The 72,089-nt window shown below is 34.8% G+C and overlaps 4 protein-coding genes across 8 annotated transcripts in view; 2 read left to right on the plus strand and 2 right to left on the minus strand.

Moving 5' to 3' along the window:
* The first annotated feature begins 1,026 nt into the window (after positions 1 to 1,026).
* LOC134258002 (uncharacterized) lies at positions 1,027 to 6,070 on the plus strand. 2 transcript variants are annotated; one of them, XR_009990058.1, is made up of 4 exons: positions 1,027 to 1,210; positions 2,304 to 3,487; positions 5,579 to 5,881; positions 6,011 to 6,070. XR_009990058.1 is itself a non-coding variant. In XM_062740568.1 (4 exons), the coding sequence occupies exons 1-3, from the start codon at positions 2,928 to 2,930 to the stop codon at positions 5,782 to 5,784; spliced, it is 495 nt and encodes a 164-aa protein (XP_062596552.1). In that variant the 5' UTR covers positions 2,765 to 2,927; the 3' UTR covers positions 5,785 to 5,881; positions 6,011 to 6,070. The 2 variants fall into 2 exon arrangements, 1 of the variants encoding a protein (XP_062596552.1); XM_062740568.1 differs by lacking the exon at positions 1,027 to 1,210 and having other exon boundaries at positions 2,765 to 2,985; positions 3,257 to 3,487.
* A 4,900-nt stretch (positions 6,071 to 10,970) lies between these two features.
* On the plus strand, positions 10,971 to 12,652 carry LOC134258016 (uncharacterized). Of its 2 annotated transcripts, none has more exons than XM_062740586.1 (4): positions 10,971 to 11,102; positions 11,227 to 11,366; positions 11,472 to 11,649; positions 12,208 to 12,652. In XM_062740586.1, exons 1-4 carry the CDS (start codon positions 11,025 to 11,027, stop codon positions 12,220 to 12,222), a joined length of 411 nt encoding a protein of 136 aa, XP_062596570.1. In that variant the 5' UTR covers positions 10,971 to 11,024; the 3' UTR covers positions 12,223 to 12,652. The 2 variants fall into 2 exon arrangements, with proteins under 2 accessions (XP_062596570.1, XP_062596563.1); XM_062740579.1 differs by lacking the exon at positions 12,208 to 12,652 and adding an exon at positions 11,814 to 12,196.
* Positions 12,653 to 13,024: 372 nt separating this feature from the next.
* Positions 13,025 to 57,307, minus strand: LOC134258036 (calmodulin-beta-like). 3 transcript variants are annotated; one of them, XM_062740593.1, is made up of 8 exons: positions 57,204 to 57,307; positions 37,135 to 37,172; positions 36,975 to 37,023; positions 16,973 to 17,116; positions 15,781 to 15,890; positions 13,652 to 13,742; positions 13,356 to 13,412; positions 13,025 to 13,192 (listed from the first exon to the last, which is right to left on the minus strand). In XM_062740593.1, exons 2-8 carry the CDS (start codon positions 37,147 to 37,149, stop codon positions 13,128 to 13,130), a joined length of 531 nt encoding a protein of 176 aa, XP_062596577.1. In that variant the 5' UTR covers positions 37,150 to 37,172; positions 57,204 to 57,307; the 3' UTR covers positions 13,025 to 13,127. The 3 variants fall into 3 exon arrangements, with proteins under 3 accessions (XP_062596577.1, XP_062596585.1, XP_062596592.1); XM_062740601.1 differs by lacking the exon at positions 57,204 to 57,307 and adding an exon at positions 46,510 to 46,657; XM_062740608.1 differs by lacking the exon at positions 57,204 to 57,307 and adding an exon at positions 46,519 to 46,627.
* Positions 57,308 to 71,635: 14,328 nt separating this feature from the next.
* The window catches only part of LOC134258056 (uncharacterized), a 1,045-nt gene continuing 591 nt past the window's right edge, over positions 71,636 to 72,089 (minus strand). The window contains exons 2-3 of the mRNA XM_062740619.1: positions 71,961 to 72,089; positions 71,636 to 71,836 (exon numbers count right to left, since the gene is read on the minus strand). The exon at positions 71,961 to 72,089 is cut by the window's right edge and continues 80 nt beyond it. Coding sequence (XP_062596603.1) covers positions 71,678 to 71,836; positions 71,961 to 72,089 — 288 coding nt within the window. The 3' untranslated portion in view covers positions 71,636 to 71,677. The remainder of the gene's footprint in view (positions 71,837 to 71,960) is intronic.

Here is a 72,089-nt window from a genome sequence, read left to right on the forward strand (position 1 = left end):
ACTAAACCTAAACATAAAAAAATGCTGGCCTTATAATGAAGAAAGGGGCCTCTTTCAAAATAGATAATTTCAAAGCCGCTGGGTCAGGGGTACCAGGGGAGTACTTTGACTAAAAATAGATTAATGCTTTGAAATCTGCCCTTTGATAAGCAAGGTGCCTCTTTCAAAATTTGTGAATTTCATGGCTTTTGGATTAAAACACGAACCAAATACAATCGCTGGAAAGTTGTTACATGATACTCAGGTGACGTATAAGGCCCGTGGGCCTCTTGTTTATTCGACACGTATTTTAGATTTCCCATAGCAAAACTTGAACAGTGCCATTATATGTTTACCTATGACGTCACATATAGAAGCTTCTGGATAACATTTGATAGGACGAGTTATTCCTCTTTACGCATTAGCGTAAAACAATATATAGCAACACATGGACATTATGGGAGGTGGGGATATCATTTAGTGAGCTCATTGCTCACATTACCTCTAGTTTACGTAGGAAACAGATAAACATTTAACATTTTTACCAAATCTCTGATGTTCTGAAAAGTGAGTTTAGCCTTATTTTATTCGCTTTTGAAAATCATAAGATAAAAAAATCAAACATTTGTAGGTAACTGTTTGTTGCGTTTCTTTTGCGTGTCAGTATATTTTAAGTGACCTCTATATTACATGAAATATCATCGTTTTATGACGATAGCGAACTCCAAATTCGGTTTGATTTTCTATAGAATCAAAGGAAAATGTTAACGATGTTAATGGGCACAGATTCATCGGGGGTACTTAAGAGAGTGCCAACTACTTTTAAAGAGGAGCCAGAAGTCTCTATCGAGAATGTAGCGTTTCTGGTTTCAGCGTTTTTTTTCCTTATATAACTGGTACCGATAAACGGACCATTCCCAATGCCAAAAAACGTTTTTTCCCAATTTTGAGACTAAAAATTCTCCATTCATTTGTTGAAAAAAAAGAAACTCGGATATTGCTACGTACTTGGTTTGAAAGTTCAAACGTTGTACGAGTTATCTAAAATTTCCACTTCCTGTTATAAATCGAAAGTAGACAGCATGGCGGCGGTTTGCGTGTTGTAGAGGACCAATCTAGGACCCCCGATGTCTCACAATAGTAAATACTATAGAAAAAAAACTAAAGAAAGACCACTCCAGCCGGAAAATTGACACGCTATTTCGGAAGCTGTCCCAGAATGAAAATATATGTAGGTCTATATGTTTATAGGAAATTAAACTTAACAACATAAGAGACAGATACTCATACTGATTAACATTCAGCATTAATCATTTCCCTTTCCTTTTATAACTATAATTGCTAGCGCTCTCGAGCGCTAGCAACTACGTTAGTCCAAATTTCTTGAATACGCATGCTCGGCATTCTGGGAAAACTGTGAAAACTACTATCGATAGACCGTACGATAACAATTTCATTATATCCTGTTGTAGCATTAAATAACTATGTTTATTTATTGTGTAGCTTACACAAAAAAGATAACTACATATATGTAATGCTTCAAATTTTCCCGTTTTTTTTTCTTACGGAAATGCCTGAGTCATTATCTGATTGTTCGAAACAAAGACAAGGGAGGTCTAAGCACAACCAAAGATAGACTCTAATTTCTGATTGTTCAATTCAGCCAATCTTAAAAATTCCAGAAACAAGAATTTACACTATAACGAATAAATCCATTATTTATATATTTAAAAAAAATTCTGATGTGTATGGTTTTTAACCTAACATTTCTTGACAAATCAGTATGACCCAAAGGACCAAGCTGCTTCACATTTGGAACTCTGGATTTCTTTATATAACATACAGTTTGAGTCAGTTACTATATTCTTTTAACTCCCCTGTATTTTTTTTTGCTACATTGCCAAGAAATTCTATTCTTAACCAGCTCATACAATGCCTCAATCGGCATCTTCTCCATATTATATAGAGTCTCCCCCTCTCCAGTAAAGGTCATAAATGTCAGCTCCGTTGCGCCAAAACTTCAATAGGTCAACACAAAAATCCCCCTCGTTTCTTTACCTATGTGTCTATAAAATACACTTCACAAAACAATTATAACTTTATTACTCTCTAGCCTCGATAAAAATTAAAGAATTTAGCAAAATAAATCACTTGATCACAGATCCTCCTTTCTGTGTTTAAAAATTGCTACGGCGCTAGCTCACCTATCTTTTTAAAAAGATAAACTTGTATATTGATTACAACAATACAGAAAGATGAATTGAAAAACGTTAAAAGATTATTTAGGGATTTAGTTTTATTTGCTTTTAATAAAATTATTGCAGTCACTGAAGTTAGTCAGTCTGGCCCTACTATTAGTTCAGTCCTAGAAGTAGATGTCAGCTCACCGTGTGAAGTTAGTCTGGCCCTACTGTCAGTTCAGTCCTAGAAGTAGATGTCAGCTCACCGAGTGAAGTTAGTCAGTCCAGCCCTACTGTCGGTTCAGTCCTAGAATTAGATTTCAGCTCACCTACAGCCTATCAAGATGTTACAGTTGAATTAAGTGAAGCTACTGGTCCGCGCAGAGTATCAAATTTTGATTCTAGTGTGGAACAAAACATTTCAGTTACCATTTCTGGTTCTGATGTGACACAAAGCAGTGACACTCACGAACAACAAACTAAAGTAAGTCCTACATGTAGTACTCAACAATCAGAGGAGGAATTTAAAACCAAATCTTGCCGACTTTCCAGCATACTTACAACAAACTATGAAAGACAGTATGAATGGCTTTTCTTTAGTGCATCCAAGAATGGATATTGTTGTTAAGTATTGTGAAATGTGGGGGGGATCCCTTGTCAACATCTCCCTTTATTCTTGGAACAACTCTTGGAAGCCATCCAAATAAAAAATTACGAACACATGAATCTTCAAATTTGCATGCAGAGTCTCTTCGTAAATGTTTGAAGATGAAAACACCAGAAGTACAACCGACTGTCCTTCAACAACTACTACGAAGACCCGAATGTACGGAGATGAACAGAACATATATGTCTACGCTCATTAATTCTGCCTTTTTGTAATTAAAAAACAGTGGGCAATAGATAGCATAGGAGATATTTTTAATTTCTTACACGATCAGGAATGCCCAACTGTTTTGAATTTATGGCAAATCACCCATCAGTGACTTACACCTCTTCAACTTCTGTCAAAAACATTGTTCTTTCTATTAACGCTTGTCTTGAGAAATCACTCCTGACAACAATAAGAAATTCACCTTATATAGGTTTACTAGCAGATGAGTCCACAGATGAGGCCAACAGAACCAAGTTTGCAATACTGATAAGATGTCTAGATACAGATAAAACCATAAAAGATCATTTTTTAGGGATGATCAATGTGAAGAAAACTGATGCAGCAACTCTTGTGAGTAAAATTGAGAGATTTTTTATTTCTAAAGAGATAGCTATATCAAAGATTCTGTTTGTTGGATTTGATGGGTGTAACACCATGAGTGGTGAAAATACTGGTAGGTGTTAAACTAGATAGTACTCTTGGAAGACAAGCATGGAAAGCTCTTCAAGAAAATATGATTTAATTATTAATGATTATTACAATATTATTTCATCATAGAAAAAATTAAATTTTTAAGAACTATATGCGGTATATTGCATATATTTGCCCCCACAAAAGTCAAATTTTGAAAACTTCCTGAAATGTGCTGAATTCAATAAATTGTATGAGAAATATAAATTAACAGAAAATATTATAGTGCCAAAGCATTGTATTCACAATTTTTGTTTTTATGACGTCACAAACTAGTCCGATTTTATATCCTTTTTCAGAAAGACGACAAAATGGACAAAATTTCAACAATTGTAGCTTTAAAATTTATAGAGCGCAAGTTTGTTCAGGAACAATATTGACATATTTTATTGATATTATCATTCTACACATTATATCAAAATATTGATCCTGAACACACATGCGCTCGGTGACTTTTACTCAAAATATCGATGAAATATGTACATTTTTCTGTAAAATTCATAAAAAACTGAAATTTACGTCATGTTTGTGACGTCATTACGTACATATGGCGTCATTACTTATGAAAATGTTCAGTGCTTTGAAGTCAGCATATACTCCCCTGTTTAAGAACTTAATTAAATCAGGGCCGTAACTAGGGGTAAAAGATAGAGGAGGCGGGGGTTTGGGGGCGGTCGATTGAGGCCCGCAGAGATCGGGGGTGCGGGGGGCGAAGCCCCCGCAGAAAAATTGCTTCAAACGGCTCAATTTTGGACCATTTCCTTGATTTTGAGAATGCTTACAACTTTATTATATTACCTATTTATATACTATTTTGGATAGATATGATCATGATGATCAAATAAATTTCAATCGTAATTCCCATGTTCAATATTGTCTGAAGGCTTAACGGTGATCGTCTAGCTTTGATCACCAGAGAACGCAAGATGGATCTTTCTGCTTCCTCCCCCGACTACCCTTTGTTCCCCTTCCCTGTCGTAAAAGGCGACTGAATGGGGACTGTGTGTCGTAAGGGGCGACTGAATGAAGACTGTGTGTCGTAAGGGGCGACTGAATGGGGAGTGTGTATCGTAAAAGGCGACTGAATGGGGACCCGTGATGATCTGAGTTACTTACAGTAGGTCCTCATCGTCCCTTGCGTGTTGTAAGATTGTTTATAATTTTACGTCCCGCTCAAGAATATTTCACTTATATGGCGTGTTGTAAGAAGCAACTGAATGGGACAGTCCCTCGGATGAGACGGAAAAAACCGAGGTCCTGTGTCACAGCAGGTGTGTCACGATAAAGATCCCTTCCTGCTCAAAGGCCCTGAGCGCCGAGCATAGGTCTAAATTTTGCAGGCCTTTACCGGCAATGGAGACGTCTCCATTATGGCATATAAGTGAAAAATTCTCGAGCGGGACGTAAAACAATCAATAACCAACCAACTAACGTTAACTCACAATACTCATCTGATGCTTCAATTGAATTTTAACTTCTGAATGTAAATATAAATAATGATAAATACGAAACTGACTTTTCCCAAGAAAAAAATAAAATTATTTAAGTCAATAGGAGTATCTGGGAAGATCGTACCCGTCGATTCATTCTGAATAGTTTTCACTGTACTAAATGCAGTTCTAAAATGATCGATCGCCGTAGTTCGAATTTCGCTATGGGACATGGGGACTGGTCCTTTGGATGAGACCGCATAAAGTTAACCGAAGCCCCGTGTCACAGCTGTGGCACGATAAAGATCCCTCTCTGCTCAAAGGCCCTGAACGCCGAGCATAGGTAATGGTGACACTCACTGGATAGCTGAAAAATTGCTCAGGTGGCTATAATCAAACAAATAAATGATCAATCTTGATCCAGCTGCTTGTGTTGTGTTTCTTATTTCCAAAAAAAAAAATGAAAATCTAGAGGAGGCAATTGCCTCCGTTGCCTCAATGGTAGTTACGGCCCTGTAAATATATCTCCATCAAAGTTTGATTTGGGGGGCAAATATTGGTTATTACCGAATAAAGTTCTTTGTAGATTTTATTCTTTCATGACATTGAGTCTAAAGGTTAAAAATATGCTAAAATTTCTGTAGGTCTCCAGCGCCGATTTAGACATGTGGTGCCTCACAGTTTGTACATCAATTGTAGAAGCCATCGTCTAGCACTGTGTGTCAAACACTTGATGAAATATTTTCCTGTACTAGAGGATGTAGATCTAGATCTTCTGGCCATCTATAAGCTGTTTGACAATTCACCTCAAAAGTTTGCTGTTTTTAAAGATGTACAAGCTACATTGTAGTTATGCAGAGAAAGAGTTGGTCTTAAGACGAGCTGCTGCTACGAGATGGTTATCACATGGGGATGCATGCAAAAGAGTCATCCAAAGATATGTTCTGGTAAGTTCTAAATCCACACATTAGGTTTCATAATAAAGAATTAATAACATTTTATAAAAGTCAGTTACACAAGTAAAATCTTTAGTTTAACTTTTTAATCAGATTGTACATTATCTCAAATATTTTCAGATAATTGACACACTTGATGAACTGTTGGGTCGAACAAGAGAACCTGAAATATTAAGAGTCATTCTCTGTAAGAATCAAAGAATTTAGAAAAAAGTTGGAAATGGTACATCACAGATTTTGCTGATTTTTTGCATGCAATGTAGAAACACCATGTATAGAACATTTTTGGGGTTAATTTTTTATTTTGAGTCCCGGTTGCCATGGTAACCAAAACCACCATTTTGAGGCCAAAAATACAGAGCAACCTACTGAAAGTATACCATCTTCGTCATAAATTTCTATTTTCTGTATATTATTTAAAGATTTAATTGTTGTCTACTCTGATAGACTATTTGTTGGAGTAACTACCACAACTGATGAAATTATTCAGTAGTTGGTCATAAAAGAGTTGTGTTCCAGTGAAAAGTGTGAATTTTTCAAAATTTTACAAATTTGAAAAAATGCCAATGTTTGGCATTTTCTAAGCATAGTAGCAAGAAAACGCGGGCAACCCATAACAAACAACTACCATCACTGAAAAGGTCATTCCTAGCTCAACAAAATATAAAATTTCTAGAGAGGTATTATTTCTTAAAATAAAATAAAACGAAAATGAAAATGGTTGCTATGGAGATTTTGGATTAATTTGTAGATTCAACATTTGGCTCCTTTTTGTACATCATAACTTTAAAAAGGTCAAAAGTAAACCAAATCACACTACTAAACATCATAATTTTAAAATATTATGATAAATGTGTAAGTTCATAAATTAAACAAAAATAATCTGTTACTATAGCAACCAAAAAGTCAGGAAAAATCACATAGCTATTGACGTTATCATTATGCAAAATCTGTGGCCTCCGTGCATGATTTAATTTCTTCAAATTAAAATAAACAACACTTATTATATTTGTTATTTCACTTATGTACATTTTAAAGAAAAATAAATAAAAATTCAAGCGTCTAAAATCACGTTGCTATGGTAACCAAATAGTTTTTGAATACTTCCTTACATTGGTTGCTTTCACAAATTTTGTTGTACTGACAAGTATACAACAAATAATATCATAGCTTCATTATTTTTTTCTCTTTTTCAGTAAAATGAATTGAATTTAATTGTATTTCACTAAATATCAAAATAGTAATTCATAATTTATTTTTTAAAATGGTTGCTATGGCAGCCAATAGTTCAGGAAAATCCTTTTCATTTATATGTTTTATATACAAAATCTACTGCTTTATTGCACGATTATGTGTCTTCTTCAATAAAATAAATTCCATAAACCTTGTCATTTCACTAACATGAAAAAAGACTATAAATTCATAATTTAATAAAAAAAAAACAGTTGCTATGGTAACCAAATAATTCAGGAATGATCCAAATAAGTATTGATGTACCAGTACACAAAACTCATAGCACTGCCACCAATGTTTGTTTATACTTCTAATTAATTTATTTACCGGGACAAAAACAGATGAACTCAAACTTAAACTGACATATATCTGAATTACTGCAGCGGGATTTGTTTCCATGGAAACAATAAATACCGACATAAAATCATGACCGATCTTTTGGAAGCAACTTGCTTTATTAATTGAAACATATATAACATGTTTTAACGTGTACATGCACTTCTTAGTTTAAGTAGGACAAGCACATAGTCAAGAGTGCCCCCCCCCTCCTCAATTCGACTTGTTTTTGCTGTTATTGAAATGATCTTTCGCTGTTCCTTTTGTAAGGAATTATTATACCACCGCTACGAAGAAGAGGAGGGTATACTGATTTACCTTTCTGTGTCTGGCTGCCTGTATGTCTGAACGTAGCAAATATTTGGTTGCAGTTTTCTCAGCAATTACACATGTATCACTATTCATTGAAAATGCTTGAAATTTTAGCACCGTATTTGCTAAGGCATGTATTGTGGCATAGGTGGGTAACATTTGAGTTTCTTAAATCTGATGTCAATTTCCTCTTTATCCTTGTGTTTGTCCTACCGTACATAAAAAAATTTTTGTTGAAGTTTTCCCAGCCGAGATAAGCGTGATTCATACACATTAAGAATGACAATCAAAATTCAGTATGTAATTTAAAGATTTTGTGATTTTGTTCTTCCTCATTAAGGCACAGAGGGTAAAATAAGTATTAGGGAAAGTGCAATTAGATTAAAAGTATATAATTATACAAACCACCGCCACTGTTATTAGTTCCAAAACACTATCCGTAGGGTCTATGCCCTTGGGAGTGAACTCCCTACAAGCTTTTGAAATTCAATCTACAGAGAACCTCATCGATATATGACAGGAAAAATAATAATCTGAAATAGTTTTCTGGGGGGGGGGGGGTTAAAGTGAGGGGGGATAAAATGTTACCACCACCACCTTCAATATGTTACAAAGCGGGAGGGGGGGGGGGTAATTTATTTGTATTAGTATTTTTTTTTTCAAGTTAAATAACTTATTTTTAGCTAACACAATTTGGAAAGCTTCTTAGAAATATTTTCCAGAACATAAAGTCTGTGATAAATAGAATACTGAGATGTCCTTATAAAATACGACAAAATCAAATATAATTTTTTTTTCTCTGCTATAATTTGGGCACATAAATCCATTATTTCAACAACAACCATTTTACATATCCCAAATTTCTGCATGCACGTAAAATGAACTCCTTTCCACTGAAAATTTCCGTATTTCCCTATAAACTTTTATGTATTCCTTCATTATGTATTGTTTCAGTAAAGTGTAAACATTGTATTATAAATATGGCCTAAATTCAACTGTAGTGGTGTTTGCTATGCCAAAAAAATCATAATATAAATTAAATTATTTTTTCTTTGTTGCATAAATTAATCTGATGTTAAAGAAATAAATTCCTACGTTCTTTCATTTTTTTTTTTTTGCAATAACTTTAAGTTCCTAAAAAGAAAGGGCACATTCACACACGATCATCGGTGTCTTCTACCTATTCCCACTTTTTAAAAATCCCAGTTCCACCTATTCCTACTTGCAAATAACAATAGATGTTTAGATAGTTAATTCGTTTTAAATATAATTACATTCCCTCTTGGTTTCACCTATACTTTTTTCATTTCAGACAGAAATTTGTGAGAAATATAACAAAAAATGTTTTATATGTACATGTCAAGAAAATGCATTTTTATAACTTGATTTTAGACATTTAAAAAGGTGGATTCTAGAATTAATATATAAATGGGGAAAATCTTATTAATTCTGCCTTAAAAGTTGATTTTTTCTTTAAATCATTGGTAAAAATTCTGATTTATTTTTTAAAAAGCAAATATACCAGTCCTGGCCTCTATAGGTGTTCATTAATTATTTTTTATACAGTAATTGTATGTTTTCATAGTTAATTTTTTGTTTACACAAAAATTCCGCCGATTCCCATTTGAAATCTTGCCTTTTCCTACCTGATTTTAAATAAGTGGGAATAGGTAGAATGAACCACGATCATCGACCCATTCAAAAATAATTAAAAAAAAACTTGAATCAACAAATTTCAACCCTGCAAAAATTGAAATCTAAAAGAAAATCGCAGTTTTGTCATGTGTTCAGTTTAGCGATGTGATTTCATAAGGTCACTTGTAAAACATAAAAAAATAATTAATTTAAAAAATGATTAATAAATGATTTTTTTTTTATTGATCAAATACCTTACATGGCAATAACTTTTTACCCCCCCCCCCTTTTTTTCAAGCACAGAATTCAAAAGCTGTTATGAGATATTTAGCTTTTATCATATATACAGAATTAATTTAGTCAAATTAGGTTTACATATATGATTTTTATCAACAGATGGTTTATATAATTTTCATCAACATCTGATTTTAATCAGATTGATAATATGTCTATACTATAAATTATTGATATAATTAGAATCATGTCATTATTTATGCTTTGGGTACTTTAATGTTTTTTTTTTTTTTTAAATAAATAGGCATACCCTATTATCAATAAACTCATACAAAATGTGTGCAACTTTCAATGTACGAGGTAAATATTTCATTGGTACTTGCCTAGTGATCTTCTTAATGCCATGTATATTTCTTCATCACAACCTTATTATCCCACCCTTAGCTCTGAAGTCTATTTAACTGATGTTTCTTTGTTTTTAAATACTTTTTTCAATGATGCAGCACTTGTTGTCACAGAGGTAAGAATTTCATAGGATGCAATCCATTTTTAAGCTTATCACATCTAACGTTATACACAAACATGTATATTTCTCAGTCACAGTAAAGCCTAAACAATCATTTAACAGTTTAACTATGGGTTATGTTAAATACTTCACAAGTTTGATTAAAACCCCTAAAAATTTCCAAAACAGACAGTATTTACTCCTCAAAGTCGTTTTCTGCTGTTTACTTTCACTTTCATTTTCATTGATTTATGCAAAAGATTTCCAAAAGGGGGAATAACTCTTGTCAAAAATGTGTGTAAATTTAGAGATTTTTACAAACTTTACAATCAATTTATTTTCTTAAAGTAAATAATACCTCTCCAGTTTTTTCATATGTTCTTCATAAATGTATAAGGTGAAATTCAGAGCATCAGAATACTCCACCAGTGCCTGCGTTTTTTGTACACATTGTTATGGTTAACCCCCCTTTTTTAAAGCAATTTTTTTATGTTATTTGGCATCTAACAGCAAGTCGAAAATTTTTTTTTCATCTTTTTTTGATAGAAAATACAAATAACAAATTATTTCAAAGGAAAAAATAAGAATAATCACCTTTATTTAATGAAATGTACATGAATGGGAAGAAATATCAATTTAGGTATTTACCACTATGTGAAAAAACAGGTAACCTGGTTGCCATGGAAACAAGACCAATTGATCACTTTTAATAATATTTTTGTAAATTGGGCTTATAACGTAACTATTTCACAAAGTTTCAGCAAAATCCGTGATTTTCAATTTCCAGCCCATTTTGATGCTTACAGAGAATGACTCTTAAGTGTCCGCGATTCCATTACAAACAAGAATACTATTGCAGCTATTCTTGTTTTATGTGACATGCTGCAACCAGTTTCCATCTTCTGCAAGTATCTTCAAGGATCTGTAGATTTCAGTATGGTGACCATAAAGCTGAAGGTAAAAATCCTTTACTTGCAATGCTACAAATTATATGCCAGAATCAATTGATTGGTTTATTAAACTTAAAATAACACCTATTTGTCTGCACATTGTGATTAATTTATTAATTTATCCACTTCAGGACCTCACTGATTCACTTCATATCCTTATTGAACGATTTCTGGGATCTCTTACCAATCATGAAGACAGCATTTACCTTGGAAGAATTAATGAACTATTTGAAGAAATTAATGAGAGAACTGTTTTTACAAGGAGATTAAGGTAATAATTATTATATATGACAGTTCGGAGAGTCACTATTAAGTATTTGGTAATACAAACTATTAATTTTTATTACATATTTAAAAATTTATTGATTATAATCAGGGACAGACAGGTGTACACACAAGAGAGAGTGGTGGAGGAACTGGCAATTCCAATGGTTCATAAGCTCATCCAAGAGTTGGAGGATGGATTCCACCTCTCTCCAATTTTTCAATCATTTTCACTTTTCAACAAGAATCTTCTACCAGACAGTGTTGGGGAACTTCAAGATTTTGGCAATGTGAGTCATAATAAAAAAATAATGTAATCAGGTGAGTGTGTAAGTCATAGGAGATTCTGAAAATTTCAATTTATTATATCATGATCAAACACATGAATATAATTATTGATTTTAAAGAGTTTGATAATTTTATCTTAATCATATATACATATGATTTCAACAAGGTATATATTGAAAGCCTCACATCTCATTATGGCTTGATGAAAGAAGATGTCTTCCTTGGACACAGAACAAATGCTCTTACTTTGTGTAATAAACATAATGCTGTTGCAGAGTTCCAGGCCTTTAAACATCAGATGTTTATGTATAGGTACATGTCGCACTCCAGTTAAAAAAAATATGTTGTTTGGAGTTTTGTTTCCTTTGTCTTCATTTTTTAAAAAAATTTTGGTTGATTTTTCCATTCAGCAGATTTGTTTGATGGTTGTGTATTTGCTCTTACTTTTCAGTAAAAGGTTGCATGGATTGTTTTTATATTTATTTTATTTATCAATTGAATTATTATTCATTTAAAAAACTATCTGATAAAGAATAATTTATTATATATATTATTCGTAGACAAAGGAATCCTGAAAATGATTTGCTGCAGATGTTCCTGGATGATGGCAGTTATGAGAAACACCTTCCCATGCATGTTCACTCTGGTTTTCCTCTCACGTTTAATTCCCACCAGCACGGCCTCAGTGGAGAGGATTTTCAGCCTTATGAACTGCCTATGCACAGAGAACAGGAACAGACTGGGACAGGACACTTTATGTGCCCTAATGAGAATTTGCAGATATGGTAGTCAGTCACTGACTCCACTGCAAGTGGCTGCCATCATTGACAATTTTAAAAACATGAAAACTAGAGAAATAAACTTGTAAAAGATGATTACTAGCTGTTTTGTTCTCTACTCTTGAAATTGATTTCTGATAAACTGTTAGAAAATTCCCAATTTGCTCCATTTTGACGCTTTTTTCCCAATTGAAATGGGTACCGGTACTAGTACCAAAGGGTAGAAAAAAAAAACGCTGGGTTTGTACCTATCGTTTACAGTTCTTTATTGGTGTCTGCTTTTTCCTCCAATTATTGAAACTGCATTTAATCATTAGCAAATTTTGGTTTCCCTATGCACGAATTTATACTTTTTTTAAAATAAATGCTCCCATAAAGTGGCTGAACAAGAGTGTATAAACGGTTAAATATGCCATTTTAAGTAAAGATCCTTTCAACTTGGTACAGATTGTGTGAAGAGACCGAATTTGCCGTAATTAGCAGGTTACATGTATGTTTCCAAAACGGCAATTCTAATCTTTTCCATAAAATATAAACGAAATATTACCTTGGCTTGTTGTAAATACAAAAAAAATACAATTATAAAAGATGATGAAAATAATTATATAAATAATGCGCTTTATTTGAAATGACAGATTCGAACATTTATTAGTGATGAGATTTCTTGAAAATTATTATTATAACTGTTTGGCAATTGTTGATCAATCATCGAAGGGATCTTGCCTCTTGGTGTCGGTTTTGTCTTCACACATACATGCAATAAACTCTAGAGAAACAGAAAAAAATACAATCTTTTTAAAAAAATTTTCTTGTGCACATTTATGTATTTTTAAAATGTTTTTATTGAATATTTTGTGTTTAGTGACTCTTATATGGACACGTATTTTGACTGAATTCTAAATAAATCTCAAAAATTGCAATTATTCTACCTTCAAAATCTATTCTACCATCGCCATCGATATCAACTTCAGCAATCATTTCATCAACTGTAAATATATAAGAATATTGAGTTATACACAGATTGAACTTTCCATACCCTTAACCTCTCCGAAAGCTCATAAACACACCGGGAAAAGGATATTACGAAATCGCATATTGGCATGACCATTTTTCAAATATTTACATCATATATAGGGCAGTTTATTTGTTAATGAATAGAAAATATTTATCAATAGATTTCAACTTTCTCACTGAAAATTCAACGATCATTAATTTTTTGACTTACTTTCCTCCTCTGTAAGATCTTCTCCCATGCACTGTAAGACAGCTCTAAGATCAGATGCAGTAATGTATCCACACCCTCCCTTGTCGAAAACCTGTCATGAATAATAAAAGACGGAAACTATGATAACCAATAAATCACACACTTCTTTTTGGTTTGTCAAGATATTTCTAATTATGCCTCATAAAACTGAAGCATATATGTTCCTTTTAAGAACTTTATAGAATTTTCGTCGCTAGGATTTTATTTAATGTGGGCCTGTATATGTTCCTTTATTAAACTTAATAACTTTTTCGCCGTTTTGGCATTTAAGCATGTTCCGCCTTCTCCAAGAAATCGAGATAATCCTCTCATTAACTAATTATCATATTGTCTGCCAAGATGAAGAGAGGAGGTATAATTATGATCTAGACAAATCCGATTGTAATGAAATTATTTCAATTTACTTAATTTTTACATGAAATATCACAAGGTCATGACGATAGCGAACTCAAATTCATATTGATTTTCAATAGAATCCATTAACAAGAGGCCCATGGGCCACATCGCTCAACTGAGCACCAAGGGTAGGACTAGTATAAAATGGCTTTTTATTGTAAAGTTTAAATCCAAAAGTAGTCCCATGACCAATCATGGATTTGCTATTTTTTAAGAAAATGATTGAGAAGATTTTTAAAGAATTTTCCTATATATCTCTATGTAAAACCTTGGTCGGCCATTTTGGCCCCGCCCTTACCCGGGGGGTCATGATTTGAACAAACTTGAATCTACACTACCTGAGCATGCTTCCATATATATATGATGAAGTATGGCTTCGTCATTCTTGAGAAGAAGATTTTTAAAGAATTTTCCTATATATTTCTATGTAAAACATTGGTCGGCCATTTTGGCCCCGCCCTACCCCCGGGGGTCATGATTTGAACAAACCTGAATCTACACTACCTGAGCATGCTTCCATATAAATATGATGAAATATGGCTTTGTCATTCTTGAGAAGAAGATTTTTAAAGAATTTTCCTATATATTTCTATGTAAAACTTTGGTCGGCCATTTTGGCCCCGCCCTACCCCCGGGGGTCATGATTTGAACAAACTTGAATCTTCACTACCTGAGGATGTTTCCCCATAAGTTTCATCTTTCCTGGCACAGTGGTTCTTGAGAAGAAGATTTTTAAAATATACCACTAAATTTTCATTAATTCCCAATTTTCTCTCCTTGAATGAGATTGTGGCCCTTCATTTGAACAAATGTGAATCCCCTTCACCCAAGAATACTTTGTGGCAAGTTTGGTTGAAATTGGCCCAGCGGTTCTTGAGAAGAAGTCGAAAATGTGAAAAGTTTACAGACGGACAGACGGACGCCGGACAAAATGTGATCAGAAAAGCTCACTTGAGCCTTCGGCTCAGGTGAGCTAAAAATGAAGACTTTCCTGTTTTGCAATGCCTGGGTCTTACGTGAAAAGGCACTTGTGTATTTAATAAGTATTGGGAAGTTTGTAATGTCGATGTACGATGTTAACGGGCATAAAATCCTCGGTTGTTCTCAAGAAAGTGTCTGTTCATTTTAAAGAAGAAAACATTGAAGAGAAATATAATCTGCAGACGCTAATGATTATTGAAATGCTGAAAGCTATTTAACTGTACCAGCAAGATGTTTTTAATGTGTGTAGCAGTTTTAAATTTAAACCATTTAAATTTAAGTTTTGAAAAAAAATCACTGTATTGCGAATATTCCTATTGTTAATGACAAGCAACCATTATTTATCATTTTTTTGAACGGTTTGAATAAAGATGTGGATCTTCGAGCCTAGGTTAAATTTACTAGGACCTTTATGTTCATTCAATTTATGGTGCGTTTTTATTTATTTTGTTCCTATGGAGATGATGGGCATTAAATGTTGTTACCGTTGAGAAGGTGGGACTTGTTTATGCGGTATCAGCTTGTTTCACCCTAAATGCAAGTTACTGTACTAATCCTAAATGCAAGTCAGAAAGTTGCTGTACAACTCAGAACGTTACTGTACAAGCCAGAAAGTTACTGTACTCACCCTAGATAGAAGTCAAAATGTTACTGTACAAGTCAGAAAGTTACTCTACTCACCCTAAATGCAATCAGAAAGTTAATGTTCTCACCCTAAATGCCTGTCTTAACTCCTCCTCTTCGTCCTCGGCTGACTGCTCGGATATCCCTCCCATGTTTGCCATTACCTGAACAAACTCCTCGAAACTGAATGTTCCATCACCTGTAGAAAGTTTAATACTCATTCCATCGATTTTAAAACTTTAATTTTGACGTTGTACCACTGTTTAAATTTGTTTTTATAAACGTTAAGAAACGACAAGATTTACACTCAATGCAATAGAAGTTAACTTTTAAAAAAATGACTGACAATGTGCACATTTCAAACTCCATTACCTTTTTTTTTTAATAAAAGAAAGATAAAAAATTATTGCAAAGGAGATAATATCCATAGAAACAAGATGTGTTTGTGAAACACTGATGCACCCGTATGGCATCTTGCAAATATTAAACTTTTCTTAAATGAAAATTCAATATATTGGTACCAAAAGTAGGGTATTCTCACTGGAAATACAATTTTGAAATATGAAAGTAGGCCAAGGTTAATTTTTTTCATAAGTATGGAAATCTTCAAGGTCAAGGTTATTTGAATCCAATGAAAGGCCTTGCCACAAAAAGTACATATATAATGTATGGAAGCCCTAGCTTTAACCGTTCAGAAGTTATGGCTAAAAGTTTTTTTAAAGTAGGTCAAGGCCAAAGGTCTTGCTATCAATTAAAAAGTCTTGTCACAAGGATTAAATACGCAAAGTATGAAAGCACTAGCCCTAAACCTTTAAAAGTATTGGTCAAGGTTTGCTTTTTAAAAGTAGGTCAAACTCCAAGGTTAAGATAAAAGGGACCAAGTTCTTGGTATCCGATGAAGGGTCTTCTCACAAGGATTACATATGTGAAGTATGAGATCATTAGCCCTTAGTTTTCAATAGTTAAAATAATGGGCAAGGTTCAAATTTTTGCGGACAAACAGACAGACAGAGATAGACAGACGGACGGACACGACAAAAACTATATACCCCCGAAACTTCGTTTACGGGGGGGGGGGGCATAAAAATGGACATCTGTAATAATAGTATAATAATAGTATAATAAAAATATGTATATGTAAAATAGGCAAACAGATAGATGTTGTTATTTCAGCATACTCTAATCTACTTTCGTTTCAGGGGTATTATTCACTGATTTCTTATTTTAAAAACCAAACTATTCCATAATATACCATAGCGGACTTTTACAAGTTAATCATACCATCAATGTCGATTTCTTTCAGCATCAAATTTAGTTCTTCTGATGAAGGAAATTGTCCAAGGTTCCTCATCACTGTTCCTAATTCATCGGTTGTAATTGATCCGTCCCCATCTTTATCGAACAGCCGAAAAGCTTCTCGAAGTTCTGAAAAAAAAAATCAGTTTTGTTAATGGCTTTATGAAAGTTTCAGAATAAGTCAGTATGCATATTTTGCTTCTTTTTTTATTTAGCAACATGAGGAGTGCAACATGTAAGGGGAGAGCGATTTTTTCACTTAGAAGGCGCCTTAAAAATCGTTTTGACTATTATATATATTATATGATACAATGATTAAAGATACGCCATGAAAAATATCCAGTTGTATTTATTCGGAATTTTTAATGTTCAAATTAATTTTTAATGCAATGTGGGGAAAATAAATGCAAGATATGTTGGATCAATTTTTAATTAGAAGGATATATGCCTGTTTTTTCTTCTCCATTACACACTGATATAAAATCACAACGTTAACAAAATGATTTACAAAGACTGTTTAAATAAATTCATAAAATTAAATTCAATTTAAGATTTAATTAAGTTCTCTTCAAAAATTAATTTTACTTCAGTATTTGATCGAAATTGTGCTTTTGGACAAAACAGTTTAATAAGATGTCTGAAATTCTGCGGCACAAATGACGAGTGTTACTTCTCATTTCTCGTTTAAATTGAGGGATAATTTATATTAGAAGCTTTTTACTTTTTAGACCGAAGATTAGTACACACGATCCTTAGGAAAGCCAAAAGGGAAAATATATTTTTTTAAAAACTGAATTCCTATCAGGAGAACAAGGAGTTCACATATTTTCTGTTTTAAAAGAAATTGCAGAAAGTTTCTTCAATCGTCCAATGCAGTTGATCACTTGTACTGCAGTAGGTTTAGCACCATCTTGTTGAAATCACACCCTCACATTAATGCTTTTAAAACCAATCATAATCAAAAGTATCTTCGAAGTAAATTTAGGTACCAGTCACCAATGACAGTCTGAAATCTATCATTAGAGTCCTGAAAGAAGTACATGTATGAACCATGCAGATCAGAGGAAACAAAGCTGCCTGGACTGCAACTTCCTCTAGATACGTTGGTCTGTTATTGGTAAAACGGTGTTTCGGTTTCCTTAACAGAATTAACACAGAGGCCCATGTGCCACATCGCTCACATGAGAACTCTTGCTAAGAAAAAATTAATCTACTATTGAAAAGCTTTCATGCACAAGTGATCCCAACCTATCCTTAAAAACGGGGAAGGGGTATGATTTGAATAAAATGAATCTACACTACCGAAGAATGCATACATATTTCTTTGACTTACTGTCGCTTTTTACCCCAAAAGTTTGAAAATTTCTGAATTTTTTTCTAAAATAATCCTTTATTTAATTTTAATCGTCTATTGTGATCCCACCCTACCCCGGCGGTCATGATTTGTACAAATTTGTACTACCTTAGGATGTTTCCCTGTAAATATGATCAACCAGAGCTTTGTTGTTCTCGAGAAGAATTTTCAAGATGTTTTCCATATATTCATTTGTTAAACTTTGATCGTCCATTGCTGCCCAACCCTGTAAGTATTTACCCCTAGGGGACATGATTTGAATATACTTGAATCTATGCTACCTGACGATGGTTCCATATAAATACGCCTTATCATGGCTTTCTTGTTCTTGAGATGTTTTAAAGATTTTCCCTATATATTCAATGTAAAACTTTGATCATCCACTGTGGTCCCACCCTACTCCCGGGGATCATGATTTGAAGAAATTGAATCTACACTACCTGAGGATGCTTCAATATAAATATGACCAATCATTGCTTTCTTGTTCTTGAGAAGAATTTAAAAGATATTTCCTTATTTACAATGATCGTCCATTGTTGCTCCACCTATAAACATATCTGGAAGAGGAAAACCTGATAGACACAGACAAAAACCATGTGATATATGTGGAAAACTTATGAGATCAGATAATCTGAAGAGGCACATTCAACGACAGTTCTAACGACAACTCAGATCCATCAGATGACAACGAAGGAAGACAAGGACAACAACACAAAGGAAATTTCTTCTTCCTAACGTTCCAGAGACACAACATAAGAAACATTAAGTACGAAATTATGGAAAACGTACTATTATCAACAGGTGCACTCAACGAGAAGTATTCAGCAGTTGCAGTAGGCATGGAAAGCGGCATATGGAGCATCGCACCAAATATTCATTCACACGCGGTCATCGAATCATCCGAAAAGTGGACATCTGAACAATTCAAAGAAAACTGGACAGGACCAAACATTGACCACATCCAAAGATGCAAAAATGTGAAACGTGCCATTCACTACGTCACAAAAGAAGACTACAGAGCATTCGTACGAGGATTCGACAAAGACATGTGTTCACTCGTGTGGAAAGCATACCAACAAGCATACAGATGCGACGTACTACGACCCACATCGTATCCATACTGTAACTTAATACCACCGCAACAAAAACAATACAGAGAATTCTTCTATGAGTTCGTAAACAAACGTAAACAAGAAGAAGCAATACTCACACTGGAAGGATTCGAATTATTGCACTGGCAGAGGCAGGCAATACATATCATCGAAAACCTCGACAACAACAGAAGCGTTTTCTAGATTTGGGACGAAATAGGAGGTAACGGAAAAACAACACTCGCAAAATACCTCAGAATCACAGAAGGAGCCTTAAGATCAGCTAACATCAGAACAAACGACTTTGCGTACTTATACAAAGAGCAAAGAATCGTATTATTCGACTACACTCGTGAAACAGAAGATTTCGTAAACTATTCACTCCTGGAAAACCTCAAAGACGGAGAATTAGTGAGTTCCAAGTGCGAAAGCAACATAAAAATCTTCACACCACCAGCAGTTATGTGTTTCGCAAATTTCTACCCAAACGTCAACAAAATCAGCAAAGACCGCTGGAAAATTTAAGTTACAAGACCGTGTCCTCACAAGAATGCCTGATGTCGTGTAAATAAAAACTTTAAAGACTGTCCAACGTATAATGTAAATACTTCTTTTAACTGATACATTTCCATTAAATACTTGTACATAGTTGAATAAAGCATTATTTCTGATACATGTGTGATTATTTAAAGATGGACAACTCGTCCGCACAGGCACTAAAGGTAACCACGTTAACATGTGGCTTATAGACGACAGACACTTTACTATTGCATTATATTTCAAATAAAGATGCGTATAAAGGTGATGCATTTGAAATGATAACAAATCAGTTGTGCCTACATTTATTCGTAAACAAAAATGCATGTTAATAAATGCAACGTATTTACAAAATGAAACAAACAAGACAAATCAGTTTTTAAACAAAAAATATTCACAAAGAAGGTTCGTCATGTTCCACCTCATGTTCGACTTCAGGTTCACTGTCAATCTCAGTGTCTGCTTCGTACGGATCAAACGAAGGATTAGAAGCACGTACAAATGGTGAGTTGAACGACATGCACTTTCAGGGACTGACATGATTTGAACAAAGTTGAATCTACACTACCTGAGGATGCTTCCACATAATTAATTTCTTCATTTAAGACTAAATGGTTCTTGAGAAAAAAAATTTTTAAACATGAAACCAAAATTTCACTTTTTTGTCCCCTTGAAAGAGGGCGTGGACCTTCATTTGAACAAACTTAAATCCCCTTCAACCAAGAATGCTTCGTGACAATTTTGGTTTAAATTGAGCTAGTGGTTCTGAAGATGTCGAAAATGTGAAAAGTGGGGTAGAGGCCAAAATTTTTTTCAATGCCAATTTCTTTCAGGACCATTTTTTTGCATACACTACTACATCTCCCTGCTCTCACTTTACTTAGGTAAACAGAGGGGGGGGGCAAGCCATTCAAGGAACATTTTCAATAGTAAAAGTAATATTGGGATAAAAAGTGGCCTGCCCATTCCTCCCCTTGATGCTATGTGCCTGCTAAATGAGTGAAAAATTCTCGAGATTCGTTACATACAATCAATCTTTAGACAGAATTATAATGACGTGATTTACATACAAAATGCTTGTTTAAAAAGCTGCATTTTTTCTTTAAAATATTATGATAATCTTATCTTTAAGGGATTGTAAATGGTGCAGATAACATGAAACACCCTGATTTAGAAAAAGAAAACTGTTTTAAAAATTGACTACCCCTTCCCTGAAAGGAGAGCTTTCCAAATTTTAATTTTATAGATTTTAGGTATATTAGGTTCTATTATTATGACATGCCTTATATGATCATCTTTCTTTTTATTCTATAATATGGAAATAAGAATTTTGTGAGCAAATGCTCACGAGTAATACCCCCGCTCTGGTGTGAATGTACACTATCATGTTAATATACAAGTCAAGGTCAGTTACGGGCAGATACACTGATAAATAGGAAGTTGACATCAGATCCATATAAAAGTAAATCGCAGCATATCGCATGCCTCAACAAATGCTGTGCAAAAATTTCAAGCATCTGTAATGAGTTGTTGCTGAGAAAACTCCAACAAAAATCATTGTTACGTATGGTACAGACAGACCCATGGATGAACATGAAGGTGAATAAAAATGAATCTCACAATATGGCGTATCTCAACAAAGAGTGTATAAAAATTTTAAGCATATGCATTGACTATATGATGAGAAAACTGCAATAAAAATTATGGGATTTAAATCAAAAAAATTCCACAAAATGTCATGCCTCACCAAAGAGTGTGCTAAAATTTCAAGCATCTTTGATGAGTAGTTGCTGAGAAAACTGACCAAATTTCGTTATGTGTGGAACGAATTTGAACAAAAATTAATCCCACCATATGGCATGCCCCAGAGAAGTTAGTGTTAAAATTTCAAACATCTGCAATGAGTAGTAGCTAAACCCAGAAATCTCTGTCGAGACTGTAGCTCTACTGGTTTGTACTTATCAAAAACCATTGCACTATTTTATGTATCTTTGTTTAGTCTACTTGTGTGCCAACTTATTTTGAAATCAAACTAAAACTGTAGAAGGAGTAGCGTTTTAAAGGAATTTCACAGAAAACTCTATTTTTAGTAACTATGGTAACACCGTTCATCGAAATCAATTCTATGTATGTTAGTGTAGTCTACATGTGTGCCAAGTTATATTGAAATCAGACCAAAATTGAGGAAGGAGTAGCGTTTTAAAGGAATTTCACAGAAAATTCTATTTTTAGTAACCATGGCAACACCGTTCATCGAAATTATAAACCGATGCACTATTCTATGTATCTAAGTGTAGTCTACATGTATGCCAAGTTATATTGAAATCAGACCAAAATTGTAGAAGGAGTAGCGTTTTAAAGGAATTTCACAGAAAATTATATTTTTAATAACCATGGCAACACCGTTCATCGAAATCAAAAACCGATGCACTATTCTATGTATCTTAGTGTAGTCTACTTGTGTGCCAAGTTATACTGAAATCAGACCAAAACTGTAGAAGGAGTAGCGTTTTAAAGGAATTTCACAGAAAATTCTATTTTTAGTAACTATGGCAACACCGTTCATCGAAATCAAAAACCGATGCACTATTCTATGTATCTAAGTGTAGTCTACTTGTGTGCCAAGTTATATTGAAATCAGACCAAAATTGTAGAAGGAGTAGCGTTTTAAACGAATATCACAGAAAATTCTATTTTAAGTAACCATGGCAACACCGTTCATCGAAATTAAAAACCGATGCACTATTCTTTGTATCTTAGTGTAGTCTACTTGTGTACCAAGTTATATTGAAATCAGACCAAAATTGTAGAAGGAGTAGCGTTTTAAAGGAATTTCACAGAAAATTATATTTTTAGTAACCATGGCAACACCGTTCATCGAAATCAAAAACTGATGCACTATTCTATGTATCTTAGTGTAGTCTACTTGTGTGCCAAGTTATATTGAAATCAGACCAAAACTGTAGAAGGAGTAGCGTTTTAAAGGAATTTCACAGAAAATTCTATTTTTAGTAACCATGGCAACACCGTTCATCGAAATCAAAAACCGATGCACTATTCTATGTATCTTAGTGTAGTCTACTTGTGTGCCAAGTAATATTGAAATCAGACTAAAATTGTAGGAGGAGTAGCGTTTTTAAAAATTGTTTACAGACAGACGGACAGACAGACAGACAGACAGACAGACGGACGGACGCCGGACGCATTACTATCGCATAAGCTCTTCTGGTCTCTGACCAGTAGAGCTAAAAAACTGCGACCAAAAGTTTGTTAGCATAGACAGACAGAAGGGCAGACACACAAGGGGTAAAACAGAATACCCCCGCTTCGAAGGATAAAAAATATATGGAGGTCCCAGCATCCCATCCTCTCCTGACCCCACCTCTGAATCCGTGTGCTGAATGATACATGTTCCTATGATATGATGAGTAGACTTTTAAGTCACATGCAAATCAACTGTTTGTTTCAATTTTGAATTTCCAGTTTTATTATTAGTCATATGTAAACAAAATATTTTGTTTACCTGGAAGGTCATGTGCAAGTATTATTCAACAATGTTAGTTCTCAGCTGATCAGATAAATGGAATGAGAAAATATGTTTTTGACGTCATGTATTGTTTTTCTTCATTGCAAAGGAAAAATTAAACTTTGTAATTACATTATTTTGAATTATTTATAATGCAATACCTTTTCTTATTATACACCTGTATTAAGATTTTATATCAAAGTATTTTTTTAAATACATTAATATAAATCATCAATTTTATTAATGGCAATAAATTAAAATGTAATAAAACTTCTCTTTTAATACCTTCCTTTAGTAATAAGTGTTTTCGTCATTTTGTTTATGAGAGATACTAGTTGTATTTATGGTTCACTCTTTCTACTACAGAAACTAAGCCTATTAACACCTAACGGAAAATGTACACAAATTATCATCAATGATTGATAACTGCTTAAAACGATTTGAGAGCTGAGTAGCTTCTGAAATTGGACTAAAACGAACTTGAGAAAATGAAAAATAAAAATTAAGACTATACTTATTTCAGAAATCCAACTAACCTTCATAAATTTTAGTACCCGGCGTCGCCATTTTCTAACAACATCAATATTCACAATGACCCAATCACGGAACATTTCTACACCTCTGAAAATTGGGTGTTAATGATGTTTTTTTTGTTGTTGCTATAATTGAGCACAAAATGTTATGATTTCTTGAGTAGCAGCAAATTACTTGTTCCGAACAATTTGCAACATTTTTTGACCCCTTTGAAAAATTTTGACCCCTTCCTTTCAGAGCCATAATTTGTAAAGTTAGAATAAATTTTAATATTTAGTGGTTTCTCTTTCCTTTTATGTTTTTATTATGCCCCCGTAAACGAAGTTTCGGGGGTTTATAGGTTTTATCGTGTCCGTCCGTCTGTCTGTCTCTCATTTTGTCCGCAAAAACATTAACCTTGCCCAAAACTTTTGATTTAATGGAGCTATGACTTTCGTATTTCACATGTGTATTCCTTGTGACAAGACCTTTCTCTGGGTACCATCAAATTTGACCTTGACCTTGGAGTTTGGCTCAGTTTTACATAAAAATTCCAAACTTTTACTTTGACCACATCTTTTGAACAGTAGATACCAGGACATTTATACTTCTCATATGTATTCTTTGTGGAAAGAACTTTAATTGGATACCAACAGTCTTGACCTTTTGACCTTAACGATTTCCGTATTTATGAAAAAACTTTAACCCTGGCGATACCATTTGAACGCTAAGGGATAGGGCTTTCATACTTCACGTATGTAATCCTTGTGAAGAGAACCTTCATTGGGATCAAGAACCTAGACCAGTTGACCTTGACGTTTGACCTTCTTTACAAAGCAAACCTTGACCATAAATTTTAAAGGGATAGAGCTATACTTTCAAACTGTTCATACTTAATCCTTGTGACAAGACCTTTCATTTGATAGCAAGACCTTTGACCATGTGACCTTGGAGTTTAGATTTTTAAAATTTTATCCTTGTTCGTCAGTCCGACTGTCTGTCTGTTTTCGCTGTTTTCTCAGCAACTAATCGCAGATGCTTGAAATTTTAACACACTCTTCTCTGAGGCATGCCATATAGTAGGATATATTTTGTTCAAATCCGATGCCAACTTCCTATTTATCCGTGCGTCCGTCCGTTTCATACATTACAGATTTATGTCAGTTTTCTCCGCAAATTCTCGTCGCAGATACTTGACATTTTAACACAATTTTCTTTAATGCATGCCATGTGATTTTATTTTTTTTTGTTCAAATCCAATGTCAACTTCCTGTTTAACCGTGTGTCTGTGTGTTTCATAAATACCAAAATTTCGTCGTAGTTTTCTCAGCAACTAATCGCAGATGCTTAAAATTTTAACACAATCTTCTCTGAGGCATGTCATATGGTTGGATTCATTTCTGTTTAAATCCGATGTCAAATATGCTTGTTTGTCTGTGCATCTGTCCGTTTTATAATACCAAATTTCGTCAGTTTTCTCAACAACTACTCATTACAGATGCTTGAACTTTTAGCACATACTTTTTGAAGCATGCCATATGTTTGGAATTATTTTATATGAATCTGATGACAAATTCCTATTTATCTGTGCATCTGCCCGTAATTGAACTTGTGTATTAACACGATAGGGTTTATTCTCATCAGAGCGGGGGTATTACTAGTGAGCATTGGCTCACAGACTTCTTGTTTTTCAAGAAATATTTACGGCTTCGTCAGTTAAAGGATCTTCCTTAGAGATCAGTTGCCCTTCCTTAATGTTTTTATTTTTGCTGTTTATTTTTTAACAGTCTGTTTCATGAGTGTTGAAATATACTGACGCTCCAAAGAAATGTAACATCCAATTTTTATTTATTTATTATGTTCCCCAAACGGAGTTTGGGAACATATTGATTTTAGTCGGTTTCTTATTATTATTATTATTATTAGGGTCTTCCGTCTTCAGCGGAAGACCCTTCTATTATTCTTATGTTTCTTTTTCAATTTTCTTATTATTATTATTATTATTATTCTTTTTCTCTGCAAAAATTTGTGCAGAAGATTTCTCAGAGATGGCTCGATGGATTTGCTTCAAATTTTCAGGGTTGATGCAGGATCATCTGAAGTTTATACCATTTTTTGGATTTTTTGAAAATCACTTCCGGTCTAGAGTTATCGCCCTTTTATTAAAATTCAGCGGACCTTCTTGTCCGTCATTGATCTCAGAAACGACTTGAGCTAGAGCGCTGAAATTTTCAGTGATGATAGAGGACATGTCCCCATGTTACTGGGAGTTTGGATAGTCTCCGGAAGTACCTAGTATGGAAGCTCGGTAGGGGTCAAAATTTAGGACACGAATCACGAGTGATTTTTGGAGACATTTTGCATCATATCTTTTAAAGTATAAATATTTTGTAAGAACATACTGAACAATATTTGTGCAGAATGACAAGATCTTTCATATGATTCCATAAAAAAAGTGCTGACTCATCACATTAAGGGCCAAAAAGGGCTAAAAGTCTTTTTTCGATAACTTTTTACAATCAATATTTTGTTATACATTAATGAAGCAAAAATGTTTATCTCAACAATCTACAACTGTATATTATGACTTTAAAGTCGTACATTACATAATAAGGGGCCACGAGGGGCCAGAATGCTCAATCTTTGACGCTTTATATCTCGAAAGTGAGAAATATTTTGACAAGTAATATTGAACAAAAGATGTTCAAAATCATGTTTTGAACAATATGCAACCTTTCAATTTTTGCTAAACGTCCCCATTAGGGAGTTGAAGGGTTGGCCCCTTAATATTTCTTATGCAAATAACTTGAAAACAAAAAAGAATCTCTGAATAGTTGTTGAACAAAAAGTGTTCAAAATCTTAAGAGCTTTAAAATGAAATCCAGGAAAGGGGGCTGGGTACTCAAATTAGGGGCCAAAAGGGGCTAAAAGTCTCTTTTCGATAACTCTTTAACAGTCAAGAACTTGTTATACATTAATGAAGCAAAAATGTTTATTTTAACAATCTACAACTGTATATTGTGATTATAAAGTCGTACATTACATAATAAGGGGCCACAAGGGGTCAGAAGGCTAAATCTTTGATGCTTTGTATCTCGAAAGTGAGAAATATTTTGACAAGTAATGTTGAACAAAAGATGTTCAAAATCATGTTCTGAACAATATGCAACCTTTCATTTTTTGCTCAACGTCCCCATTAGGGAGTTGAAGGGTTGGCCCCTTAATATTCCTTTTGCAAAACACTCGAACACAAAAAAGAATCTCTGAATAGTTGTTGAACAAAAAGTGTTTAAAATCCTAAGAGCTTTAAGATGAAACCCAGAAAAAGGGGCTGGACACTCAAATTAGGGGCAAAAAGGGGCTTAAAGTCTTTTTTCGATAACTCTTTAACAGTCAATATTTTGTTATACATTACTGAAGCAAAAATGTTTATCTCAACAATCTACAACTGCATATTAGGATTTTAATATCGTATATTACATAATTAGGGGCCACAAGGGGCCAGAATGCTCAATCTTAGACGATTTATATCTCGAAAGTGAGGAATATTTTGACAAGTAATATTGAACAAAAGATGTTCAAAATCATGTTCTAAACAATATGCAACCTTTCATTTTTTGCTAAACGTCCCCATTAGGGAGTTGAAGGGTTGGCCCCTTAATATTTCTTTTGCAAAAAACTCGAAAACAAAAAAGAATCTCTGAATAGTTGTTGAACAAAAAGTGTTTAAAATCTTAAGAGCTTCAAAATGAAATCCAGGAAAAGGGGCTGGGTACTCAAATTAGGGGCCAAAAGGGGCTAAAAGTCTTTTTTCGATAACTCTTTAACAGTCAAGAATTTGTTATACATTAATGAAGCAAAAATGTGTATTTTAACAATCTACAACTGTATATTATGGTTTTAAAGTCGTACATTACATAATAAGGGGCCACGAGGGGCCAGAAGGCTAAATCTTTGATGCTTTGTATCTCGAAAGTGAGAAATATTTTGATAAGTAATATTGAACAAAAGTTGTTCAAAATCATGTCCTAAACAATATGCATTCTTCCATTTTTCGCTAAACGTCCCCGTTAGGGAGTTGAAGGGCTGGTCCCTTAATATTTCTTTTGCGAATAACTCGAAAACGAAAAAGAATATCTGAATAGTTGTGAAACAAAAAGTGTTCATAATCCTAAGAGCTTTAAAATGTTTTGAAGAAAAAAGGGCTGATCCCTAATATTAGGGGGGTGAGGGGCCAAAAGTCGATTTAAGAAGTCTTTATCGTTCAATGTCTTTTTACAGATGATGGAAAATCATTACTTTAGAGTGAAAATCTCATTCAAAATCTTATCTCATCTCAACAAGAATCGAACGGAAGACCCACTCGTTGTTCACAACGAGATCATATCTAGTTATTATGTTCCCCAAACGAAGTTGGGGAACATATTGTTTTTACTCTGTTTCTTATTATTATTATGTTCCCCAAACGAAGTTGGGGAACATATTGTTTTTTTATTATGTTCCCCAAACGAAGTTGGGGAACATATTGTTTTTACTCTGTTTCTTATTATTATTATTATTATTATTATTATTATTATTATTTTTCTTCTTCCTGGGAAAATTTTGTCCACGAGTGATCTTGTAAACCCTACATCCGACTTAGGTGAAACCTTTTTAGGGTTAGTAGGCATGTTGTGTAGAGTTGCCAAACGAAGGTCATTTTGCGCGCACGTGCTGGCAAGAGCGCGCACTTGCAACACGTGAAATGACCAATATAATGGATATCGCCATAACTTTTCTATTTTTTGATGAAATATTTTGAAACTCATACTGTAAGGATATATTAGAATTATAAACAAGATGACATGGTCAATATAGCAAGATCTCACGCGCATGCACGTGCGCTTCGCTCTGATTGGCTGAAACTAAAGTCTCAATATCTTTCTTGTTGTACGTCATAATCATTTGAAATTTTGAACTTAGTCACACATTATGAAGATCTACAGCATGATATATAAGGATTTTCATGAAAGCATGTACATACACGTGTGCTGGGAAGAGCGCGCACGTGCAACACGTAAAATGACCAATATAATAGATATTGCCGTAACTTTTCTATTTTTTGATGAATTTTTTTGAAACTCACAATGAAAGGATGCATTAGTAGTATCAACAAGATGACATGCTCAAAATGGCTAGATCTTACGCGCATGCACGTGCGCTTTGCTCTGATTGGCTGAAATTTAAGTCTCAATATCTTTCTTGTTTTACGTCATAATCCTTTGAAATTTTGAACATGGTCATACATTATGAAGATCTACAGTATGATCTATAAGAATTTTCATGAAAGCGCGTAAATTTACGTGTGCTGCAATCTGATTTGTTGAAACCTTAAATGCCTATAACTTTCTTGTTTCTCAACAGAACAGGATGAAATTTAGAATATGAATAGGTATAATGGAATCCTACATGATACTACTATCAAAATTGAATGCAAGGACGTGCTTGCATGTACTTGCGCAAGCGCAATGCGAAAAATGAACTATATACTTGAAAAACAGTAACATTTATATTTTTATGACTTTTTATTGATTCCTGGAATATAAAGATATGTTAATAGTTTAGGCAACATGCCATGATCACCGTGCAATGCGTTAAATGACAAAGAGTTGATATCGTTGTAGCTTTTAAAATTCTTTCTATAAAATTCTGCGATACTGAGCATATTAAAAAAGGTTTTAAAGGAAATTGGCACAAAAAGGGAGATGGGGAGCGTTTGGGGAACATCTGTAACGGTCCCCGTTACAATTAGAACTAGTTATTATTGTTCTTTTTTCTTCTTATTTCTTCTCCGGTACTTTTTTTGTCCGGAAGTGTTCTCAGAAACTGTTCACCAAACTAAGTTAAAACCTTTTTAGGGTTAGTAGGCATGTTGTGTAGATATGCCGAACGAAGGTCATTTTGCGCGCATTCGCATGCACGTGCGGGCGCGTGCAATGAGTAAAATGACTGATATATTTAATATGGTTGTAACTTATATATTTTTTGATAAAATGTTTTGAAACTCATTATATAAAGATATATAAGATGTGTAGATAAGATGACATGGTCAAATTTGCATGAACTCACGCGCATGCACGTGCGCTTTGCTCTGATTGGCTGAAACAGAAATCTCAATATCTTTTTTGTTTTATGATGAAATGCTTTGAAATTTATAACATAGACATGCATTAGGATGTACTACAATATGATATATAAAATTTTTCATGAAATCATGCGCGTGCGCTGCAATCTGATTGGCTGAAACTTTAAATGAGTATAACTCCCTTGGTTTTCAACCAAACAGCATGGAATTTACAACATAGATAGACATAAAGGACTCCAACAAGACGGTGTAGTCACCATTCACATGCATGCATGTGCGTGCACGTGCGCTTTGCTCTGATTGGCTGAAACAAAAATCTCAATTTCTTTTCTGTTTTTTTACAAAATGCTTCGAAATTTAAAACATAAGCATACTTTAAGATGTCCTACAATATGATATATAATAATTGTCATGAAAATACGCGCATGCACGTGCGCTGCAATCTGATTGGCTTAAACTTTAAATGGCTATAACTCCCTTGTTTTTCAACCAAACAGGATGGGATTAAGAACATAGACAGACATAATGGACTCCTACAAGAAGGTATGGTCATCATGCACGTGCTTGCACGTGCAAATGAGTAAAATAGTGTAGACAAGATGATATCGTCATAACGCTCATGCAATCACATGCGTACGCCTGCATTGCTTAAATTTGAAATACTTGGTATACTTTTGGGAAAACTTTGTTTACGTCTTAAATGCATAGATTTTTCCTTCTTTAATGAAACTTACAGGGAATATGGCACGAGAAGGGAGTTGGGGAGCGTTTGGGGAACATCTGTAACGGTTCCCGTTACAATTAGCACTAGTTATTCTTTTTTTTCTTCTTTGTTCTCCGGTACTTTTTTGTCCGCGAGTGTTCTCAGAAACTGTTCACCCAATTGAGCTAAAACCTTTTTAGGGTTAATAGGTGTGTAGTGTAGGTGTGCAACACGAAGGTTATTTTGCGCGCATACGCATGCACGTGCGTGCGCGTGAAATGAGTGAATTGACTGATATACTTAATATAGCTATTACATTTACATTTTTTGATGAAATGATTTGAAACTCATTATATAAAGATATATTAATACTGTAGATAATGTGACACTGTCAAATTAGCACGAACTCACGCGCATGCACGTGCGCTTCGCTCTGATTGGCTGAAACAAAAAGCTCAATATCTTTTCTGTTTTTTGACGAAATGCTATGAAATTTAAAACATAGGCATACTTTAGGATGTACTACAATATGATATATAACAATTGTCATGTAAGCACGCGCATGCACGTGCACTGCAATCTGATTGGCTTAAACTTTAGATGGCTATAACTCCTTTGTTTTTCAACCAAACAGTATGGGATTTAGAACATAGACAGACATAATGGACTCCTATAAGGCGGTGTAGTCGTCATGCACATGCATGCACATGCGTGCACTTGTGCTTTGCTGTGATTGGCTGAAACAAAAATCGCAATATCTTTTTTAATTTTTGACGAAATGCTTTGAAATTTTACACATAGTCATGCATTAGGATGTCCTACAATATGATATATAACAGTTGTCGTGAAAACATGCGCATGCACGTGCGCTGCAATCTGATTGGCTTAAACTTTAAATGGCTATAACTCCCTTGTTTTTCAACCAAACAGGATGGGATTTAGAACATAGACAGTCATAATAGACTCCAACAAGATGGTATGGTCGTCATGCACGTGCGTGCACGTGTTCTTCACTCTGATTGGCTGAAACAAAAATCTCAATATCTTTTCCGTTCTTTGATGAAATGCTACGAAATTTAAAACATAAGCATACAATAGGATGTCCTACAATATGATATATAACAATTGTCATTAAATCACACGCATGCACGTGCGCTGAAATCTGATTGGCTTAAACTTTAAATGGTTATAACTCCCTTAGTTTTCAACGAAATAGGATGGTATTTAGAATATTGATAGACATAATGGACCCCTACAAGAAGGTATGGTCATCATGCACATGCTTGTAACGTGAAATGAGTAAATTAAAAATATGCTTGAATAAGTGTATTTTTTAATACTTCTGGATTTAATGCTTTGATATTAAGTCTATTTGAATATATATACATAGTGTAGAAAAGATGATATGATCATTACCCACATGCATTCAAATGAGCTCGCATGTCATGCTAAAATTTAAATATATTTCGTAGTCTTCTGGGAAAACATTGTTTAAGTCTAAATTGCACAAAGTATGTCTTATTTGATAGAGTTTAAGGAAATATGGCACCAAAAGGGAGTTGGGGAGCGTTTGGGGAACATCTGTAACGGTCCCCGTTACAATTAGCCCTAGTTTTTTTTTGTTAATTATTTTCATGTTATTGTGTTTTACTGCTTACCTCTTATAAAAGCTACACGTCGATCCAACATATCCGCACATACTCAATTGGCGACAGGTTGGAACTATATTGTGTTGGTCAAGATACAATATAACGTTCCGACATTGTTTACGTGAAGAAAATCAATTGAATGTCGCGCTACAAGACACCTTGCATTGTCTTGTCAGAAGATATGGCTGTACTGGCAGACAAACGGAACTACCATTAAGTTGCAGAACATTGTCAATGTACTGCTAATCTGTCGAACTGTCTTCAAAGAAAATATGCGGGTTTCGGGACCGCATCAGATCCCTTTTTAAAAAGTTCACTACATTTATTTTTGATGCAATCAATCTATATTTACATAATGCGATTGTTAACGTTTCAACAGGGACTTCTATACTACATGTATATATTTCACCAGGGACCTATATAGTACTGAGGTTCCTGATTTCACTCATATCTTTCGCTTCCCGTAAAGGTATTTTAATTACCTTACGCAGCTCTTATCACATTACATACCTTACAGTATTTGAATAAAAGAAAAATGCAACATTTTAAATATTCATCAGTTTAAGATGATTTACTGACTCGGTAAACAGCCGCAGCTTAACCGTTTATTGTGGTTATTTCCCATGCTAGAGCATAGAGCAGCGGCGATAGATGGCGCATCGTTCAAGCCAGGAATTTCTGGCTTAAGATGGCGGTAGTCAGCTGTCGTTTCGTACGAATGAGACAGGAAATGCCGTTCTAGACAGTGCTGTTGCAACCATTGTACAGTAGTTTGACGAAAAAGGGCCTTATGAGCAAAGGCGCCTAGGTACAATGTTTAGGTTTATATTTAGATGTTGAGTCTTACGTATTTGTGCAGTTCTAAACCGGTTACGCAAGTGCTGCAACCTTATGAAACGATCCCGAGGAGGCGTCGTCACCATGATCGACCAGTTCGAGGGCGATCAGAAGTAGTACCACTTTGTCTATGGCGTTTAGAGACGAGATATTGGGCTTTTCTGGGCATTCAGTGTTTTCGCAACATCACTATCGGTGTTCCCAGCCAACAGTGACTGCACGGACCTTTTGCGTGCATCGTTTGAGAACATAGGCATACTTAATGTAGTATGAAAATCAATTAATTTCTGTCACACTACTCTCACCAGGTACCAGAAAAATAACAAACGAGAACTCATGTGCACAAAATCGGTAAGAAAATAAAATAGGAAAAATAATGGAACAAAAAACTAAGAATAACAAGAAGGTTTTCCGCTTACGGCGAAAGACCATATAAATGTGTGAAATGCACGAAATAGAGCGGCGTCTACCCGTGCACGTGCTAGCCTGTATATTTATCGATACCTTGCTGACACGAAATTGTGTAGTGTTACCGAGTTCTATTATCTATAACATTGCTTGAGATTGTGTATGATATATACATGCGATTTTACATTGCTAATGATAAATTGTTAAAAATATTAACCAAACTTATGAATCTTTACGTTTAATTAATCTTTGCGTTTAATTTGCGTTTAAGTTCAATTATCTGGCGATTGTAGGATGCTTCTGGTCAGCAAATGGGCCTACCTTGAAAGGTCTCTATTAATTCTTGAAATTTAGTTAATCAAAAACGTTGACTGGAACTCATTGCTATGCTTTTTTCAGAACACTTGTAAAAATGGAATTTGTAAATTTAGCGACTTTCGATTTCGGAAAATGGGACGTTTCATAAAGTAAAATACATAACAATCAATCAATTTCAGACATAATAAAAGTATTCGACAATACAATGGACTTTTTCTCTTGTTGGTTTGCTTATCTTAGATCTTGTTTTCGCAATGGTCAAACTTTGCACATCTTGAACATTTGAAATATAAAGATATTTTCTCATTGTTTTAAAAAGCACTTGATTAAAAATAGTGCTCACAGCTTGCAAATGCTCACAATATGAAATGTCGGTGTCAAGCATCATCATTGATTTTTAGAATGTGCCATTTTCAGAATGTTCATTACCCTTTATTTGCCCATTTTCTTTCCTCAGTTCTACGCAGAGCAGATAATTCCTCCGCCATTTTAGGCATCAGAGACTCTGCAGAAGATTTTTAACTTCTTCACGTCATCTTTTTAATATATTCGATCAGTGCATACTATTAATGCAAGATATATTACTGTAGTCAGCGGCGGCTCACACAAATTGGTCCGACCAAAATAGTTCCATCATGATTAAGTAGATACAGTATTATTCTTCATGATAAGAGTGAAGTTGTGTATGTCATACGTTAAAGAAATCAAAAACAACGTCAAAATATTATTAGAAAATCACTTTCCCCCCGAAATGCAAATAAAAAATATCAATATTCCTACGCTCGCTCCCTCCTCAGCCTTTTTTTTCATGTTTGATAACAGAGAATATTTAGGTCATTCTTCGATTCATATCTTTTCACCGATGAATTGATAATACTATATCAACAATTGTATTAAGTACATGTTTATAATCCGTTAATTATCATACAATTTCTTCTTAAAGAAAAAAATAATCATTCTGTGTGTGTGTTTTATTAAATGACGGAATTTTCAAATTCTGCTCGTGTGTACACTTGGTAAACTGTAGGGTATAAAATGTGTAGCAAAACGAGAACTGGGTCGGAGATTCGGGTTCGTGTTGAAGTTCAGCATACCATTTCATATAGAACTTGAATTATGTAAGTAATTTCTGCGACGATTACATTAGTATATTTCAGTAATTTTCAAAACAAAAAAGGGTTTTCAGTTTAGAATTTTACCCGGTTGATTTTTAACCCGGCCATTTTAAACACAAGTTGTTGCAGATGCAAATGATAGAACAAACTATAGTTCAACCATGTCAACAGGGATTGTATAATTTTTATTAATCAGAATTCGTATTCATATGATCTAATTAAGAAAAGAAAAGTTTTGTCTGCCATCGTAACTTCTCGGCAAAACAAAACGTGTTTCTCCGAGCTCGCTGGATGCGTTTGACAACTCCATCGCACGTGTGTAGACCTAGGCTAATGTTGGTCTTGCGGACACAGGTATGTGTACTGTTTTTTAGGACACTGGGTGACCGTAATGCTACGGACTCACGAAATTTACACCAATTCCATAATTAGACTGCAGTTTTTTTTAAATTAAAGTCATTATAAACACTGTTAAACATCTTAAATCTAAAAGTCGAATATCTTTGGATATGGGGTAACCCATATCTATTCTTGTTACACCTTGATAACGAATAATTTCTAAAACATTTATTTTGCTGATTACATTTACCAAATGGTAATCATTTACAGTATTAGATGATCGACCATGTTGAAGTAATGGAGATATAATGATTAGATTGTGTCAAAAGTAGGCTTGCCGGAAAGATCGATATCGGATAAAGTGTATCGGTATACAATAATCTTCTGATGAAGTTTTCTTTCATGGAAATTAAAGTAATGTATAATATTTTTTGTGTAATAGGTCAAAGGTAAAACGTTTTTAAAGAAGAATATGAACATGTTAATACTGTTGAAAAAAAAAATTATACACACTCTTATACATGTACCACTGAATGAAATTTAACGAGCCTCTCACCGATTCTTTCGTACTTACTGTCGTTGTGCACATTTTATTTAACTCTTTTGATCCTACACATAGTTTGAGTTTCCCAAGCGAAACACGGACACTGCCATTCTTTCTATATTACTGAAAGGTACCATCACGTGTCCACAAATCCTCCTATACCACTGAATAAAGCTCAATGATGCTACATGCATAACATCAAGCATTATACTTTTTGATATGACAGTTGTTTCGAGTATCCATGAGCAAAACATATGGACTTCACCCAATCGCAACTTCTCGGGCCTTTCCGACTAGCGGAAAACAACCTCAAATGTATAAGGAAGACGCCATGACAACCCACTTTTCATGATCTTTGAATTAAATGCATGGAGACCTTTTATTTGTGGAAAATGGGATGTAACTTTATTCAATGAAATGATATTATACTTAAAATATACTGTAGAAGGGACTTATAAGTCCGTCTATCCTATACTTGCATAAACAGGAATTCGAAATGTATAAATTTTTAACATCGGGTGATGTTAATGCTTTTCCGACCTCTGACAGAAAAACCCGAGATGATGCGATTGGGACTTCGATCATCATTATGATCATACGAGGGATTTTATTTCGTGAGCTCAGTTCTCACAGTACCGCCGCTTCTATACATGTGCTTGTAATCACTATTAGCTTGCATTTCATAGTTAAGTTAATTTTGGAATTTAAGTTTATACTATGAAATTGAACATACCATTTTTATTGATCAATTATAGTTGTGTTATTTTTAAAATGATTTGAAATGGTAAAGACGAGTGACCACTGTTTAACCATATTTTTCAATCTCATTAGAAAAAAAATTACAGATGTCTTGTCTGTATTTAACTCGACTCAGCAGAATAAAATTATAAAACTACTCTACAAAAAATTGTTGAAAATTATTCATGTACCTCTTATTTGGCCTTCGGAATACCTCTGCAAAATGCTTACTTCTTCACTCTGGTAAGACAATAAAAAAATAAGTTTTTTACTAAATGTAATTTAGCTTGAGACTTGAATTTAATGATCATGATGAAATTAAAGTAAATAGTATAAGGAAGAGAATATTACCTGTGATCCAGACATAATATGATTCCGCTGTCGTCAGTCTGAAAATAAAACGGAAAGAACAGTAAACATAATGTTTGCTAACTTGGATGCTTAAATAAATAACCTTTCCAATTAAATCCTGCTCAAATTAACTGGTAGCATTTCCGTCATCTTTCAGGAATAAACAGGCCTGAAATATCCTTCGAAAATTCGATATTTCATATATAAATGCACGATAATACCCAATCATTACTGCGTTAATAGATTAAAATACTTTATAATATCGGCTTTAGTCACGAGTCGGCTATGAAGATGATGTGCATTGTAATTAAAAACAAATAGGAGCATCGGCTTTAATTTTAAAAGGACACCTTCACGTCTTCATATTGCTTATAGCTAAGCTGAAGTGAAAGATACATTCAGTTAATGAAAGTGCAGAAGCAGAATTAATACCTGTCAAGATCCATAAAGTTACTGTTTATTTGCTTTCTGACTGAATAAACATTTCAGAGTAATTGAATGTTCCGTCCGTAATTGCCTAAGAATTATTTTTGTGAAATCAATCTTGATCAGTGCTAATCAGAAAATACTCAAGCATCAAGGAGTTAAAATTTATAGACAAACTGATGATCACATGATCTTTCCTGGCTAATTCAAAATCCGTGTGACACCCGTTGCCCTAAAAAGTTTACTGAAATATGTAATGTAAATTTAAATCAAAATTTCACAAGATAGTAAATACAAACTACCAAAAATGCAAGTTTTACAATCTTTAAAATCAGAATTTGAGTCTCTCGACCTTGTGAAATGATTAAGTTAATATATGAAGTCGTCCACAGCCTCAGAATGAATTCCGATTGGTGATAGAGTGTACTAATATTTTAAAAAAGACCTGTTCCTCAAATGCAAACCACACTCCAAAGTTAAGGTTGAAGGGCCGATATTAATGTCACCGAGAGGGAGAGAGAACTTGTGTCAAATGAATTTAAATGTGGAATATGACATTCCAGGCACTGACCATTCAAAACATACGACTACGGGCAAGGTTGACGTGTTCCCAAGTTGGACAAGGTCTAAGGGTAAAAATTGATGCAGGGGAAGGTCTTGTCACAACAATTTATACATCCAAAATATATAGGTGCTAAAGCACCAACTGTTTAAAAACTATAGATAAGGTTAATTTTTTTTTACATTAAGGCCTAACTCTAATGTTAAATTAAGCAAATAAGTACTGTGTTCTATTGAGAATTAAAGCATTTATATGAATTACATGTACTTTCATACAGCCCGCGTGACGCAGTGGTAGAGCGTCTTCCCTAGAGTGGCGGAGTTCGGATTCCACCGTGTAAAGTTGACACTGGTCCTTCAGGTGAAACCGCATTGGTCCCGTGTCGCAGTAGATGCTGTCACGAAAAAAATCCCTCCATCCCACTGCTTAATGGTGCCGAGTATAGGCAAAAATTCTCTACCGGTAAATGGTGGCGTCTCCATATGAGTAAACAATTCTTGAGAGGGATGTTAAACAACAAACCCTTAATCAAAACGTAGCAAATCAATATACAAGTTAAAATTATATAATACATATTTTAGCTGGCGAGTGGGAAGAAATTCGTCGTCACTTTCGTGGTAGAGATGCTTCTGTTGCTCATGGAGCGAATGCCACCAGAGTCACTGCTAGTGCTTTTATAAACTGTCTTAGGTTGTGGTGTCTCGCCAGACATATATTTGAGGAAGAAAAATGCCATCCTCACAGCCATTCATGATGTTGTTAATCCCGAATTTCTTGAATGAATGGCACACAGTCTCTGTGGAAATTGAATCCCTGACGTCCTTGAACCACTGCGTCGCTTGACGTTTCCTCCGGCGTTAACGTTGCATTCTTTCTCTTTGTTCATCATCCACTATGTTCTTTGTTCATCATCCACTTTGTCTTGAACGGCTTATACTGGCACATGTCCTTTGGTTAAAGAACACTATTAAAACCGGCAGGAATCTTGGGTGACATGCATTTGTTCTGAAATTCCTTTACTTTGTCTGACAGGTAAATGTAGCAACGGGACATGGTCAACATTAGACTTATTAAGTTCAACATGATGTCAGGACATGTCCTGATATTCGCTGCAGCCACGTATCGTACAAATCATCGGTCATCCAATTTTTTTTTGTTCAAAAAAGAACACCAGACCGCAACTTCTCCTCGGGCTTGCTTTTGCGCTTGAAAATGACCATTGGCTTCATTTTTGTCCCTTTGGCCACTTCGCTGAGAACAAGCCATGTACAGCTCTCCACGCCTGTCGTTTTTTACAAACAGCCGTGTTTTTGCTCAAAAAGCAATTGTCGACTGAAATCATCCTGTTCCAGCAGGATGTTGACCCCACAGCCACCAACTTGGTAACATCTAACAAGAGGACCACAGGCCTTATAGGTGACCTGAGTATCAGGTAACATTGAATCAGTTTCACGATTAAATCTATGAAATTCAAAATTTAAGAAGAGGCACCCTAGCTCATCACCATACATTTAGTTTTAGTTACTTGATACCTACATGTAGAAGCAGAGGAGATGATTATCATAGAATTAATGGATTTTAATTTTCTTATCAGTAGACCCCTTGTCTAACTGAAACCTCTGATCCTGGAACTATACATTTTAATTTACCCCCGTTTCAAAGGAGAAAGGGTATACTGGTTTACCCTTGTTTGTCAGTCTGTCTGTGCGTAACAAATTTTTGGTCGCAGTTTTCTCATTAACTAATAATTGCAGATGCTTGAAATTTTAACATAATCTTCTCTGAGGCATGCCATATGGTGGGATATAATGTTTTATTATACCCCCGTTTCGAGGGAGAGGGTATACCGTTTTACCCTCGTGTGTCCGTCCGTCTGTCTGTTTTCGTCTCTGTTTTCGCATCAACTACTCATCGCAAATGCTTGAAATTTTAACACAATTTTCTCTGAGGCATGCAATATGGTAGGATATATTTTTGTTGCAATTCAATGTCAACTTTCTGTTCATCCGTGTGCGTCTGCCCATTTCATACATAAACAAGAGGCAAATGGGCCTTATAGGTCATCTGAGCATCATGGTTCATGTTTTAAGCTAGATGCTATGGCATTCACAATTTTGAAAGATGCACCATTGCCAATCATATCTATACAATTAGCATACCCATAGGCAGGGTAGGGTAACACAAAATGCATTTCAACTAATCAGTAATATTCAGTAATAATCAGAAGTGCCCCTACCACACATGAACCCCTAACCCTAGGTCAACACATTGCACAATTTTTATACCCCACGCAAAAGGTTGCGTGATGTATAATGTTTTTGACCTGTCCATCAGTCAGTCCGTCAGTCCTGTTTTTCTGTCAGCGCAACTCCTCATAAACCGCTGCACAGAATTTATATCTCAATTTGAATACAGAGATGAACAGTTTCATTTTTTTTCGTAAACAGCGATTTTTAAGCTTAAATAAGGTAATTCCAAAGAAATCCGCTCCCTGTAGATCCTTAATCTTACTGGCTGTCCCAAAATAAAATCTGTCAAGGTCAGTAAACATGGCGGATAAATTTAAGTTGTGAAGTTGGCATACACGAAAAATACGGATATATGAATTGTTCTGTACATTTTTGGATTGATTTATGTCTGGGATAACTACACTTTGGAAGTCCAGGTAAGACATATAAATTAATTGGCCGTTTACTGACAATTTGAGCCGAAATCCGTGCGGGAATGAATCCCGCTTTGCAAAAGTACGGAAATCCTAAGGAGTTATAGCCCCCCCCCCCCCGAAAAGGGAGAGGGCTACATTATTGCAGCTTGGCTCAAATGAACTTTTCTGATCACATTTTGTCCGTCTGTCTCTAAACTTTCACATTGTTGACTTCTTCTCAAGAACCACTGGTCCAATTTTAACCAAATTTGGTACAAAGCATACTTGGGTGAAGAGGAGTTAAAAGGAAGGGCCAAGTTCCCTTACAAGGGGAGAAAATCAAGAAAAGAAAAAAAAGGTGACATTGGGGTCATTAAAAATCTTCTCAAGAACCACTGGGCAAGGGTAGCTGAAATATTAGAGGAAGCATCCTTGGGTAGTGTAAATTCTAAATTGTTAAAATCATGACCCAAGGGGTAGGGCCCCATTATAGGGACTCCAAGTTTTACATAGAAATATATAGGAAAAGTCTATTAAAATCTTCTTTTAAAAAACACTTGGACAGAAAAGCTGAAATTTTTGTTGAAGCAGCTTGGGGTAATCTAGATTCAAAATTGTTAAAAGCATGCCCCCGGGGGTAGGGAGGGACCACAATAAGTTTTAGGAAAATCTTTAAAAATCTTCTAATCTTTAGAAAGAACTACTGGGTCAGTAAAGCTGAAACTTGTATATGTAAGCATCCTGGGGTAGTAAAAATTCTATATTATTAAAATCATGACCCCGGGGGTAGAGTGGGGACACAATGGGGAATCCAAGAGCTGAAACTTACGTGGAGGCATCCTTGGGTAGTGTAAATTTTAAATTGTTAAAAAAAAAAGACTCCTGGGGTAGGGTGGGGCTGCAATAGGGAATCCAAGTTTTACATAGAAAGATATAGGAAATATCTTTTTCACAAAAACCACTGAGTCAGGAAAGCTGAAACTTATGTGGAAGCATCCTGGGTTAGTGTAGATTCTAAAGTATTAAAATCATGACAGGGGATAGGGGCCACAATAGGTATAACAAGGGAAATCGGGGAAAGAACTGCATCGCCCGTTACTCAGGTGAGCGATATGGCCCATGGGCCTCTTGATTTATATATTTATTTACGTTATTTATGTTGTAAGAACTGTTATCTACATGTGGCTTATCTTTTTTGATTTATGTATTTTTGCCCCCTCCCCCTTTTCGAAGAAGGGGGGTCATATTGCTTTGCTGCTGTCGGTCCACTAAGTTTCCATTCATTTCCTTCACAACCGTTGCATATACGGAAATGAAATTTGGTATGCAGATTTATCAGATGAATATCTAGGTCAAATTGTGTTTTGGGTACGAACGCGCCAACCCTGACAGAGTTATGCCCCTTGGACTTAGAAAAATTCCAGTTATTTGCAGTTTCCGTTCATTTTCTTCGCAGATGTTGCACATACTGAAATGAAATTTGTTATACAGATTTATCAGATAAATATCTAGGCCAAATTCTGGTTTAGGTAAGCGCCATTCTTGACGGAGTTCTGCCCCTTGGACTTAGAAAAATTCCAATTTGGGGGAGTGGGGCATATACAAGTGTTTTACATCCCTTGTTATTAATAAGGTTAATGATGTTGTAAAAACTGTTATTTACATTCATCAAAAGTACAGATCAACATCGCAATCAGGGAATAAATGACACATGCTTCAAAACGAGTGAGAAAAAAACACCCATTTAACAGATGTACGTACATGTGATGCATCTGTAATTTTTATGTTCTATTCGTGTTACAAGATTTAACACGAGTCACTTAAAATATTATAATAAAGGATTTAGGTCAAAATGTCCTGCATTGTTTTTCTCCTATGAAACAGAATTTGGAAATTAAACGCCAAAATCAAAGGACTGAATGGTCAATGAAATAAGATTAATACCACTAAGCGGAGCATCCCCTTACGGAAGGAGATCAACAAAAATTTCCGACATCAAAATTGTAGCTCATATTGCTTAAACGTTCCTCTCGAAATTTTTCACTAATCGCCACTGGCCGATGGAAAGCTGCTTTAGTCCTTTACTAGGCACGTATAGCCAGTGAGCAGTGAGGGATCTTATTTGTGCCAGCACCTCATGCGACATGGTACCTCGGTTTACACGGTTTCATCCAACGAACCAGTCTCCAGTCCGAACTCAAGAGTAAATTTCATGTTATGAACAGACACCTGTGGAGAATTAGTACTGAAACCGCGACATTCATTATATTATTTCAACATCCCTTTTCACACACTATGAACTTAATGTTCGAGGACCTTCTATCTGTGGAGTATGGAGTTCAACCTTATTACATAAGAAGAAATCACCTATATTATGCTATAGAGGGGACATTTAACTTCGTGTATCCTATATCTAAAAAAACAGGAAGATGTAACTTTTATCATCCGGTAATGTTTATACATTCGAGGTTGTTTTTTCGGCCCAAGATGATGCGCTTGTGTCAAATCGACCCGAATTTACCCAAGATGATTTAAAGCGGAAGTGAGTATTGTCAAGGTGAACATAAAATTTCAGTCTATCCCCCGAATTAGCAGAGGTGAGTATAGTCAAGTCATACATAAAATGAATAACTTCCTCTTACAATTCCACATACGTATGTGGAAGTTGAGAATTTATAGACATTGAAAATGTGTTCTTATCTTCCCCACAAGCTGTAACGGACATTTACACACACGCACAGTAGCGATGTTATAACCCCTCCGCAAATACTTGCGCGAGGAATAATTACAGCTCAACAAACTTTTTAAGCTCACATGGTTTTTCGCACAAATTAAGGTCACATTGATATAGAGTAATAGTGTGTATCGAGACAACAAAATACATTTTAAAAGTATTTGTTTACATAATTTGAGTTTTATTTCACTTACTGAAATATAATTGACAAAAATCAATCGGTAGAACTTTGACATTTTCATGGCTGAAAAATAACAACTATTCTCATTTGAATTTTTGTGGTTTCTTGCCAATTGCAACTGTCTTTTTATCCGTTCTTTTGAAAGCAATAGCTCTTTTCAGAAACGTAGACATGGGTACAGTACAGCTACTGTAACTTGTATTTTCTGTACATTTTGACTCTTTAACTCAGGGTGGTAATAGTATTTTTCATATGTTTGACTGCTTTCTATGTTATTAAGGTGGGATTTTTCAGAGTCAACTTCTAAAATCTAGAATCATGAGAGATTCATCCCACTGCAAAATTCTAACCTTTCATACCGTAAATGCAGAGGAATTTTCCTTTTCATTGAAGGAATTTACTATATAAAAAATTAAACAATACTTCATCATCCTACCCTTTAGTGTGGTTCTCTTCTGCAATGTTATCCCTTTTCGGCACTACATGTCGACAAAACCAAGAGGAGTATGGTAAATGAGCAAAGATTTTTAAAAAACACTCACCTTGAAGAAGAAAATTTAAAATTTTCAACTACGTTGTATCAAGGAAAGCTCGTTTTATACGATTTGTAAAAACCTATGGTAGAATGGTATACTCGAAACATCCTATCATTTATTCATAAGTTTCCCTTTAAAACATCCACTTTGGAAACTTAAGATAATGATTTGAAAAGACATTTATGCTTGACATTATATATGTAATATAACGAAGGGATATGTTTTTGTACTGCAGTTCAAAAATGTTATTTTTTATTACAACAATGTGACCTTAATTTGTGCGAAAAACCATGTGAGCTTAAAAAGTTTGTATAACCTAAAGTTATTAACCAGAGAGGGTCGAGATCGATTAATACAAATTCGGATATCCTGTTAAAAATAATAAATTTCCTGTCACATATTAAGCTGTTATACTGTCATAGGTATTCAGATAATAAGAAATGAGGTTGGTCATTTTGGTGTTTGAATATCATCGATCTCTCTATTGCGCACGGGAACTGTTTGTACTTTTATGGACCGGTCTGTTCATCCAGCTGTTTGATTTGAACCCGCGGCGTGAGCATCAATTACTTACTTTCTGATTACCTTGAAAAAGGCCCTAACCAGCGCTACGTATGAAAAGATGTAATTAAAGTCTTAGAGAAACATTGATCGTGTCCTTATCCATTTGAGACGTCAATTCCCTCGGATTTTGACTGTATGTATTTCACAGCTATTTTTCATAAAAAACAAACTAGCCCACATACATTTGGAAACTAATTAATGCGTACGTTTAATAAAGTGCAAAATTTTATAAGTCGTACGCTTTCGATACTCTTTGAATGAGTATGAAGGTTTGCGACTAAAATGATGATGACGTCCCTCTAGAGATTTTTTCACACATATGAAGTCGCTACTACTTGCCGGTGGAGAGCTGCAAATTTTGTCATGCTCTTCACTCGATGCCATTGAGCAGTGAGGGATCTTTTTCTGCCAGCACCTACTGCGACTCGAGACCTCAGTTTATACAGTCTCACTTGAAGGACCGGTCTCCACGTTCCACAGTGGAATTCAAACCTACGACGTAAGAATCTACTCCTTACTTCGTGACTCTAGAGCAGACGCTCTAACCACTGCTCTACGCAAGCGACTAGAGTTTTTAAATGTACTTACAATTCTAGACAGTTCGATTGACTCGGGAAAAAAAAAGTGGTTTCGATGACATTCTCTATTCTTTAATTTCTGGACCTTTGAAGCTGATAAGGGAGATAACTTTCCAACCAAGCTATCCAATGGTGTTTCTTTTTCTTAATAAAAAAAAGAAGTCAAGTGAAACTGTGCAAATGCAGTTCTGATGGTATTGCGGATATTATCCGAGTATAAGGCAAAATAAAACCCCTTTATTACGATTGTAGAAACACTGAACTTGCTTTTTGATAGATCGAAATGGAAAGAGCATCATTTGTAGAAAAGTCCTATATGATATTCACAAAGTTTCAGAAAAAATCCATTAGATGCCGAAGATCGATAAAAGTAACGACAGCTCCGCCAAATGCAATAGCCAATTAAATGATGGCAGGAGCTGCCTTGATCTTGCAAACCAGACGAGCTATTCAATAATAGATTACGGAAATCTGCATTCATGAAATATTAAAAAGATGTTTTATCGCAGAATCAACCTTATGAAAGGAAGTATTTACCATGCATATCGTGCACAATTTAGTATTAAACGTTAAGCTTGAGGAAGTATATAAATTCAAAAGAAGTCGTTGCCCGCGTGGCGCAGTGGAAAGACCATCTGCTCTAGAGTCGGAGGGTTAATAGTAAATCCTTGCGTCTTGGTTTCGAATCCCACCGTATGGGACTTTGAAGCCGATCTTTCAGATTAGACCGTATTAAACGAGGTACCTTGTCGCAGTATGTTCTGGCAAGAGAAAGATCCCTCATTATTTCCATGCCTTTTGTCTTGTACCTAGTTTTACATGCTAATGAACATTTTCGGAATCTCGGACACCAGATCGTACATATGTACATGTACTACGGTCAGTATCGTCCTTCTCGAATAGTTTTCACTCGAATGGAGACGCCGACACTTGCGGTGTAGAGCCAAAATTTTATACCTACGCTCGGTACTCGCTAAACAACAAACGAGCACAAATTTGAAGTAACATAGAAAACAAACATTAACTTTTCACACATCATGGAAATATATATACCTTTTCATTGCACATTAACATGAAGGATATCAACGTCGAAAAGAAGTGACTGGCCGTGTGATTTCCAGTCTTAAAAAAAAGGAAGAAAAAGACTTACAAGGTTCACTGGGAATGGAAAACTATTCCGTCAATACACTAATTCGCACTTATGTTGAATTTTAAAACTACCTTTTATCCGTTACCATCGACCGAACTGCCTTGTGGCAATCGAGTTTGAGATTGAAATAAAAAAAAATAAGACGGAACAGTCACCATAATTAGATGCACGGCCAACAGTTAATCAATCTAAGGATAGAGCCGAACAAATACAATAACAAGTTTGCCGTTTTCCGTTCAATACTTGTACAATGAATTCACTACCAGATGATGTAGAGTGTTCAATAATCCGTACATACATTTACTCCGTTCAAGCAAGTAAAGTGCTTTTGACTTCTAATTCTTCTTTATGATGCGTGTTTTCAATTAGAAAGCGGGTCACGTCAAATTTCTTTTTATTATATTTTTTATAGTTCACATAATTTATTTAACAATTGCATATCGAATAGTGTCTCTGTTTTCAGTTTAAGGATAACGAAGGAATAGAAACTGGCTTAAAGTCTAAAGATTATCACCGAATACATTAGCTAAGTTATAATTAACGATTCTACGTAGTTTCGTCAAAAACTCAATTTCACAAGTCATTTTTGTATAGACTTATTCAATACCTCTCTATGCAGGCACGTAGTAACAGGAGGGGGGGGGGCATTTTTTTCCCAACATTACTAGTATTTTACTATTGGAAATGCTCATTGAAAGGCTGGTTGGCCCCCTCACATTGTACGACAGGAAACTGATAACAGAGAATTCCAACTGAATTCCAAACAAGCTAATTCAGAGAATTCGTGTCCCCCGCTTAGGGAAAAAGTCGGCTCCCCCTGACTGAATTTGTAGAATTATTAAATGTATACATGTATACTGAAGGAAATAAAATACATGTATGTCAATATGCATATAAAGATTTGATTGCTTATTCTTTATTATGTGTATAGATTTTTTCATATGGAATATTTATCACACTGTAATGATGATTTTATAACCTCAAATTTTTCATTTCACATGTTGAATACTATCATTTAGTAAAAAAAAAAAGTATTTAAAAAAAAGAAAAGAAAAAAAGAACGGTCCGACCGAGATTCGATCCCGGGACCTCTCACATTTGAAGCGAGAGACATAACCGCTTGACCACGGAGTCGCTTTACCCGGAGTGAAGTATATGCAGAACTGTAGTCACATACATGTATATATTCATGTTTCCATGTTCGGTATTCTCAAAATTTTACACAATCCCTAGTGTTTGATTTATTTAGCCTTTATTAAACAGTTCTAATAGATGTATTAAGAACATAAAGTCCGCCGAGAACCTGTTTTATACGTAATAACTCTTCTCATGCCCCTGCGCTAAAAATAGCGACATGTAATACTATAAATACTAATAAAACAAACGGGGCGGGGCACTTTGAGAGGGGCGAAAGACGTCCTAGGGAGTTTTGGTATAAATTACATTGCATAAGCTCAAAATCTTCTTGAAATATCGCCCGGAAATGATAGTGTTACACACTGAATGTATAAATTTACGACATTGAACTTTGACCTTTTGACCTTAAAATCAATAGGGGTCTTCATTAGGCCACAGGGAGTTGTTATTTAAAATTTCATTGCAATAGCTCAAATGGTTCTAGAGATATCGTGTGGAAACGAAAGTGTTTTAACAGACAGAATTTGCTTATTTATGACCTTGACCTTTCACCTTTTGACCTCAAAATCAATAAATAGGGAGTTGCTATGCTAAATTTCATTGCAAAAGCGAGATATCGTGTGGAAACGAAAGCGTTGACGGACGGACGGACAAACCCAAATTAATATCCCCCACTTTTCAAGCGGGGGACAAAAATCGGTACTGAAAGAAGTTGGCACTTAAAAAGTTGGCCTCTAACCCCCCCCCCCCTTCCACGAAGTAGGATTTTCGAGTTTGGGCAATCGTCCTTTTTAGGTCACCTGAGTAAACTCAGGTGACCTATTGCTATCTGTTTTCGTCCGTCGTCGTGCGTCGTGTGTCGTGTGTTAACATTTGTACATTTTCAGCTTCTTCTCTGCAACCACTGAACCAATTTCAGCTAAATTTGGCACAAAGCATCTATGGTTGAAGGGGAACAAAAATTGTGAATTTCATGATCCCTGCCCCCCTGAGGGGTGGGGCCAAAACCACTTAAATTTATGCAATCTTTAAAAATCTTCTTCTTTACTCCTAGACATCAAGCAGTCAAACTGTTTTCATGATTGTAATCAGCAATGAGTCCTCTACCAAAATTGTGAAATTCATGGCCCCTGGGGTCAGGGGTTCTAGTGCTAGGGCGGGGCTAAATAAGTATGTAGTGAAAATGCATTATTTCTTTGAAAATCTTCTTCTCTGCTCCTGGGTATTAAATAAACCAACTAAGTACATAGTTATGATGAGCAAGAGTGCCTCTACCAAAATTGTGAATTTTATGGCCCCAGGGTCAGGGGTTCTGGTGTTAGGGCGGGGCTTTATTGATTATATAGTGAAAATACATGAATTCTTTGAAAATCTTCTTCTCTGCTCCTCGGTATTAAATAAACTAACTAAGTACATAGTTATGATGAGCAAAAGTGCCTCTACCAAAATTATGAATTTTATGGCCCCAGGGTCAGGGGTTCTTGTTTTAGGGTGGGGCTCTAATGATTATATAGTGAAATGCATGAATTCTTTGAACATCTTATCTTTTGCTCCTGGTTAATATACTAATGATCTAATTAAATATTTAAAGCCAGGATTTATTTTATTATCAGTTTTACAAACCCTCCGCTCAAGGTTTTGAATTTTCAGAAAAAATAAAACAATTTTTTTCTTTCCGATGTCAAATTTGAGTCGGGATCGAGATTTCAAATTTACGAACTCGCACTTCCGGTTTTAAGATGAAACGGCGGGTAATAAAGCTAGATCTGAGAAGATAGTTTGGTTTAGTGTAAAATTCATCGATACGAGTGCCATTCAAAACGTTTCACCCGTTCAAAGGACAAATAAAATGCTGACGACTTTGTTGCACAATGACATGCTGGTGAGTAATTATGTATTCGTTTCAAAAGTATCTGTCTGTAAATTATTTTCCTCCCCCAGGTTTTAAACTGCCCGTGGTAGCTATTGCATATTGCCAGCGACATTGTTTAGGTCTCTGTTATAGCTTACAGTCTAAGCATCATTCTTCAGAAAAGGGTTGCTTATGCATCAGATGTAATGAATAAAACTATGGGAGAAGTTAAGTCCATTTGAGGAAGAAATAAACAATAACCTGAAGAAATAAAAAAAAAATTCAACTATTAAAAGGCAAGAACATACAAATATATACAGGCATGTAGTATCATTTGTTTCAGCCAGAAAAATTATTTTACACTTAATTGAAAAAATGTTCACCCTACTCACCAATACTCCCTGTCTGTTTTATGATAGGAATTAATATGTTTTACGGTGTGACCGTTGGGGCGAGCGCAGTTATGTTCTATCATAAACCTACATGTGTACTGCCTATCATTCAAGGAAAAGAAAACAAAAAAGAAGAAAACAAAGCAATAAAAAGAAATCACTTCCCAAGCATCGGGATCGAGGTTCCGAACTTCTCGGAAGTTTCCGACAAAATCGGAAATACCCGAACCGTTAAAGTGATGAAAGTATGACGTCAGATAAAAAGTCTTGTTTATTTAGGACGCAAACGATAGTTTTGTGGCATGGAGATTGCATTAAATCATTGTTTGTAATTTTTTTCAAGTAAGTTGTTGCTATGTTTTAGCCACCATGTTGCTATGCACCGCAAAGGATTATTGGGAATTTGGAATTTTTTCACGTGGACTCATTAAAATTTCTTGGAACAATGTGCAGATTTCAACCTGAATTTCTTCTTTTCGTACACGTTAGTCTATTGAGCTCGCTACGCGAGCGGCGCTTTGCGCGGCCTAGCTGCGCTCGCTATAATTTTAGGCATCAAGTAAATTTTAGAACAATGTCTACACATTCACCTAACACATATTAAAAAAATGAAGATATATTGAAAGTTTTTTAAAGAATTGATTTTTAAAAATATATTTTGACCAACATCACAAAAATTATATAACTGGCCCAAACTGGCAGATGATGAAATAAGCAATTAAATGTTCTACTTTCCTATTTGTAAGCATTATGTGTCCAGTGGTAAGGAGCCTATTAGAATAGCATAAAAAAAAGAATGTACAAATGTTAATAACTGATTTATCAAAAAAAAAATTTATTTCCTTCTCCTTCGGGACTTATTTATTCTCATGTTCATAACTAAACCTAAGCATAAAAAAAAAGGTTGGCCTTATAATGAAGAAAGGGGCCTCTTTCAAAATAGATAATTTCAGGGCCGCTGGATCAGGGGTACCAGGGGGGTACTTTGACTAAAAATAAATTAATGCTTTGAAATCTGCCCTTTGATAAGTAATGGTGCCTCCTTCAAAATTTGTGAGTTTCATAGCTATTGGATTAAAACACGAACCAAATACAATCGCTGGAAAGTTGTTACATGATACTCAGGTGACCTATAAGGCCCGTGGGCCTCTTGGTTTTTTTTTTGCTTGTCAACTTTTACAGGTAAGTCAAAAAAAATTCTCTGACTGGCCCACTTACTTTCAATAACGATGCTACGTGGCTGCGATGCACCATAAAAGTCACTGGGATCAATGACATACATGTAACGGAAGATGTACCTGTGATCTTTCAAGTCCACACATTAATGTTGACTACATTGGTCGGTAAATGATCATTCTGACGGCACACATGAAGAAAACAATGAAAGGATACGAGTTAAGGAAAGCGTATTAAACCCCCACTTGTTCTTAAATGATGGCAAAGTTTACTGACTTAAATTCTCGAAGAAACCCCCACCTGTCCAGTAATTTAAATTTTGTACGAATGTATGCCATTACCTTTTAGTTTTGTGCAGTAGTTTGTGTATGTGTAAGAATATGTGACGTTTAAAAAGGGATGAGTTGTTTCTGTCATTTTAAATTGAATTTAAACAAAATAAGATTAACACCACTCATGGCGTTTAATGTCACAATATTCATTCCTTGATTTCTGTAGAGCAAAATGTTTTTCATGTTATTGAGTATTCATTGTATTCTTATGTCCTATTTGACCCTTGATAATTTTCCATTTGACCTCATAATCTACAATGATCATACACCTTAATGAGAACTAAAATAATAAGCAGATGTAAAGCAAAGAATTTGCAAGATATTAAGTGGCGAAAATCTTTCAATTATAACTGTCAATTCCCTGACCTTGTAAATTCAAAATCAAATTAGGTTCATCTTCCCATTAAGGAAAAACTAAATTAGATGTCTGTCTGGTTCTGAAGTTATTGAAGGGGTATTATATTCAAGCTTTAGACGTGGTGTTTTCAAAATCAATCAATTAAGGTTATCTATCTACTCTGAAATGAAATGATTAAAATATTACATCCATCGTCGCTTGTTGTCTAAATATAAAAAGTAGATATACGCAATCATGTGAGCATACACTAAAGATCAGATGTGACAGACTAGCAGGAACAAAGAGTTTGCTATAATAGCAAGCATTTGCAATTTGTAGAATCATATATATCATTTGTAATTAATCAATTATAATCAACAAAATTGAAATTCAGACTGTTATGATTATATGAAATACTTTTAAAAATAAAGACAACCACTGAACGTGAAAAATTAACAGACATTTTTTAACTTTTTGGCAACCATTTTCAGGCCATCCATTTATATCAGGTGACCTACTGCTATCCGTTTTCGTCCGTCGTCGTGTGCCGTGCGTTAACATTTAAATATTTTTAGCTTGTTCTCTACAACCACTCAACCAATTTTGGCACAAAGCATCTATCGATGAAAGGGAACAAATATTGTGAATTTCATGATCCCTGCCCCCCCCCCCCCCCCCCCCCGGGGCCTGAGGGGTGGGGCCAAAACCAATAAAATTAATGCTATCTTTAAAAATCTTCTATACTCCTGGACATAAAGCTGTCAAACTGTTGGTATGATTGTAATTAGCATTGAGTCCTCTACCAAAATTGTAAAATTTATGGCCCAACGGTCAGAGGTGCTAGGGCGGGGGTAAACAGATTACATGTATATAGTGAAAATGCATTATTTCTTTAAAAATCTTCTTCTCTGCTCCTGGGCATTGAATAAACTAACCCAGTACAAAGTTATGTTGAATAAGACTGCCTATTTCAAAATTGTGAATTTCATGGCCCCTGGGTCAGGGGTTCTGGTGTTAGGGCGGGGCTCTATTGATTATGTAGTGAAAATGCATTAATTCTTTGAAAATCTTCTTCTTTGCTCCTGGGTATTAAAGAAACAAACTAAGTGCATAGTTATAATGAGCGAGAATGCCTCTTCCAAAATTGTGAATTTAATGGCCCATGGGTCGGGGTTCTGGTGTTAGGGCGAGGCTCTATTTTTTATATATTTAAAATGCATTAATTCTGTGGAAAATTTTCTTCTCTGCCCCTGGGAATTAAACAAAGTATATATTTATAATGATCGAGAATGCCTCTTCCAAAATTGTGAATTCTATGGCCCCAGGTTCAGTGGTTCTGGTGTAAGGGGGGGGGGGCTCATTTGGTTATATGGTGAAAATGCATTAATTCTGTTAGAAATCTTCTCTGCTCCTGGGTATTAAATAAACTAACCAAGTACATTATTATGTGTAATAAGACTGCCTCTTCCAAAATTGTGAATTTCATGGCCCCAGGGTAAGGGGTTATGGTGATAGGGTGGGGCTCTATTGATTATAAAGTGAAACTGCATAAATTATTTAAAAATCTTCTCCTTTGCTCCTGGGTATTAAACTACAGAACCATGTACTTTGTTATGATGAGGAAGGACGCTTCATCCCAATTTGTGAATTTCATGGCCTCTGGGTCAGGGGTTCTGGTGTTAGGGTGGGGCTCTAATGATTATGTAGTGAAAATGCATTAATTCTTTGAAAATCTTCTTCTTTGCTCCTGGGTATTAAATAAACAAACTAAGTGCATAGTTATAATGAGCGAGAATGCCTCTTCCAAAATTGTGAATTTAATGGCCCATGGGTCGGGGTTCTGGTGTTAGGGCGAGGCTCTATTTTTTATATATTTAAAATGCATTAATTCTGTGGAAAATTTTCTTCTCTGCCCCTGGGAATTAAACAAAGTATATATTTATAATGATCGAGAATGCCTCTTCCAAAATTGTGAATTCTATGGCCCCAGGGTCAGTGGTTCTGATGTAAGGGGGGGGGCTCATTTCATTAATTCTGTTAGAAATCTTCTCTGCTCCTGGGTATTAAATAAACTAACCAAGTACATTATTATGTGTAATAAGACTGCCTCTTCCAAAATTGTGAATTTCATGGCCCCAGGGTAAGGGGTTATGGTGATAGGGTGGGGCTCTATTGATTATATAGTGAAACTGCATAAATTATTTAAAAATCTTCTCCTTTGCTCCTGGGTATTAAACTACAGAACCATGTACTTTGTTATGATGAGGAAGGACGCTTCATCCCAATTTGTGAATTTCATGGCCTCTGGGTCAGGGGTTCTGGTGTTAGTGTGGGGCTCTAATGATTATATAGTGAAAATGCATTATGTTTTTGGAAATTCTTTTCCTTTGCTCCTGGGTAGTATGTCAATGATCTACTACATATTGATGATGAAGAAAGATCCTCTTCCAAAATGGTTAATTTCAGTGCCCCTGGGTTAGGGGTAGCGCAGGGGGGGGGGGGGGTTACATAGTCTAAAAATACTAATCTACTTATGGGTATTAAGAAAGCATGCTAAGTGTATAGTTATGATGAATAATGATGCCTCTTTCAAAATTGTGAATTTCATGGCTTTCGGTTTAATTTAACACGAACCAAATTCAGTTGTTGGAAAGTTGTTACATGAGACTCAGGTGACCTATAAAGCCCGTGGGCCTCTTGTTAAATATCTTAAGGACATGTACTTTTTTCCGGCCTTTTGCTATCGTCTTCTTTTGAGCAATACATGTAGTACTGTCGTTTACTTATTATTGAACTAGAGGTACTGTGAGCGGTGAGCTCACTAAATGATACCCCCCGCCTCCCATATGGTTATAACTGGTGAAAAAGTCCATGTTTTCCTGTGGCCGGGAAACCCAAAATATGTGTCGGATCAAAAAGTAAAATAGGAGGTGCACAATGGCAATATGTAATAAAGATTCTGTGAATGTTTCATCAAATTTCATTCAGTGGTATGAGAGGAGTTGCGGATAAGAGATGGGTGCACCAGAGCGTAACAGATGGACGGACGTACAGACGGGGGGTATACAAGCGGGGGTATAAAAAGAAAATCGGATAACGAGTATATATAATTGTTGTACACTCGTTATATGAATTTTCTAATTCAATAATTAGTAAACGATAGTGCTAAAATAAATTGAACTGTACGTAAATGCTATTTCTGATTTTTTTTCCTTTTGGGTTATTCTGATATATTATCAGATTAAATATAAATGTTGATGAGAAAGTCAGAAAGACACCGGTACCAATTGCGACGACGGGACGGAACGTTGTGCTTACGAGGTATTGAAAATATGTGAATGAAGTTTTCGTGTAAAAGTTAAATGAGAGGTTCATGGCCCAAGTCGTTCTTTTTCGAAAATATCGATATTTAATGGATCAATTTTAATGAACCCTCAAATTTACGCGCTCCATGATCAGAAAAACATTGATTCGATTCCCGGCCTGTGTTGACCTAAGTCGATAAAAAAATAGGTACAATTTAGCAATTGTTCCTTCATCAAGCGCTCAACACCTTGGAATTTCTGGTCGTTTGGATGATTACTTAAATACCGAGGCTACAGCAGGAATTTGCACTGCAAAGATTTGTCACTGCTCAATGGCCTTGAGAACTGATAAAAGGACTAAATTGTGGCATTCACCGGTATATAGTGTTGTTTCTATAGAAATATATTCTCGAATAGGATGTAAAACAACATACTATCAATCAATTAAAAGCACAAAATTGATTCATACCAAGAAAATTTCAAGTTTTGGGGAACTGTTTTTGTTTGCATATCAACTATGACAAAAAAGTAGTATATTTTACCCTCTCTTTGAGAATTGATGGTCTTCATTGTACTTAAGAAATATCGAGGGCTTAAAAATTCATATCCCGATCCTGCCAACTTCTCAAAACAGTGTGTTTGTGGTGATAGACATTCAGGATTCAATCAAGAATTGTGAACAACAATTCTTCACTTAAAACAGGAATTTCTTTACCTTTACACCCACATGTAGATGTAATTGCCCTTTATATTAATTTTTACAACAAAACATGTTTTTTTAGTTATTGAGACGTTGGACATACATTATGTAGATTGTAATGTACTCCACTGATTACGCCAATTCGGCAATATTTCGACGGGAGAATCTACACAATAAATTTTAAAGAATGTTAGTTTCTCTGGCGGCCCCCAGTGAGCTTTCTCTTTTTCGAAAACCAGAGAAACTTTTGCGTCCTATGGGGGTTGTTATCCTTGACAAGGGGCACAATTTAATGTCCCTTTCAATGGACTCCAAAGGTTAAAAATATGTAAACAGGTAAAATACTAGTATACATTATTCAATGTCTTCTAAACAGGATTCAAACAAATCTGATATAATTTGATATAACTGCGATATTTTAAATTGAAGTGCCATTTGTTTTGAGATTAAATTTAATGCTGCATAATTATGCAGTGTTTAAATAAACAATCATTTCAGTAAAGTTTATGAAGTGTCTATAATCTAGGAATTTGTATTTCATAACTTATACAAGAACGATGGCCCCATGAAAAGAAATCCAAAATCAATTGAAAACTAGGAGAAATTTTGAAGCCTTCTGCAGGAGGAACTAAGAAAAAATGATAAGACGTAGACATAAGAATTCAATAGGATTAGTTAGATAAAGATCACTTGCTTCTGGAAGCATTTTATTATACATTTTCAGATCTTTTTTTGTGAAAATGCAGTAGGACTTAAATGTTTCCAGCTCTTAAGTATAACTTTAATGCTAGGATGCCTAGAATTGCCAAACTTAAGCATTCAAAAGGGGAATGAAATTCAGGAGGATAAGGAAGATAGACCTGACCTGCTTCTGAAAGCATTTTATAGACATTTTTAAAATCTTAACCGTGAAAATGCAGTAGGACTTAATTCCTATATATGTTTCTTTCGAGCAGTAGATATTATATGAAACGAAAGGTTAATTTTTCAGTGCACATATGTTAAAACGGGTATTCATTATCCGTATAGGCCGTAATGGCGGTGCACAGATTAATTATATGATGTTATTTCAATCAAATTATTTTGAAATTTGTGAATAACAAATTTCTTATTAAAACCCACGTATACGAAAGACGTCATCCCTTCATACTATAATTCTTTTCGAAAGAATGTGCGTTTGATGAAAGAGTAATTACATTAAAGTAAGACTCGATAAGATTTCAGGTGAGGGCTTACGATTGATGCTTAGATTTAACTCTTCGCCAAGACATGGTCTTACGATACATTTAGCTGACTACACCTGTAGTAATTTTAGTTTAGTGTAAATTTGATTATTGTGAGAATAAACGAATTAAGAATTCTCAAACAATTCGTAACATTTACATTTCGTAGAATCCATCCACTTTAATTATCAATTACATGCATATACTACATAAGACACTCAAAGAAAACAAACTATTTACCTTTCAATCTTTATCGGCGAGAGACATCATTCGATGTGTGTAATCATTTGCGTCGCGAGGAACCAACCCCGTTGGGCCTTGCTATCAAGGGATTGTTTACTTTTTCATACTGCGAGGTAATAATGACGTACCGGGAATTAAATTAAAGTTAGTACATAAATGCCATCTGAAGAATTTAGCGTGTTTGTAATGTTAAAACACTGTTTGGTCACCTAGTTAATATTTATAAAGTATACTATTATACTATTATATTCTCAGATATTCCAAAGTACTTAAAACTACAGTTGAAAAAAGTAACAAGGACGACTCCTAACCATTTAAATTGTCAAATGTTTGCATAAATACTTGTACAAGCATTACAAACATAGGTACATGTATTACAAAAAAAGGCCCACGGGCAACATCGCTCACCTGAGCAAATCGGCCAGGTAAAGCACAAATCTGATCAGATCTGAAAAGTTTACTAAGGGGGGGGGGGGGGGCTTGAATTTTAATACTACTTGAGAATGCCTTCATAGTAATACAGCATATGACTTTACTGTTCTTAATGAAAATATTTTTTTAAAACATTTTCTTTCTATATATTACATCGTAATAATTTAAATTGGATACCCCAATGTGTCCCTCCCTACCCCTATGGGCCATTATTTGAACAAATTTAAATTTAAATATTCAATACATGAGGATGCTTACATGTCAATATGACTAAACATAGCTTTTCTGTTCTTGGGATTTTTCCCCATATTTTTCTATGTAACACTTTGATCCACCATTGTGGCCCCACCCTACCCTTGGGGGTTATGATTTTAACATATTTAATTCTACACTACCTGAAAATGCTTCAAAACAAATACTAGTATCAATAATCATGGCTTTGCTATTCTTGAGAAGATTTCTAAAAATATATTTTAATGTAAAACTTAAAACCCCCATTGTGGCCCCATCCTATCCCTGGGGGTTATGATTTGAACAAACTAGTATCTACACTACCTGCGGATGATTCCATATAAACATCACTTGTCTTATCATGGCTGTGAAGTACTTGAGAAGAAGATTTTAAAAGATTTTCCTATCTAGTCCAATTTTAAAGTTTGATCAGCAATTTTGGCCCCACCCTACCCCGGGGGTCATGATTTGAATAAACTTGAATGTGCACTACCTGAGGATGATTCCACATGAGTGTCATCTTTCCTGGCCCAGTGGTTTTTGAGAAGAAGGTTCTTCAAGATTTTTCCTATTTACTCCTAGGTAAAACTTTGATCAGCCATTATGGTCCCACCCTACCCCCAGGGGTCATGATTTGAACAAACCTGAATCTACACTACCTGTGGATGCTTCCAGGTGAGTTTCATCTTTCTTTGCCCAGTGCTTCTTCAGAAGATTGATTGATTGTATATTGTTTAACGTCCCTCTCGACAATTTTTCACTCATATGGAGACGTAACCGTATGCCGGTGAAGGGCTTCAAATTTTGACCTTTACTCGGCACTCAGGGCCATTGAACAGTGAGGGATCTTTATCGTGCCAACGCCTGCCGCTGACACGGGGCCTCGGTTTTTAAGGTCTCATCCGAAGGACCCGCAACTTTCACTTCAAAGTGCCGAGCGCATGGCGAAGGAACAGTTGTTACCCATTTTAACGACTAGGTCAGTCGCGGCCGAGATACGAACTCACGACCTCCCGATCACGGAGCGAGCGCTCTACCGACTGACTTCTTCAGAAGAAGTTTTTTTTTTTATAAAAAATGCCATTAACTTTTCATTAATTCATAATTATCTCCCCTTGGAAGAGGGCGTGGCTCTTCATTTGAACAAACTTAAATCCCCTTCACCTACATGTAAGGATACTTTGTGGCAAGTTTGGTTGAAATTGCCCTAGTTGTTCTGGAGGAAAAGATGAAAATGTTAAAAGTTTACAGACATCGGACAAAGAGCAAGAGTAATTTTGGGCCTTATTTGGCCCTGAGAATTTCTGAAAATCAAAACCGCTCAGTTTAGGTATTTATCACTTGGAGTGTTGGTGACCACGTATTTATTAATCGTGACGTAATTTCCCATCTAGTCAATGTATTATGACGTCATAAAATGCGTCATTTTCCTCATATCCTGTAAATTCCTTTAAAAATGACCTAAAGTTGAAGCATTTTTTCAAGATTTCATATAGAGCACAACCTTTAATCCAAAATATGCAAATACATAATGAAAGCTATGTTTCTGAAGATCAAAAAACATGTTTTATTTTTTGGATCGTGGGCTGTGCTCATATTTTAATTCTTTGCTGAAGGTAGTCAAATACGCATGTTTTCTGCAAATTTCAAACCTGTTTTCCAATATCTGGATTCTCAAAACGATTTTTTTTAATAACAAATGAAAGCACAAAGTGCCTATTTTATTTTGATATATGAAATGGGAAAGAGGGTGATAGTTAATTAATTGATATAAGTACAGGGTCATTTTATGCATAAGATGGCTTTTGCTCTGTTGAAAAAAGCTCTTTTTCAGAAAAGCTCACTTGAGCCTTCGGCCTTAAGTTCAATGGTCTTATTAGTCACTTGAGGATAAGATTCATTGAAACAGAAACTGTAACTGAAAGGATATATAAATTGAATGTAAAATAAATTATATTGGGAATCGTTTAATAAAAACCGTAAATGTTCAGTTAGAAATCTTCAAGTTGATCCTTTTACTGGCTTATACGTGGCCCATTTGACACTATTACACGTCAGCTACATAAACAGCACATGCACTTGTTCAGTAAATGCAAAATTAAATTGAGATATGCGAGGGGCTAAGTAAGCGGATAGATAGGTCCAGGAAGTAGGTATTCTGAGCTTAGCTGCGCCTAAAAAATCATTACATTAAGGGTTTTAACTGGTGACCTTATTTTTCTTGTTTAACTTGTTTATCAAGCGCCTGTGTGTGTAGTGTATTATACAAAATCGTGGTTCCTTACTGTCACTTAGCTTAATGCATTCCAAAAGGATTGAAGGAAAACATTGCTCCTAACCTAATTACTTTGAATTCTAGCGAGAACGGCAACGTAATAATTCTCTTAATAATCTTGTCTGATCTTCGTTGTATCGAACCTGTAAACCAACTTCTTGCACATTCGTCCATATAGCTTTTAATTAGTTTATTAGATACCTATAACTTTGACCTTTTGACCTTAACGATTTCCAGACTTATGAAAAAAAAATCATAAACCTTGGCAAAACAGTTAGGACAAAGGCTTCCATAATTCACATATTTATTATTTGTGGCAAGACCTTTTATTTGATACCAATAACCCTGACCTTCTGACTTCGATGTTGAAAAATTCTGTACTTATGGAAAAATTCAACCTGGTCATACATTTGTAACTTGGGAACAGATGGTGATAGGGCTTTTATATATCACAATTGTATTTCCAGGTAGGAGACCCTACTTTGCGTACCAATCTCTAAAATTTGCATTTAAGAAAAGTTTAATCTTCGCTATGTTGCCATACGGGGGCATCAGTGTTTCACAAACACATCTTGTTCTTGATGCAGGTAATAGTATCAAGGCAATAGGCGCAGGAGATAAAGGAATGAGAATCATGAATATACTAGATGACGATGACAAATGTTGCACATGGGCTGGTAGAGCAAGGGATATGGTTGAAGATGTTTCTCAACATTTGGTAATCAATTATGAATTATTATTGTGCAGTGTACAACTTACCATACATAAGCCAAAAGTCAATATAGTTTCAAATGACACAAAAAAATATTACTGTTGAATGTCGCATAAAGAGCGCCTATTTTAGATCGGATAATTACTAGTATAATTTGGGCGTTCTAGATGCTTAATTGGGATACTCTCAATTTGAATATGGGTAGTTCTCTTGAGCGCTTGTAAATATTTTGGGCGGTCATGCTTAGAACGATTTGGTTTCCATGCAAAACGATAGTACGAGGGGGTTGATCAAAAAGTTCGCGAACTATCTCTAAATTTACAGAACCACAAATTCAGATCAGAATGAAATTTGGCACACATAAGAGTCATACACATGTTCTATCATTAGCAAATGTAATGGAACGTTTTGCCACATGTTTATGACGTCACAATGTGAAAATTACGTCATGAGACAGATCACTTGTGACAAAAAATGGTTGACTCAGTCGTATTCGTGAAATGAACAGTTGCAAAGGTAAACGTCTTGGAAATTCCTTTACAGAAAATTATAATAATTTGTACACGGTTTATGAAAACAAAAGACTTGCCAGAAGTTAAGTCATTAATTGGATTGATTGTTTAAGAGAGGGAAGGGTGATATTTAAAAATCACAGGTACTTGTGAGTTCTGGACAGGACCCCCCAAACCCCGGGGTTTATTGGACATTTTCTTCACAAATTATATTTATTACACTTATTCATCATGTGTACAATATGAAAAAAAATCGTCAAAACCCCAAAATAACTGCTCCACAAAAAATACCCCACTATACATTATAAGAGAGAAAGGTATGCAACTCCGTCTCCGGTTTGTTAACGTTGAATCCCCACTGGTCTTTCTCGGATTAAAAACGTATTTATTTTATTTCAACCTAAAATGTCCATTCACACCGTCTCTACATATATTTCTGTCTTAGTCCATGCTATCGGATTGACTCTGCATCTCGTGAGAATCCCGCAATATCTCCTTAAACAGTATTCCAGTCAGAACGTTGATATTTCCTTAGGTAATAGCAACGGAAGTGCATAGAGAATTATTCACATGAAATAAACGACGCTCAAAAGATGGAGGACGCAGGGTTTTGATGGACGTCATGCTCATTCTGCAAAAGGATATCCGTCATTATCCACCCATACTATTGCAAAATTAGGACATTTCTGACAAATGGACTGTTTTTGTTGTAAAAAATAACTTGCATTGTAAGAAATATAAGAGTCGGAAAAAAATTAAAGCCTCTGTGACAGAACGCTAAGAAACATGGCGCATGGGCAGAATGGTTGCAGATGCGCATTAAAATCGGAGAGGACTAATTTGACAAATTTTCAACACTGAAACCCTGTATCATTTCTTTTTTGGAAGTTATTCAATTAGTTCACGAACTTTTTGATCACCACTCGTAACCTGGGGGAAAATGCGGGTCTCCCGGTTGAGACCCTTAAAATCCGAGACCACGTGTCCTAAAGGTTTGAAGTCTGCACATGAGGCTGTGCTTCCACACGGTGCTAAAGCCTAGGTGTGTGTATAAAAAGCTAAAAAAAAAAAGATAGAACTATAATTATGGAAAGGTATGTGAAAATAGTCTTTTGCTGATTAAAAGATTCTGTTAGACACCTTGTACTTGATAACAATGAAATGAAATTAATGGCAGTTAGTTTGACCGTATCCTAACGAGAGAAAAAAAATTCAATCATTCTAAACGTAGGAAGGAGAGAATGTATCCACATTGATCTTATAATTGTTCGTTTAAAGTTTAATGCAGTTTCAATGAATCACATTGAGATAACGAACGATATTCAAGATCAAAAGTCATAAACAAAACAAAATAGGAGCAGAGCAAACACGGACTTCTAAAACAGAGGTTGGATCAGGTACCATGGGGGAGTGAGCATCCCTGTCGACCGGTCACACCCGTCGTTTCCTCCTTGTCATGATCGGGCAATATCGGAAAATTCCGTCGTCAATTCAGTGTATGATGGACTGACAATTTCTGGCTAATTTGGGAAAGTGACTCTATGCTGAGTCTGTATAATGATAGAGTTTCGAATTTCTTTTTCAATTGCTTTAGTACTCTATAAATAAGGATGTGTATGATAATTGCAGCAAAACTCAAACAAAACTTATTAGAGTATGAAGTCAACCATTCTGTGCCTTTTTATTTGCTGCCCTCAAACAGGCTTCTTGGATTTGTTGTTATACTCCTCTAGTAAATAAAAATCATGGTATTATTTTTTTTTTCAATATCAGAATGTTTATACTTTATTTTAACAAGAATTCTTTTTATTATTATTTCAGTTATGTCGACAGAGGACAGTGAAGTCTTAAAGGAACTAATCAAGGAAGAGACTATTTCTATATGAAATATAAATTGCATACATTGTCTCTCACTTCTTTTATCAAAATAAAAAACATTTTCTTGTAAAAATAAATACTTCATCACTGTATATTTTTACTCATTTATGAATACGAGCCTCTCCACTATCAAGTAATGAGATTTTATGTAAGCATGCACTTGTACATTATTTTGTGTCATTATATCATCTATATTCAAAATTTTTAGAATTCAATTAAGAGAAAATGTTCAAGATATTTTTTATATAATTTCATACACTTGTACAAATTTTCATGTTACATTACTAATGTACACTCGGCGGGGCATCATATTTTTACATGTAGTTTTAATAAATATACATACTGAATGCCCTCTTTTGAAATTAATTTATCTAATTCTGGTACATAATTTTAAACTATTTAATTGTACATAATTGTACATAATCATATGATAATTGCCTATACATATCACATTCTTCTGTATCAACGTCACTGCTGATGCCTTCCATGGCAACGTTTGACAAGGGTTTTAGAACCTACAGAATATATAAGGATACATAAATATCAAGAAATAAAGGCCCATGATCCACAATGCTCGTCTGAGTAACGTTTGCACTGACATCACTCATTGATCAGAAAAGCTCACTTGAACCTCTATGTCAGGAGTGGTAAATCAGCCTTGGTTCAACCTCACTGTTGTCCTTTAAAAATTTATGGCACCATACTTATTCATCAGTTATTCATCAGCTACTTCCTCCCTCATCTCTTGATTTTCCCAGCTGTTAATGACAGAGACAGCTTAAGATATTGGACTCTAGGGACCGCCAAAGCCCCTAACTTTCCCTCACTCCAGTGAGGCCTTCTACGTTTCATCACTTTTTCCATTGTTTGCTGTCCCAGACGAAAATGACTTATTGCCGCGAATAAAAGCGATAGTGACTACTGCGTCTGTGCAGCGTTCGTAACTACGAATATATATATCCTTAAAGAGACTTCTAAGATCGTTTCTTACGAATTGTTCATAAGTTAAGGTTACGATAAAAACTTCAGAACTCGTTAATAAAACAAAAGCATCGTCTCTTAAGTTAAAAGACACGAACCTCGTAAGTCAGACTTTTTTTCTTAAGATAAGAAGTAAAGTAAAACTCAAGCCTGGTCTCCAAAATCAACATAAACAACATAGATATTGTCAATTAGAAACTCAAGCATCTTGTTGATGTCGCCTTCAGAGTATTTGTGTGTACAATAAGAATGTTTTTTAACAAAATAAATTTGCAAATGACCAATGACAAGGTAAGTAAATTCATGAGTTTCTTTTTTTTTTATTTTAAAAGCAGCTGTCAATGATATCGAGAAGCTGAAGTTAAATTTATCGTGGGGAATGGTGTGTATAAAGGTTGAAAAGTCGTAAGTTTTTAATATCAGTTCTCTATAAAAATCAAAATTTTAAATAGGGTCGTGGACATGACATGTCTCCGATTTAGCTGAAATTCACAGCATTTACTACAATTGGCATATCTTTAGTAAATATGATGTAAAAGTCTAACTTTTCAATTTGGTTGCCATGGTAACGCTGATGCTGTATTTAGACCCCTCAAAATACGCACAATTTGGGGTTTTTAAGATTAATTAGAGCAGGAACACTGAATTAGTGGAAGTTGCGATGAAAAATATATATTAATGAAATTCATATTAATGAAACCTAAATAAAGTCCATTCAAGATATTTAAATGAAGATTAAGTGAATTTTCATGGAAGAATTTAGGTTGCCAACAAATTGGAAATTTGCCAAATTTTGCTTTTTGAGTCATTTTCAATTAAATATTTCACCATTTTGACAACTGATATATGTATACCAATGTATCAAGAAATAAACTACATATTCTGAGGTTTTATAAGGATAAAAAAAAATCATGGGTAAATAAACAGTTTTGTAGAAATTATCATGTGAAGAATTAAGGTTGTCAGCAAATTGGAAATTTGCCAAATTTTGCTTTTTGAGTCATTTTCAATTAAATATTTCACCATTTTGACAACTGATATATGTATACCAATGTATCATCAAATAAATGACATATTCTGAGGTTTTATAAGGATAAAAAAAAATCATGGGTAAATAAGCAGTTTTCTAGAAATTATCGTGTGAAGAATTAAGGTTGTCAGCAAAGTGGAAAGAACTATATGCGGTATATTGCATATATTTGCCCCCACATAAGTCAAATTTTGAAAACTTCCTGAAATGTCCTTCAATTCAATAAATTGTATGAGAAATATAAATTAACAGAAAATATTATAGTGTCAAAGCAGTGTATTCACAATTTTTGTTTTTATGACGTCACAAACTAGTCCGATTTTATATCCTTTTTCAGAAAGAGGACAAAATGGACAAAACTTCAACAATTTTAGCTTTAAAATTTATAGAGCGCAAGTTTGTTCAGGAACAATATTGACGTATTTCACTGATATTATCATTCTACACATTATATCAAAATATCGATCCTGAACACACATGCGCTCGGTGACTTTTACTCAAAATATCGACGAAATATGTACATTTTTCTGTAAAATTCATAAAAAACTGAAATTTACGTCATGTGTGTGACGTCATTAAGTACATATGGCGTCATTACTTATGAAAATATTCAGTGCTTTGAAGTCAGAATATACTCCCCTGTTTAAGAACTTAATTAAATATATCTCCATCAAAGTTTGATTTGGGGGGCAAATATTGGTTATTACCGAATAAAGTTCTTTGCCAAATTTTGCTTTTTAAGTCAAATTCAGTGAAATATTTCACCATTTTGACAACTGATATATGTATACCAATGTATCATCAAATAAACTACATATTCTGATGTTTTATAAGGATAAAAAAAAATCATGGGTAAATAAGCAGTTTTGTAGAAATTATCATGTGAAGAATTTGGGTTGCCAGCAAATCAATTTATATGTTTCCATGGAAACAATTCATGCTTCCAGTTATATCATTTTAATATCGAATAAACCAAAAGATTTTCCAAGAATTCTTACATTTCTTTTAATGGCTTGAAATTTTTTTTCTGGTTAATTTTATGAAAGTATAACTAATATATTAATAAGGTAAAATCAGATTCAATACATGTAATAAATATGAAAACACATATGTAAGCCAGGCTACATAAATGACATAAACAAGTTGTTTTACATGTAAATATGCAAAATTGCAAAAATGAGAATTTTTCAATTTAATCATGATATTGGTTATCAGCAAATTCAGATGAAAATATATTTACATAAAATTTACGTCCATACAAACATAATCATAGAATTATACCAACTTTTTCATAGTGTATGCATAATTTGAATGTATGTACATATGTACATATCATACATTGCATACAGAGTGAAGCCATTATATAAAACTAGAAATCTGTAAATCAATGCATGGGTATAATAAACAGGTCGGGTACACTATCTTATATGAAAAGCAATTTTCAACACACATTTCCGTCACACCTATTCTCCAATCTACTGAATGAGTCCCAAAGCATGACACTCTACTACGTATTTACAATTCAATAGGACACATGTTTTCTTCGGTTTTCTGCACAATATTTACTTCGTCACCTGAAAAATCGTAGAGGTACTTTTACACTTTATAAAAATAAAATTGAAAGATTACAAAGACACTGCTCCCTGCTCACATTTTATATTTGAGTTGTTTTAGATTATTATAATAGTTGCTTCAAATGTACAAAGGCTTTGACGTTTGAATGTACATAAAAACATGCTGATAATATTGATCGGTTAAATAATAATTGCGCAACTTGTACTGCTGTCTAAAACTATGTCAACGTATATCACATGAAGAAAACTTTCAGTGTTTTATTGACATGATAGCACCTACGTCTCTTTGAACAATGATTTAGGCCGATGTATTATAAGTTGATATATGGATTCATAAAGCAACTTGTGTAAATGTGAACATAGAAATGAAAGGTACTATACATCCTTTTTAATATTTCTTTCATAAATCGAAAAAAAAGAATTGAAAATGAGTTTCCAAGGGAAATTCAAATTGCCCTTTATTTTCAACACAACTGAGTACTTGTAGTAGCCCATAATGCATTGTGACTCATTCATCTGTGGGTAAAGTAAACTGATAGCTAATTTACATGCAAATCTATGCTGACGTCAGAAAATCTAGTGATCTCCACCTGATAAAACTGTATATAAATGTAAGACTTTTTTTCAGTGCAAGAATATAAAAAAAAGGAAAGAAACAGCTTCTTTCTATAATACTGCTTTTAGAGAGAAACAAAAATGACAATGGGAATTCAAAGAAAACAATTTGCTAAAACTTGTTCCTTCAAATCATCTGATTTGGTGTCAGCCTCTGCTGCCTCAAAATCACATTCTTTCCTGTCCTTTTGTGCAAGTCTTGAAAAGAAGCTTGCGATTTGCTGCGGATTTAGGAAGAAGTCCTTAGAAAATCTTCTCTTTCCATCCTTCACCAGTGACCTCATTTCCTCAGACACTTTTATTGGATCTTCTTTTCTTCCTGTTCTTTTTCCTACTTCAACTTTTTCCAGTAAAAACAACCTCTGGTCTTCAGTGAAATGTTTTTTTGGGGGTTTTTTTTACCTTGAATCCCCATCCAACTTTCAAATTGGAAACTTTGCTGGATCTTTCTGGACTCTTTGAAAAAGATGACACATCATTACTTCCTTCTAATATCAGGGCGTACCTCACTTTAGACTTATCAGCCAAACTAAGCTTTTCCTCTCTTAGATCACAATTTCCCAGAAGAAAGTGTTGTTCTAAGGAGTAAGTATGATGCATAGCGAAATTGACGTATACATCCTTCTTCTGGACAGGGAAAGATTTTCTGCATCAACTTTCTCTTTTTAGTTGAAGGCCCCTGTATGTCCTCATTGTCATTTTCGTTAGGTTCGTTGTCTTCATCTGTCAAATGAAAAACAGAAAAATACCATCAGTTTTAATTTTAGTTTGATGTATCTAGTAAAACATATAAATTTCAATATTTTAAACCTCTACAGGACAAAAAAATTAGATGTATAAAGTGGCTTTCTATTAGATACTTAAACTATTTATTAATTAATTCATTTGAACAAATTGGCCTGTACTTAGGATTTTATTGTCAACATAATATATTTCATTCTTCAGCAGACCTCTCTACCTTTTTTTTATACCAGAGCTGTAATCTAGACCCTTACTGTTGTGGATTTTGAAAGACAAACTAAGGTGTAATTTCTTCCTATTTATTTTCTCATAGTGATTCAAAACCAGATGCAATGTTATGCAAGAAGCATGCAGATGACTGACACATTGTCCAACACCCAGGTCTAGTGAATTTTAGGGAGGCAAATGAAATTATATCATACAGTATTTTTACAACCATCGTCCATGTACCTTGTGTAACTTCTGAATCCATTGTAGAGATACGTGTCTCTGCTTCCAACCAGTCTTCATTAATATGAAACTGCATGACAGGGATGTTCTCTGTAACAATGTTTTTCCATGGGATCAGCTTTCCTAAAATTGGAATGGTAATTTTTTTAAGTGTCAGATATATTTATGAGCATCAATAGACTACCTAAAAAAACACTGGTGTACCAGTACATGTATCTACAAAATATACTTTAACACTAGACATAACTTAAAAATAGTTGTATTCCCATTAGCTTTCCTCTCCTTTATATTAACATTATAAACCCTTCACATTTGTTACTCCTCTTTGCTTTTGATAAATGAGGCATTAGCTTGATCTGGTAAAATCATTGAGGTAAAATAAATAAATCTTTGAGGTAAAATACATGTATATTGAACCAAGAAGGAAACTGAGCTTTTAAAGGAGCTTAAGAAGTAGAATATGAAGGAAAGAAACATGGTGCACAAAGACAATGCTTTTCCTTAACAATTTGTTTTGAGCTTTAATTAAGCCTGATTATTTACCTGGCCCAATGCTGTATTGCCTCCATACTTTCAACCCATTGTCTGTAAACAGAAAGTTGTGAAGAGTTGAAATAGCAGTGATATTCATAACCTTAGGCCTCCCAATGTCTGCATTGATGATAGGGCTAACAATTTTGACCATGTATTGTTGTTGTGAACTGATTGCCTAAAATGAGAAAACCAAAAAAAAATAGTGCAATAGGTTATTACTCTGAAGCTCAACTGAGCTGTCAGCTAATATATATGGTAACATTTTCTTTCCGTGCAATTGCAGCAAAACGCAATTATTTTAACAAGTTAACCAACATTTATTATATATATATATATATATAATTGTTTGGTTGTTGTATTATAATTATTCATCACTGTAAACTACTGACACATAAAATTATAGAACTGCCCAAACGGAACAAATACCACCTGCTGAGTTTTTTTTTAAAGAAAAGGTGAGAAATCACAAATATATATTTTATAGATGTAAGAGGTGTTCACTTAATTGTGGACACCTCTTACATCTATAACAGTACAGTAATACTTCTACAGTACTCTAAATATTTCAGTTAATTATGAAACATTTAGAAGTAAAACTATAATTATAGCTCTTTATATTTTTAAATGAATTAAATTAAAGTGGAGCTTTAATAAAAAAAAAAAAATCAATACTAAAAATATGGACGGGACACAAATTATGCACTTTTCCTTTCAGTGACCTTGAACATTGAAAAGATATGGAACGAACACATTTGCACAGATAGACAGACAACTTGATTCCTATATCCTCCAAACTGTTTGTAGGGGGTATAAAAATGCTTCGGAAAACTTATACAGCTATCACAATGTAATAATATTGAATAACATCGTTGTAGTTACATACCATCTTCATTTGTTTAGCATCCGTTACATCACTGCCCTGGTTGATGTATCTTTTAATGGCTGACTTGATATGGGAAGTCTTTCTGTCACAGGGCCCCTTCCCATCCTGGGGTTCACAGAAGTTGTAGGATTTTATTCTCTCGCCCAGCTCTTGATGTAAAGTTGCAAGTGTTACTGTACTTTTATAGCAACCTGCATTATCAGACCATATATTTACTTTCTTCACATTGGGTAGCAGAATGCATACATTTTGGATGACATCTATGAGTACGGCTGACGTTGCTGCAGCGTCTTGTGCAATTGGGTTGTCAAAGATATGAACATGGGTGAGATGTTTCATAGTGCCTTCTTCCTTGTATGCTGTAAATGATATGTGCCAATTGATGCCCCTTTTGGCAAACCAGTCGGTTTGTCCTTCCCTAAATTTCCTTGGCAGGAATTTCATGGCCCAATCAGCTATAACCAGAACTTCACCATCATCCATTGAGTTCAGTACATCCTGCCTAGCCATCCCTTGATTTTTTGCTCTAAGAATATGCCCCTTCCACTTATATATGTCTGATACAGCTTTTTCTACCTAGTATAAAACAAAATAATTTGATCATTATCTATTATAATACAATGAAACTATTGCACATTTACATCAGATACTTTTTTTTTTAAATATTGTTTTTTTCCATTAAACTGTGTTTTCCAAGAATACATATGTCACCTGGAATCATTAAAAATGATTATCAATTCATTTATTTATCAATCCCTTCATTCATGAGCCTAACTCAGGGTATACTGATCCCAAATTATTTTCAGAGAATTCTTGAAGTGTAGATCCAAAGTTCAAGTAGTACATATCAAATGTCAATGTCACAGCCTTATCTAGATATTTGTAATGAAGAAATAAACAAACACGGCTGCTGGGTTCGATGTCTCTTATATAATTAACGTTATAAACAGAAAGAGGGTGATTGTAATCCTAGACTGAATGCCACAATATCGTAAGATATAAAGTTGTGTTGGGGAGTGAGACCGTCTTCCCTCCCCAAAGTCTAAGGTTGGAGTGCTCGAGAAGTTAGTATTGGCGCGAATGCGCAAGAGACATAGAAAAACCAGTTTGACCACTCACACACTCGGATACTCTCACTGACCACTCACCCGTATAAATGAATGAATGAATGAATAAGACAGTGAATGAACATAGTAAATTCCGTAGTGACAACGGAATTCACTAGTTACTGTAAGAAAATGATGCCTTATAATAAGATATGAAAATGATATGAATGATAATTAGTAATATTAATTAATTATAATTCACCCTGTGACATCAATTATTGGAATTATGGTGTTTTTGAATAGTAGATCAAGGTCACAAGTTGGTAACCTTGGAACATTATAAAAACAAATGATCACAGCCAAAAAATGCCCCAAATATTAAATCTATGCCTGGTTCAACAACTTTAAACAAGTGGCTGACAGATGCCTGACAAGGTTAAACATGGCTCTGCTCTAATAATCAAGCACACATTTTTTTTAACACAAAACACTCAAAAATGTACTAGATTTAAAATCTAAATATATATACTTTGAAAATGATTGCCTCTGGATTGTCCTAATGTCTTTCCTCTGTCTTCTATGTGATGAATTGTAAGGTTTCATCCATTGAAGAGCATTCACTGCAGCCATCTGTATGAGTATGGTTGATGCAACTCTGACTATAACACCCACTTCCTTCACTCAGGGCAAAGGTACAACAATGGTCTGGTGTGGATGAAGATGCCTTCACATGCAGCTATAATGAAGATGTCAAGTTTATAAGGAAACACTCTAATATGTAGCCATGCTTCAGTACTCTTAATGGTGGTCATGGTGCAAATAAATCTTGAATTCAGTTCATAATTCATTTAAATGCAAACCTTGAAGTCTGTTTTTAAGTAGTGTTTTGCTGATACCAAACTCTTCAGTGTTATTTGCTTCTCCTCTAAGGTGAAATCTAGTTGCTGCACTATATTTTCAAGTACTTTAAATGCCTGTCCTCCCTCAGC

Source organism: Saccostrea cucullata, unplaced genomic scaffold (assembly GCF_032062105.1).
Source record: "Saccostrea cucullata isolate Sc308-1 unplaced genomic scaffold, CSIRO_AGI_Scuc_v1 ctg2754, whole genome shotgun sequence".
Lineage (NCBI taxonomy): Eukaryota > Metazoa > Mollusca > Bivalvia > Ostreida > Ostreidae > Saccostrea > Saccostrea cuccullata.

Bases quoted from the DNA above. Each gene is read 5' to 3' on its own strand.
- LOC134258002 (XM_062740568.1), top strand. From the start codon at position 2,928: ATGAAAACACCAGAAGTACAACCGACTGTCCTTCAACAACTACTACGA. The intron at 2,986-3,256 runs GTACGGAGATGA...GTTTACTAGCAG, and splicing joins ACTACTACGAAGACCCGAAT to ATGAGTCCACAGATGAGGCC. The intron at 3,488-5,578 runs GTAGGTGTTAAA...AAATTTCTGTAG, and splicing joins CATGAGTGGTGAAAATACTG to GTCTCCAGCGCCGATTTAGA.
- LOC134258016 (XM_062740579.1), top strand. From the start codon at position 11,025: ATGCTGCAACCAGTTTCCATCTTCTGCAAGTATCTTCAAGGATCTGTA. The intron at 11,103-11,226 runs GTAAAAATCCTT...TATCCACTTCAG, and splicing joins TGGTGACCATAAAGCTGAAG to GACCTCACTGATTCACTTCA. The intron at 11,367-11,471 runs GTAATAATTATT...GATTATAATCAG, and splicing joins GTTTTTACAAGGAGATTAAG to GGACAGACAGGTGTACACAC.
- LOC134258036 (XM_062740593.1), bottom strand. The intron at 15,891-16,972 runs GTATGATTAACT...AACTTTCTACAG, and splicing joins GAAAGAAATCGACATTGATG to GTGATGGAACATTCAGTTTC. The intron at 13,413-13,651 runs GTAAGTCAAAAA...ATATATTTACAG, and splicing joins AGATCTTACAGAGGAGGAAA to TTGATGAAATGATTGCTGAA.